This window comes from Chiloscyllium plagiosum, unplaced genomic scaffold (genome assembly GCF_037043375.1).
Source record: "Chiloscyllium plagiosum isolate Xiang-an unplaced genomic scaffold, Cpla_swu_hap1 HiC_scaffold_22, whole genome shotgun sequence".
In the NCBI taxonomy this organism is placed as follows: Eukaryota; Metazoa; Chordata; class Chondrichthyes; order Orectolobiformes; family Hemiscylliidae; genus Chiloscyllium; species Chiloscyllium plagiosum.
Genome location: NW_028270160.1, coordinates 30,135,988 through 30,208,076, shown reverse-complemented (window position 1 = coordinate 30,208,076; position 72,089 = coordinate 30,135,988). Strand labels below are relative to the sequence as shown.

The following is a 72,089-nucleotide window of genomic DNA, read 5'->3' as shown; positions in this document are numbered from 1 at the left end:
TTTGGGAATAAAATTCAAAAGCATCCCTTGAGACGCATATTTGAGAAGTATGTGCCATTAAGTTATCTTCAAAGAGATAAGGGACGTTTAAGCTAGATCTACACTGAGAGCAAATTTTGGCCACTTCCCTCGAATTGAGGTGCTATTTGTTTCAAGCCAAACTTATAGTTCAAGTTAGAATTAAATGTGTAATTAAGTTAAAGTAAAGTGAAGTTAAATGAAGTGAGTTAAAGTTGAAATTGAGTTCAATAAAGTAAGAAGTACATGTTGCAATGGATATATGTTTTAAAAAGAAATTGAAAGTGTTAAATAAATAAGGGTTTGTTTAGTTAAGTTTGAACAGAGTCCTTGTCTTTTGTCTGTCACACAAGAGAAGAACACCTGAAAGAAGGTTGAAATACTCTTTTGAGTGATAATTGGAACTTGTTCTCAAAGAGATCATAACTGTTGCTGAGATACATCAAAATATATCATGCTCATGAATGAATAAATCCTGGTGCAACAGAGCCTATATTTTGAAATTGTGATTTCAGCATATGGGAAAAGCTTTCTTTTTTTGTGCTGTGTGTACTGAAACAGTAAATATATTTGTAAAAGAATATTGTTACAAATAGAAGGTTTTATGAGATTGTTATGTTTTAAGATTGTTTAATTTAGGGTAAAATTGAGGGATGAAGAGAACTTTTCTGGATTCTGGTGACAACAAGCCTGGGTGACTGTGTTGTCAAAAGTTAAAGGCAGCCAAGGTTGTTTTATTGTGAAGAAAGTACAAGAATTCACACTGATATACAATGGTCAGAAAGGCCATGCTAATTGTATCAATGCTCTGACTGTAGTTTTAACTTAGATCAGAGCTTAAATTAGCTTGTCCACTGTTCCCAGCATGCTTTATTGTAGCTCTGAACCAGCCTCATAGCCATTTCTTCTGCTGGCCATCTGCCCACAAATCAACTAATCTGTTTGTAATTGTGATCTGTTTCCTGCTGTGGATGCATGTTATTTTAATTTAGGACTTCAATTGTCAGCAGAGGAAAGACTCATAGGTCACTAATCTACTATGTTATACTCTCTTCTAGATATCCAGAGTATTTTCAAATATTAACTTTGTTTGCATTTTCTTCCTAGACCTTTCTACCTTACATGGGCCCTGACAAATTTCTATGTTACACCACTCTAAACTGGGTTATACTTACCCAAATGTCCATCTCACACAATAAAACAAAGAAACCTGGATGCTGAAACTCTGAAACAAAAACAGGAATTGCTGGGAAATTCTGCCTGCATCAGCGAAGCAAGAAACAGATTTAAATATTAACACTGTTAATATGATGCCAGATCTGTTGAGCTTTTCCAGCAATTTCTGTGTTTTTGTTGGTCCATCTCATGTTCTTAACACTTTGCTGTCAAGTATTACATCTTTACATGGATACATATATTGTAGTTCTCCAGTACCTAGCATCCTACTCTAAATTACATTGTTTATAAAATGTCAATTATGAGGATGCAGATCCTTGCCAGAAAGCTTTCTGAGATAACTTCAGGGAGAAAGAAGAGGAGGAAGAAAAGGAAGAGAAGGAAGAGATTTCAGAGACCCCTTTCCTCTAGATAGGCTGCCTGGCTACTGGGACTCTACCTCCCTTGAGACATCATCCCACCATTACTATTACTTCACAGTCCCTACCTTTCAACTCATCTGCTACATATATCACAGTGTTCTGTTGGCCAAGATCATGAAGTAAATGCCACCAATGAAAACATCTCCAAGTTAATCTCACTCAATAATACACACAAAACTGAACAGCTCCCCTGTACATGCCTTTGTATCTGTTTTGTAGATGTCTTTGCCAGGCCCAGTGCGCCTACATAGTGCTACCACAGAGGCTGCAACATGGCTGGTAGAAGGCTGCTTTCCACTGAGAGACACTGCGCATGGCTTTTCAGGGTCCCCCTGAGCAGCTATGGGCCTTCAGGTCCCAGCTATAGACTTCACCACCTCGTTATGTGTGGTGCAATCTGGATTGGGTGGATGACAGATAACAAGAACACTGGGCAGAATGGCAGTTGTGGGAACTTGAATGCTGTCATCCTGAAAGAGGCACAGCAGGTACATGCCCTGAAACATTGATAAACCTAATAGTCTGTTGAAGGACAGGATTACTGAACTACCAGAAGAGCCTACTTCCTTCTTGAGCAGTGATATCTGCAACCACAATTGTAACACTGAGCCTGCTTGGCAATAAACAGGGATCTTGGTCTTAATCTGAGCTTCCACAGTTGTACCAAGGTATTGGTTGGCATCTACTCCAGTCCCATCCTCCTCCAGCTTTGCTCTTCTCCTTCCTGTTAAGTGTCAATTTGTCTTGAAGGAAGTGTGAAGGAAGAGTATCAGTGATTGTATAACACTGTGTTGGGATGCTGTGGGGTGCATGTGTAGTAGGAGTATGGTTGAAGATGTTGAAGAACTAACTAACGTATCTGAATTCTAGGCTCAAATTGCAAGTGACAGAAAATGCTGATGGGTCTGATAGTGTATCAATGTATTTAGTGATGTGAGAGTTTGCCAGTTGATTTAAGTGAGTTGGAGATTTCACTGAATATCCTTCAACTTCCCTTAATCATAAATGTGAGGCTGTTAGAATTATTGTGGCACAGGTGCCAGGTTGCTAGGGCCAATCCTTTCTGAAACCAGTTTGTCCTATTCCTTTCTCAGATCTGTTTTAAGAACCTCCTCCTTCTTTGCAGAAAGTGACTTCCTCCCCTTGATCTTCTGTAAAGCACTAGAAAATCTGAAAGCACTTTCTTTTACCTGTTGTTGTAGTTAGCTTGGTTTTTTTCTCCTTTTAGCCAATACCTCCAGTCACAGACTAGTCCAGCACATCACTGCAGGAGTTTTTCAGAGTAGTGTCCTGACCTTTCATCTATCATTAAATCAGAGGTGGAGATATTTGCTGATAATTGCACAATGTTCAATGCCATTCATGATTCTTCAGAAACTGAAGCACTTTTGTCTCCACATACAGCAAGACCTGAACAACATTCATTCAGGCTTGAGCTGATAAGTGACAAGTAAAATTCATGCCATAAAGTGCCATCTTCAAAATGAAATGACCATCTCCAACAGGAGGGAACCCAATTATCTATTCTTAATTATCAACATCATATCATCACTGAGTCTCCCAATATCAACATTACGGGGATTACCAAGCATAACTGGACCAGCTATACAAATTCTGTGGCTACAAGATCAGATCTGAGGCTGAGAATTCTGAGGTGAGTAATTTATCTCCTGTCTTTCTCTACCATTTGCAAGGTATAGTCAGGTATATGACAGAATATTCTCCACTTTCCTGATGCAGCATCAACATCACTCAAGAAGCTCAGTGCCACCCAGATGAAGAAATCCACAGAAATAGCACTCCCTCCACTACCGTTAATGTTCACTCACTCCACTGCTGATTTACAGTAGCAGCAAATGTGTACTTCCACAAGCACTGTAGAAATGTACAAAGCCTCCTTCGATTGCACCTTCGAAACCCAAACCTCTACCATCTGGAGAGAAAAAGGCAGCAAATACATTGTATCATCACCAACACCCGCAAGTTCGCTTCCAAACCACACACCATCCTAACTTGGAAATATATCACTGTTCCTTCACTGTCATCAGACCAAAATCCTTAAAGTCTCTTCCCAATTATACTGTGGGTTTATCTACATCATGTGGACCTGCACTAGTTCTAGATGATATTTAACCCTCAACCAAAACCTAAAGATGGTTATCTAATCATTACCTCCTTACATAACTCTCAACTACTTCCCCAAGGGCAATTAGGGACAGATAACACACGTTGCCGATATCAATGATACCATCATCCCATAAAAGAATTTTTAAAAAATTTCTATACAATGCATTTCCTTTACAACGAGGAGCAGACAGTCCGAAAGATGTTAAAAGATGTGTTGTTCACGCATGCTATCAAAGTGTGGATCAGCAAGAGAGTTTTGAACTTAACTGCAGACTGAAATTATTGAAATGAGGAGACAACATGGTGTTTGTGCCGAGTTGTCTTGAACATGACAAGTGAAAGGATAGTTACATATTATGGTTCCTATGCTGGAAAACAGGCCTGAATTAATTGTTTTCCCATGTTTTATTGCCACAATGTCATGAATTATTTTATAACAGCTTTTAAAATGTCCTCTTTCTACTACATCTTGTTTACCATTTAGTACAATTGTCCAGATACGTGCTGTCAGTGGCCTATTTTCAAGCCGCAAACACCTAAGCTTATGCAATCTATTTCTATTAACTCAGTCTGCCAATCCTTGAGATCAATCTTGTGGTATTCTATGAGCTGTCACCCAAGCTTAACTAACTTCCCCACATCTTAGAGACCAGACTAAACACAGAACTCAAAGTATACTTTTAAAATTTTAGTGTATGGGAAATATTTTGACATAAAGATTATATCATAAACACACAAAGGAATTACTTGGTGTACTGCAGATTACACAGCATCTTTGTACATTGTTCTACTGTGGGAAATACAACTAAGTTAAATGATTTCTTGGAAATTAGGGAGAGCAAATGTAAAATGTACAACCCAACGTTAGTTGCTCAAATGTTAACATCATCCGCAATATGAAACTTGCAAAATATTTATGGCTGTGGGACTTTCTTAGACTTAGCAGCCGGTGGTGTGGTATTTATTTGTAAAATCCAAGGGTTTGTAGATTTAGTTCAAGGTGTGCAACAAATTACCTCATGACTGAAACATTTACATTGGCTTCAGTATCTCTAGATGAGAAAATTGAAACAAACTCTTACTTTTTAGTGATTCCAGACCATGCACCTGGGAATCGGGAAGTGAGCCAACATACTATTGCAGAAATCGTGCAGGAAGAATCGTCAGGTGAGCAAGGAATCAGAGGGCTCTTGGCATATTACAAATGTTGACAATTAGCTTTTAAGGAGAGAAATCAGAGAATGTTTCGGGTCGAGTGACCCCTCCTCAGAACACCAGGTTATAGTTCAGCAGATTTATTTGCAAGTACGAGCTACCTGATGAAGGAGCAGCGCTCCGAAAGCTAGTACTTCCGAACAAACCTGTTGGACTATAACCTGGTGTTGTGAGACTTTTAACTTTGTCCACCCCAGTCCAACACCAGCACCTCCACATCATGGCTTCCTCAGAATGGCAGTTGTGCAGGTGCTGCCAGACCTGCTGAGTTTTTCCAGCAATTTCTGTTTTTGTTTCTAACTTACAACAGCTGCAGTCCTTTCAGTTTTTATTAGCTTTTTAGGAAAGGGATGAAAGTACACACACAGCTTTTCACATTCTCTGGAAGTTCAAAGCATTTTATATTCAGCTATGCACTTCATAAGTGCAGTTACTATTATAATGTAGAAAACATGGCATTCAAATATTGCAAAGCAAGACCCCACAAACTGCAACAAAGTTATGACAGATAATTTGTCTTCAGCTTGAGTTGCAGGGTGAGTATTGTGCAGAACACTGAGGAGAACTTCACTGCTGTTCCTTGAATAACATAATGAGACTTTTTATTTAACAGGACAGATGGGCCTCCACTGAATGATGACACCCCGACATTGCAACATTGCTTTAGTATTTGACATGTGTGCCAAACCTCGATTATACATTCAAGTTTCTGGAATGGGACTCAAATCCACAACTATCTGACTCAGAGACAGGACTGCTACCACTCAGCCAAGGCTGACGCCAGCAACAAAAGATCTTATTTAGCAAAAATAAAAGAGTGTGATAGCTGAATTCATATTATGAAAAGTCAATTAAGATTGGGCCTCATGAACCCATCACTAATATATTGTTAGAAAGAACAATGTAATGGATTGGATAAACTTACTCATTCTATGTGCAAGGCAAATGTATTAAATAACCTACTGCCAATTCAAATTCATCAGGGCATGTTTTTTCAGCTGCAGTGCCCAATGTAATATCCACATGTTATTTTGTAGGTTATTCATCACGGAAATGAGAAATACAATATTGGAAAACATTTAGAAAAAAATAAAACATTGTCAGTGTCTCTTTTCCAAGAATTCAAATGATTTTCACTGTTCCAATCTGCATTTACTATCCAAGTGAGCAAGTTTCTGAATGTGTGAGAGTGTACTTGAATGGCTTTCCAATTTCCCATTGTTGACTCTGAACCACCTGACATCTTCTTAGTGCCTTCCTTTAAAAGCATTAAATCATTCACGAAATCATTAAATTGTCTTCCTTTGTTTATACAGGAATAACACAATCACAATAAGGACATTAAAATGTTCTGGAGGCAGGAGAAGATCAGAGGCAGCAGCAGCAATATCATCGTGGCCTGACACGGGAAGATCAAGCAGAAAGAGAGGTCCCCAGATGTCTGCAGTGACAGCCAGAACAGGCAGCTGACTCCATCCAGAGAGCGAGCTAAGCAGTGTATATGAGTGCCCCAGCAATCACTGTTGAACCTTTAATTTTATTTCATTATTTTTCTAGCTTATATTAAACAGGACTTTAATGTTAAGTAATACATTATTTCTTTATATTCAATGAAGGTTTGTAATGCTTAATTTTTTAAACTTTGTTTCTTTCACTACTTTGTACCTGAGTTTTTTGTACATAGGTACCTTTGTACCTAAGATGGCACCATGTGTGGTGACATTAAACACTTTTCACTGTAATTGAGTACATGTGACAAGGAAATCGAAATCATTAATAAAATTATTTCCTGATATGATGAAACATATAAAGTATGGCTTGCAGACTAGTGGAATGTGAATGTTGGTTATTTTTGGTCAGGTTTTAAATAAAAACAAGATTGGAAAGTCCTTTGGAATATGACCTAATCCAGTAAGTGTCAGAAAACAAATCATTATAACCACCATTTGGGTTAATGGAAGATTGTTCATTTATACCATGGGATTGGCAACATGGAGCACAGGCAATAGTTTGCTTTTGATTTGGAATAACCAAGGATTGATTTTAGTCTGGAAAGAAAACTAAAGCTCAAATCTTTTGGGGGACAGTTTTGCAGGAGACCTGACAAATATAGAAGCAAATATAGTTTCTCTCCTCAAAGGATAATAGGATAGTGCGGGTAAAACTCCACCATTTTGATACAAAAGTTTAGCTTGTGAAAATTCCAGACTATGAGTGCTTGTTGGCAATCAGTAGATTAGCAAAGAACTGGGAAAGTCCAAGCTTTCAGTTTGGTGAATATTCATGTCAGGACAGAACTTGGTAAAAAGCACTCAAGTCAAACCCAAAAACTTGATAGAGAAGAACATTTTCTTAGGATTTGAAACTCTGTAAATTTGTGGTTTTGCAGAATAGATTAGACTTTTTATGCTTTAGTTGACTTTTTTTTTGTAATAAACTTCCGAGTCATCGTTAAAGAAAATCTGGAGCCATGTGAGCCTATGTTTCAGTAAATGACCAGTGTGTTAAATAAAAATAAATTAATAATATACTAAACCAGATCTTAGTCTGGGATTTGACTTATGTAGTCGTAATATCAACTGGGATTATAACAGTGATGAAAACTGATGAAAGACATTATTGAAAATACACTTAAAGTTAGTCAGCACCCATATATAGAGATAAAAGAAAATAAATATATAAAGATAAAAATTAAATAACAAAACAAGTTATCTACACATAACACAGTTCAATAGATTTCAAATACCTAGAAAAACAAAATCCCATCTACTCTCAAACATCTTCAGTTTACAATTAATCAAAAAAAGTCCAGAAAAACTTTCCTTCCTTTTGGAATCCATACATGGACTTTTCAGTTCTCGCCCTGTGAGCTGTGAAGCCTTTTTCTTTCCCTCACACAACTGAGATCTTAGACATTCTCAGTTTTGAGTGACCAATGTAGATTTTTAATCAAACTCTCCAGGTCTGGAAGTTTTGAGAAAATGAAACCCTTACAATGAGGTAACCTGTTTCCTTAACTGCTCTATATAAATGCATTTTCTGTGACAAACTATTTTTACATCTGACTTCAGTGAGACTCTTTTGAACTGGATCCAGAAGCAAGATCATTCTAGCTTCTGCAAAGCTGATGGATTAACGTTTTTTCTCTGTCACAAATCCCATAACACAAACAAACTTCTATTAATACCCCAGGAGTCTTTCAATTATCTGTTTTCTGCCAGAAACCGTTTAAAATCATAGCTCTAGAAAGACTATCTTGTTAGTATTAAATAGATTCATATGAATACACCAAATCCACATGCCACTATTTTCAAATCCATTCAAATCACACTTCTGTTACCATACCACCTAAGAGATTACAATGCAAGCCATGAACATACAATGTTGAGACAATATAGTAATGTAGACAGAGGATTTGCTAGCTAACATGAATCTCATAGTCACGATAAGTGGGTCACTTTCAGATTAGCACACAGGAGTACCACAAGAAGTAATGCTGGAGTTGCAGCCAATTACAATCTGCATTAATGGCCAAATTTTCTGATGATACATGGGAAGTAGGAAAACATGTTGTGAAGGTGGCTGAATATGCAAAGGGATATAGATAGGGTAAGTGAATTAGCAAAACATTGGCAGATTGAATGTTGTGTGTGAATATGTGAGGTTGTCCATTTTGATAGGAAAAATACCAGCACAAATTGACCATTTAAATAGAGAGACTGTCTACAAAATGCTACTATACAGAGGGATCTGCTATCTTCATAAATGAATAAAAGTTAGATTACAGGCACAAATAATTAGGAATTCAAATTGAATGTTCGCATTTATTGCAATAGGAATGAAATATGAATGTGGGGAAGTCTTACTACTACAGTGCAAGGCATTTGTGAGATCATTGTCTCAACTTGCTTACTTGAGAACCAATATACTTGAACTGTAAACGGTTCAGAAAAGGTTCACTGAACAATTCCAGGGCTGATAAGATTATTTTATGAAGAAAGCTTGAGGATGTTGAACAGATACTCAGTACAATTTAGAAGAACAAGAAGTGAACTTGTTGAAGCAGATGAAATTTGGAGGGGGCTTGACAGGGTAGACGGTAAGCAGATGTTTCTCACCATGTAAAATTTAGAACTAGAGATTATCAATTTAAAAGTAAGGGACCTTCATTTTAAAATTTAGATAAGCACAGTGAATGAATGAATTGAATTTGTTGTCATGTGTATTGAGGCACAGTAAAAAGCTTTGTTTTGCTTGCAATACAGGCAACATATAGTTAAATAGCATAGATAAGTAAATAATAGGTAAACAGCAGCAAAAACAAAAACACAGGTACAGGTGAATGCTAAGAGTTTGAGAGTCTATTCAGTATTCCAACAACAGTAGGGTAGAAAGTGTTATGAAACCGGCTGGTGCATGTGTTCAGGCTTCTGTACCTTCTCCCTGATGGTTGTAGTAAAGCATTGCCAGAGTGGGATGGATCTTTAAGAATGCAGGCGGCCTTTCCTTGACTGCAGGCCTGGTAGATGGATTCTATTGATGGGAGGTTGGCGTTTGTGATTGTCCGGGCCGAGTTCATCACTCACTGTAACCATCTTCGATCTTGAATGGTACACTTGCCAGACCAGGTAGAGATACATCCAGACAGAGGGCGTCCACATGAAGAGTCCAAGAAAGCATGCTGTTGATGACTACTCCCAGGAGTTTGACACTCTCCACTCATTCCACCTCTGTACTGTTAATGCGTAAGGGGGGCATGAGTAACATCCCACCGAAAGTCAATAATGAGTTCCTTGGTTTTGTTGGCATTGAGAACTAGGTTGTTTTCAGTGCATCATTTCTCCAGGTCTTCGACCTCCCGTCTTTGTCTGTTTTGTTGCCATGTGAGATTCGACCGACTATGTTGGTGTCATCAGCGAACTTATAAATGGTATTAGTCTGGTATTTGACAACACAGTCATGGAAATACAGTGAGTACAGTAGGGGGCTGAGTACGTGCCCCTGAGTGGCTCCAGTGTTGAGTGATAGTGAGGATAAAATATTATCCCTAATTTTCCACTGATTGTGGCCTGTGGGTCAGGAAACTGAGGATCCAGTTGCAGAGACTGGGGCTTAGTCTGAGATACTAAGTTTAGTAATCAGTGTCATGGGGATAATAGTGTTGAAGGCTGAACTGTAGTCAATGAGTAGGATTTTTTTTCCCGCTTTGTGACTTTTAGCCTCTTCTGCAGAGAGCAGTGAAAGCTGGGTAATTGAATACATCCAAAGCTGAGTTAGATAGATTTTTCATCAACAAGAAATTAAGCATTATGAGGTACCAGATCAGCCATAATCTTATTGGATGGTGGAGCAGGCTCAAGGCCCCAAAGGACTTTGCTTGCTGTTTTTTGTTAAAGTTCTTCAGAAATTACCATCATTTTAGCTTGCGTTGTCTGAGCCTATCCATATTTCTCCTGTACTTAAAAAAAAAAGTGAAACCTCTCATCATTGAACTGGTGAACTGTAGCTAACTAATTAGTCTATCACTCCAGCAACTTTCATGGATGGGAATGCTATTTAATGGGCTATATTTAAAAGGTAAAAACACACTCCCCCATATTTCTTTTACATGGGTATCTATCCACTTTTTCAGGACAGTTTCACATATCATTCTCAGGTGTTAGCTTTAGTTGTTCCCTGCCCAAATATAGTGTGAAATCAAAAGAAATGGAAAATGGGCTGATGACTCACTGTCACATATATGACATTTCTCCACAACAATAAAATCTACCCCCATGTATACTTCAAATTGCACCTGAAACAAGTAATATTCCAATATCTGTTAGGAAGGAAAATGGAATGTTGGTATTTAATGCAAGGGGAATGAAATGTGAAAGTAGGAAAATCTTGCTACAACTGTACAAGGCATTCATTCAGGAACAGGATTTCTTTTATGTACTAACAAAGCAGTAACAAGAAAGAAACCCAGGAAATAAGTAGAAGTTGTCACCTACAATACATATCAACCTTTTCAGAATGTGAAACAATGCAGACAGAAGCAGACCTGGCAAGGTAAAACAGCATAGAGGGGGGCTGGGACATGTCCTGCTGCCATGACAGGAATGGGATTAAGAATCTGGCACCTTTGCCCAGTTAAACAAGACAACGAGCAGTGTATCACAGGTTGAGAGCATCCATATCCCAGTCTGAGACAGGATACAGTGAAAGCTCATCGTAGATATTGAGAACAGACTAGCTGCTGGGAAGCAGGCAGAGATCGAGTCCATTGAAGGACCCAGACTGTAACTGGGGGGATAATCATAAAACCTGAAAAATATTTCAAATAAATATTTTCTCTATGATTCTAAATGAGAGGCCAAAACTTGTTATACTGTTGGAACGTAATCTGAAAACCAAACCAAACAGAGGCTGCATGCTCCTTTCTCAACATTATTCTTAAAGACATCCTTAAATGGTAAGTTTAAATAGAACTCTCATGAGTGTGCCTGAAGGATTTAGAATTTGACAGAGTCTGGGAACAGGATTTGAGTGAATAGTTTCTGAAGACTAATGGGAAGCTTTTAATTCCACATTTTCTTGCAGGAACCTGTGAGTTATCTGCCTGTGGTCCACAACTATAGATAAGGTGCTGTCTCCTGTAAAGTGGTTCAGAAGCTATAGCAGAGCAATAATGTCAACAGCAGCCCAGGTGTCCCTTCAGCTGGCCATAGGAGCAGTTAGGAAACAGTAGTAGGGTAATATGAAGCCATTGGTGCATATATTGGAAAAACAAATGTGGAAATGATGAATGAAGAGATGAAGGAAGAGAAGGCAGCTACTTGATGCTTTTTTTTTGGAGAGTATTGAATTCCAGCCCCAGAGCCAAGTGTAAATGACAAACAGCTTTCTACAACAAACATGGAAGTAGGAAAAAAGTTATTCAATGAATAAACAGTAAAGATCTTTATTGGCAATACATTTAGCATGACCCTAAAACCAGATGACCCATAATCCAGATAGGTCAGGAGGCAGTAGCATGTTTTCAAATCAGACAGTGTTGCCATGATCTGCTACCAGTACAACTTGAGAACTTCTCTTGTGCAGAACCTGTTGACATTCAGTTACATGCAATTCATATCTGTGTCCACTTTTCAGATATACTCAGATTCAGTCACCTGTAGTACCAGCAAGGAAGAACAGTTTCAGCACTGTTCTGGACAAAATGTGGGAAAGGATTAGTATCTGTTCTTCCAGTGTTGCATACATTTTTTAGATGAATTTTGGGAGCAGGACAGAGAAAATTCGGTCTGGTGGAAAAGTGTTTTCTTTTAAAGTAATTAATAACTAGTCAGTCAGTCATTCTCAGTTATTCCTGGCCTTGACCTTACTTCTTAGCCCTCAGTCCTCCTTCCAATCTATGCATTAAAATTCAACTGAAGTTTTCATTAACTAGGTGTAAGCAGTATACTACTTACTGGCTACTCCAGCAGAAGTACAACATAGGCTGGGATTTTCCAGTTTCGGTATCTCGCTTGCTTTGTGAAAAGGTGGTCACAAACCTTGACTGATCTTTTTTTATTCATTCACAGGACGAGGGCATTGCTAGCTAGGTCAACATGCATTGTCTATTCCTAAGTTAAGAGACAACCACATTCCTGTGGGTCTGGAATCACATGTAGGCCAGTCCAGGTGAGGATGGCTGTTTCCTTCCCTAAACTGGTTTCACGGTCATAGTTAAACTCTTAATTCCAGGGGGCTTTAGTTTTGTTTTATTGAATTCTGCCATGGCAGAATTTGAACATGGGTCCCTAGAACATTACCTGGGTCTCTAGTTTATCAGGCCTGTGATAATAACCATAAACCATCACCTCCCCAACAGCAAGGCCCACTGTACCTTCCTCCAATCAGGCAGTTGAGGACTGCAGTGATAAAGTCCCATATAGGAGGTTAGTGAGCAAAATTAGGGCGCATGGTATTGGGGGCAAAGTACTAACTTGGATTGAAAGTTGGTGGCTGAAGGAAACAAAGAGTAGTGATAAACGGCTCCATTTCGGAATGCCAGGCAGTGACCAGTGGGGTACCGCAGGGATCAGTGCTGGGACCGCAGCTTTTTACAATATATGTTAATGATATAGAAGATGGCATTAGTAATAACATTAGCAAATTTACTGATGATACTAAGCTGGGTGGCAGGGTGAAATGTGAGGAGGATGTTAGGAGATTACAGGGTGACCTGGACAGGTTAGGTGAGTGGTCAGATGCAGTTTAATGTGGATAAATGTATGGTTATCCACTTTGGTGGCAAGAACAGGAAGGCAGATTACTACCTAAATGGAATCAATTTAGGTAAAGGGGCAGTACAAAGAGATCTGGGTGTTCTTGTACACCAGTCAATGAAGGTAAGCATGCAGGTACAGCAGGTAGTGAAGAAGGTTAATAGTATACTGGCCTTCATAACAAGAGGGATTGAGTATAGAAGCAAAGAGGTTCTTCTGCATCTGTACAGGGCCCTGGTGAGACCACACCTCAAGTACTGTGTGCAGTTCTGGTCTCCAAATTTGAGGAAAGACATTCTGACTATTGAGGGAGTGCAGCGTAGGTTCACGAGGTCAATTCCTGGAATGGCGGAACTACCTTACGCTGAAAGACTGTAGCGACTGGGCTTGTATACCCTTGAGTTTAGAAGACTGAGAGGGGATCTGATTGAGACATATAAGATTATTAAAGGATTGGATACTCTGGAGGCAGGAAACATGTTTCCGCTGATGGGTGAGTGCCGAACCAGAGGACACAGCTTAAAAATACGGGGTAGACCATTTAGGACAGAGATGAGGAGAAACTTCTTCACCCAGAGAGTGGTGGCTGTGTGGAATGCTCTGCCCCAGAGGGCAGTGGAGGCCCAGTCTCTGGATTCATTTAAGAAAGCATTGGATAGAGCTCTCAAGGATAGTGGAATCAAGGGTTACGGAGATAAGGCAGGAACAGGATACCGATTAAGGATGATCAGCCATGATCATATTGAATGGTGGTGCCGGCTGGAAAGGCAGAATGGCCTACTCCTGCACCTATTGTCTATTAACTCTCCTGAAGCTGAAATCCTGCCCAGCAAGTGTTAGCCAATCAGAGGCTAACAGCTCCCGCACTCCACAGTGTCACCAAAGTGTGCGTCCTGGGATGACACTCAAAATCACAAGGACCGACGTCTCGTGCGAGTGTTTCCCTTTTGGGGTTGGAGGGGGTTTCTGAGGATAGGGGACATGAGAGGGGGTATAGGGGCAGGTAGGGTAGCTCTTCATGGCCCTGCTCTGTATCCAGTGACACAACTGTGCACAAATTAGCACTCCATTCCTGCTAACTTACAGTCTCCCTGTATGAGTTTACCAGCCAGGTGGTCTAACTCTTATTCATCCCACTTGGAGTTGAGATTACTGTAGCCCAGGTGGGAACAGATCCAACAATAAGTTGACTTTGGGCCTTTTTCCCCCAGAACATAATTCATACAGAGGTGGGATGGAAGAACGATTCTGGGAATTAGGATTCTGCCTAATTAAGTTGTCTTTCCACCTCCATGACTGGATGATTCTACAGATAAAATCAATGAGTGAATGAACAAGGACTTTTGGATGCCCAATCTACCAGCCTTCCCAACCTCTGAACATAATCTATGCACAGCAACATTGGGAGAAGTCTGACGTAACCCACAAATACCATGTGGGAACAGGAAAAGTGTTATTTTAAACTGGGAGTGAAAATCAGAGGCAAGTCCATTCTCAAGCCCCTATGGTGGAAATGGCTAAAAATGGCTTCATTAGCTCTCTGATGTAAATTGGCTTCTTTATATCTGAAACTTAAGAAAATGTCAGATCTGGAGCAAACAAAAGCTGGTGGGTATGGGTAGGGAGCGAACAGCAGGGAGGTAGTCACAAGAGAGGTGAGAACAATATATTGATGAACATTCCCAAAATTATTTCACAAGCTGTATTGTAGACAGCCAGGTTACTGCATTCTGATATTCCAATAAAAGGCAAAAAAAAAAATTGTGTCAACATTTAAAACCTGCCACATCCCCACACAGTTTCACACAACTGCATTATAGCAGATTTGGTACCAATAGCAATAATGTATAATCCCCAACATAATGAAATAAAAGTTCCTGCAAGTGAATTTGTTTGCATTGACATTTCAATAAAAGTAGAATACAATGCAATGAAGCTGGAAAAAATGAGGATAAATCAAAAAAATGCAAGGAGGAAACAGATTTTAATTTTCAATAGCTTCAGGATTATCTGAGCTTGTAACCCTAGACAGAAATATATCTACACTGCAGATATCTCTTGGTGCTGTGCAATAGAAATATCAACAGGTTGATAAGCTATTATGTCGATTCAGATTCTTTGCTGTTTTTGGTCATATTGGCAAGGAGATCCAGCTCACTTTAAGGTTCAATTTCTTCAGTCACAACATTTATTATCACATCCTCATTGCTCCGGCGAACCACTATTGACAGGTTTGGATCCTTTTTAATGGCTTCACTGACGTCACTGGATGAAGTCACCAATTGTTTATTAATACTAATAATCACATCATTGTCCTTCAGGCCGCCCCTGGGAAGGAAAATAAGAGAATGACTCATTATTCTGGATTCACTTGACATACACAGACAGACTCCGTGCCATTTTACTGCTCTACAAATATGTTTTCATATCTGCTTATACCACACAAAACTTCTGCCAGTAGAATGAGGAACAGGAAAAGACAAATATGCACGAGAATGGCAACCATCATCAGCCATTAACAATAGTTGATGGTTATATTTTTCAAAAGTGGAGTTTGCATGTTCTCACCTGGTCTGCATGGAATTTCACCGGGTGCTCCAGTTTCCTCCCATAGTCCAGGTTACATGGATTGGCCAATCTAAATTGCCAGAAGTGTTCAAGGATGTGCAAGCTAGGTGGATTAGTCAGGCTAAATGAGGGGTTACAGGAACTTTGGGGGGTGGGGGGGGAGGGGGGGTTGGAATGCTCTGCAGAGGGTCAGTTCAGCCTCGATGAACTGATTGGCCTCTTTCCGCACTGTAGACATTCTCTGCTTCTATGACCATTTGACCCAACTTAGCTCATTTGTCCTCAAGGTTTCTACAGCTCTCAGCATGGTTTTCAACTGTAACTTAAACAATTCAAAACACTTTAAAAACTTCTCAATAGTAGGGAAATGCCAGAAAAACTCAGCAGCACCGTAAACATTTCTGTTCTGAAGAAAAGTCATGTAGTCATCCATGAGATTAAAGCTCATACATTAACACCAGTTGCTGTGGTGTCCCGAGAATTGTGATAATCTTATAATGAATTCTAAGTTAAGAGACACCCTCTCTTTCTATTACTTTCTTACTGTCAAAGACCACAGTTTTTTTTATCAACATTGTGAACTATTCTTCTGCCCTAACAACTAAAGGTCTGGAGAAACAACAGTTCTGGTAGCATCTGTAGTGACAGTAAAACAGTGAACATTTCAAGTCCAATATGACTTTTCGTCAAAAATAAATATTTATGACCACTTGCTTTGGATCTCGCCACATCAGCAGGAACACAACAATTTCCTTCTAGCTTGCATTAAAAACTCAAAAGCTGCTACTCTTTTTGGAACGATCTTGCACTCTTAAATTCCTGTGTAGTTTCTTCCTATTAACATGCACATAAGTCAGCTGGTAAACATTGAAAATGACAAAACCTTGTACAAAACAGAATAAGATTGTGACAATTTGCAATTACTCATGTCTCAAGTAGACATTACTATCAATATTATTGGATGACACAGGGGGACAAACTTGGGAGATGGCGAAACTAGGGTCTTAAGATGGTACCTTCCCTTCCTTTTCCCCTTCTAGTTAGGCCCTTGGCATGCATTCACATAGGGAGCATATCGACTTACTGATGAATGCACTGGCTCTGTTCATGTTTACTCAAATAAACTGTATCTCACTGATTGTCCCCCTCCAGTTTTTCTTGGACAATTAGATGACTTGAGTACTAGTGGTATTTCGGCAAGATAGCTCCAAATATAAAAAGGTCCTAAGAATGTTCCATTCGAAATTACAGGAGTTGGGAACTAACTAGGTAGTTGCTAATAAACATTTTGCTCTACTTCCCTTATTTATTTTTTGTTAGCTGTACTTATTTTCAAGTAGCTGTTTAATCATAAATTTTAAATTATACTCGGAGATTTAGAAGGAAGAAATATTTCACAAAGATCTTCTTGAACACAAATGCATAAAATACTAAAGATAACTGTGGGAAATATCTAACCTGGAGAAAGATTGCTCGCTTAACAGAAGCCTAGATATAGAAAATAGGAACGGAAGTAGGCCATTCGGTCCTCTGAGCCTGCTCTGCCATTCAGTAAGATTATGGCCAATGATCCATTTCAGTACACTGTTCTTACTTTTACCTGAACCCTTTGATCATTTTAACCCTAAGAACTGTATCTAACTCCTTCCCTGAAACTTTCAATGTTGATGATATGTTGATGACACCTTTGTAATCATTAAAAACACGGAAATAGAGAAAACACACCGGATCATCAACTCCACACTCACAGGAATCCGATTCACGAGAAGAAGAAGAAGAAAAGGACAACCAACTCCCATTCCTAGATGTGATGGTACAGAGAACACCTAATGGAGAATTCACCACTAAGGTACACAGGAAAGACACACACACAGACCAAGTCCTGAACTATGAAAGCAACCACCCCAACACACACAAACGAAGTTGCATCAAGACACTATTCAAAAGGGCCACAACACACTGCAGCACACCAGAACTGCAAAAAGAGGAAGAGGAACACCTGTACAAGGTATTCGCCAAAAACGGATACCCGCACAATTTCATCAACAGATGCCTAAGAGAAAGACAACGGAACGAGGACATGTCGCAACCAAAAGGACTAGCCATACTACCATACATCAGGAGCATTTCAGAACTGACAGCCAGACTACTGCGACCACTAGGACTTATAACAGCACACAAACCAACAGCCACCCTCAGACAACAACTCACCAGAACGAAGGACCCGATACCCAAAATGAGCAAAACTAATGTAGTGTACAAAATCCCATGCAAGGACAGCACAAAACACTATATAGGACCAACAGGAAGACAGCTAACGATCCGCATCCATGAACATCAACTAGCCACGAAACGCCAAGACCAGCTATCCTTAGTAGCCGCACACGCAGACGACAAGAAACATGAATTCGACTGGGACAACACTACCATTATAGGGCAAGCCAAACAAAGAACAGCCAGGGAATTCCTAGAAACATGGCACTCATCCACAAACTCCATCAACAAACACATCGACCTGGACCCAATATACCGGCCACTACAGCAGACAGCTGAAACTGACAACCGGAAGCGGCAGGGACAGGCCACTATAAATGCCGGAGGAAACACCACAGAAGCACTTCACAGGAGGCTCCCAAGCACTGAGGATGTCACCTAGACAGGGGACGAAACGTTTGCAACAAAAATTTCCAGCTCGGCGAACAGAACCACAACAGAGTCAGATAATGCTCTGGGGACCCAGGTTCGAATTTTGCCAAAGCAGATGGTGGAATTTGAAATCAATTAAAAATAATCTGGAATTAAAAGTCGAACGGTGACTAATGGAATCCATTGTAGATTGTCAGAAAAACCCATCTGGTTCACGAGCGTCCTTTCGGGGAGGAAACTGCTGCCTGTACCTGATCTGGCCTATACATGACTCCAGACCCAAAGCAATGTGGCTGAATCTTAATTGCCCTCTAGGCAACTAAGGATAGGCAATAAATGTTAGCCTGGCCAGTAATGCCCTTATCCCATGCATGAATTTAAAAAAAAAAGCATAGCCCTGATCTGCTACAGGAGGTGGCCTGTGACCTTTGGAATCCGTTTGCAGTTTGACAACAGTCCTTCAGCTATTCTTTTGTACATTTTTTAATGCCGAATTTTGGCACTCTAATATTTCCCTGTTGCACCGGTGTTATTATTGTCTGACTTTTGAAAAACAAAATCGTGCAACCGCTCTGTAAATCACCACGATAGCACGATTCATCGCTTGCATCCTTCACTCTAATTCAGACCTTTTCACATCCATGTCAACTATTGTGAAGCACTGCCAGAGATCTGCATCTGATTATATATCTGCTCCATTGCTAACAGCACATACTTCAAGCTCCGTAATATCACCCAACTCCACTGCTGGGCAGGGTAGATGTTGGGAAGAGGTTTAATTGGTTGGAGAGACTAGGACCTGAGGGCACAGCCTTAGAGTAAAGGGAGGATCTTTTAGAACGGAGATAAAGAGAAACTTCTTTAGCCAGACAGTGGTGAAACTATGGATGAATTCATTGCTACAGAAGGCTGTGGAGGCCAGGTCATTGAGTATTTTCAAGATGGAAATAAACAGTATCAGCAGGATCAAGGGTTATGTAGAGAAAGCAGGGGAATGGGGGTGAGAAACTTATAAGCCATGATTGAATGGTGGACCAGACTCAATGGACTGAATGGCCTAATTTCTGCTCCTGTGTCTTATTTTTAATGATAATCTATAATGGCATACATAAGATTGGGTCACCAAAATAGACATTATACCAATATCAAACACCTGCATACTCCCTAACACACAAAATGAAATATATTTCAGTAGAAGCCTAAGTTTCAACAATTCATAGAAGACAACAAGATAATTTGTTGGCATTTCAACACTAAAACCTTTGTTCATATTTACCTAGTTTTAAACAGTTCCACTAAATTTAGCACCATCTATTTCATTTTGAAGTACCTTGACCTATCACAGGTGAATTCCTTTACAAACCATTGATTGGGATGATGGAATCCATCCGACAGCATATTCATCAGATATGCAACTGGACAGGAGACTGAGCAAAAAAAATCCTGAAGCTCCGGTTTTTGTCAGAAGCAGCAGCAGCAGCAGCAATCAGGGAAGAATACAGTAGAGTAATATTTACTGTTACCACAGGTTAATTATTACTGCTTGAAGCCTTTGGAAATCCCTGAAATTTCACTTTAAGGTGGAGTCAGTCTTTCAAGAGCAGTTGCAGGATTTTAGATCTGGGAATGTACATTGTATCATCTTTCTCCTGGCCTCTTATGTAGAATATCATACCTCAATCTGAAAGCCTCTCTGTTCTAAAGCCTCCAAATAACATTGGCATAAGTTTGGGAGAAGATTTGTAGCTTGGGTGCTCGTTGTTGTGGTTCTGTTCGCCGAGCTGGGAATTTGTGTTGCAGACGTTTCGTCCCCTGTCTAGGTGACATCCTCAGCGCTTGGGAGCCTCCTGAGAAGCGCTTCTGTGATGTTTCCTCCGGCATTTATAGTGATTTGTACCTATCGCTTCCGGTTGTCAGAGAACAGCCAGGGAATTCCTAGAGACATGGCACTCATCCACAGATTCAATCAATAAGCACATCGACCTGGACTCAATATACCGGCCACTGCAGTGGACAGCTGGAACTGACAACCGGAAGCGGCAGATTCAAACCACTATAAATGTTGGAGGAAACATCACAGAAGCGCTTCACAGGAGGCTCCCAGGCACTGAGGATGTCACCTAGACGGGACGAAACGTCTGCAACAGAACCACAACAACACTGGCATAAAAAAATGAGATTTTTAAATAATAATTTCCAACTTGGATTTGCTTTAATTTTTAAAATTAAGGAACATTGGGCATTTCAATGTAATGCCCATCATTATGGAGTAAAAGTCAATGCAATTCAATGGTTTTCATACCAAATAGTTTTCTAGAAGGAGTCGGATGAGAGCTTAGAAGTACAAGGCATGTTTAAACAAACGGAAGTTATTTCCTTCACTTACTTGGAAGCTGGTGTTCGTGGAAGGACCTCAATGATGTAGGCTCCAGCATTAACATCAGGAAAATCCTTCTGGCGCTCTTTCAGTTCCTTTGCAAGGCTGAAAAACAACTATGACTCTGAAAAACTATACAAATTCAAATAGAAAGCTGCACCAAATCTCTCTAATTTAGCAATTTTACTTTTTGGTCAAAGCAAGATGATCTTCCCATGATGGGATACTGAATCCAGATGCTGAGATGGATCACTACTATGTTTGAAGTTATTGTGGTAACAATCTGAGTCAATTTGTTTCATAAATTTAAGTAAAAAACCATTGAATATCATGCAAATGATTCTACACTTGCTATCAACCTAGCATTAATTTTGATTGGTCCGCCACATTTATTTCTCTAATTTTGTCGCTTGATTCAACTAAACTGAAGATTTTTCTCATTCCCATACTGTTGCTTCCAAATCCATCCTTGCCCCATTGCTCTTCAGCTACACTTTTCCCTGTGGTACTGTCATCTTTAGGCATACGGTCAACTTTCACAAAACGAAACACCCTAATTCTACCACCCTACCAGTATCTCTGGTGGACATCCCCATTTGAGCTATAAAGTGATCCTGCACAAAGCTAGAAGATTTTAACCAGTAATTGCAACAACTTTCAATACATCTCATATCTCAAGTTCCGGTTCAAGTTTAACAACTAACACAGTGTTCATTACAACAGCATCCATTTTTCTTCATAAAATTAACTCCTGAGCATATGAATTAAGCTTGAGATTCTACATTAATTTGCAAGAAATTTACGACTTCAGAGATTTCAGATTTCACTGGCTCCTTGTTAGCGGAGAGTTCCTTTGATACAGGTTTTAAAATTGTCTCAATTGCAGACTCCCTTTGCCCTCTTGCAGCTTCCTTCTTCCCCCACATCCCACTACAGCCTCACTGTGTCCTCAACCTGTGCATAACCTCCCACTTTGAGTGTCCCCATTCTCCTTGCAGTCTTTGTTCACCCATCCTCCCTGGGTTGCTTCCTCCCCCATCCCATCCCGAGATGCCCCTTCCCCACTTCAGATGCCCTTTCACCCCCTCCCCCACCCCCATAGCCCTTTCTTCCCGTAGTTCCCCATGAATCAAAGTCCAGTATGCAGGGTCAGAACATAATTAGAAAAGCCAATAAAATACTACAATTCATTGTGAGGGGAAGTGAATACAAAAGGAGGCAGGTTGTGCTCCAGTTATACAGGGTATGAGTGAAACCACATCTGGAGTACTGTGTACAGTACTGATCACCTTACTTAAGGAAGGAAATGCATTGGAAGCAGTTCAGACATTTGCCAAACTAATTCCCTTGGATTGAGTGGACTGTCTTATCAGGAAAGGTCAGACAGATTGGGCTTCTATCTGCTGGGAGTGTAGTCAGTAAGAAGTGACTTAATTGAAACATACAGGGTCTTGATAGGGTAGATGTGGAGAGGATGTTTCTTGTTATTGGAAAATCCAGAACAATTTAAAAATAAGGGGTGATTTTGTTTTCCCAAAGGTTGAGTCAGATATCTCCACCATTCCTAAAGTTCATCCAAAACTCTTGTTTTCCACATCCAATTCTGCAATAAATTCTATTAGTCCACCGCGTTTGTCCTACATTAACTGTCAGTCCCCAGTAAAATATAAAATTCTCATCCTTCTGTTTACTTCCATGCACTGTCTTGTCATTTCTATAATGCTGCAAGCCCACCTCTCAAATGCCACCATCAGGGATCGGCATGTAAAGACAAAAAGTCCTGCATAATATGAAATACCCATTACAACCAATGAAAATATACAACTATATTAAGATAAATCAGTAATTTTCTTTTTTCCATGATCTTAATAAACTGACTAGATCCTAAAAGAATCAGGATTTGCCAAGTACATTTGTATGGTCCTATATAATTTCGTCCCATAGGTATGACTGAAAATCCTTTTCAGAGGACACACTATCTTAACAAATTAATGTCACCAGTACATTCAAGATCTATTGGTAATTTCCAAAGTGACCAGCTTTATAAATTTTGATCCATTTTATATTGCATTACCAGAATTGTGTTTCTTCTGAGCCTCCAATATAAAACATTGCAGTAATGTAGCTTAGGAGCAAAAGAAGAGTTAAGCCAATTTCACAGTTTTTAAAGTTACATTCATTCAGCAGCAAGCATTTATCACATCTTAATGCTTAGCGGTTAATTGCAGTCACGTTAGGCATAACATAAGGTGAAGCAACTAAAAATCAATGCTCAACCAAAGTAGTGGACTTCAGTGTCAGTCTCTACTGGAGTGCTGAATGGCTATTTGACCCAATAGTGACAAGCTTACAATTTTGCCAACCCAACAGAAAATAGTCAATCAATGCTAAGTATTCATATCATATTAACCATTAAGAGGGTAAGTGGTTTACAGCTGCATATTCCAGAGGGTGATTGTTTACAATGAAACAGAAACAGGACAAGATAGTTTAGGATTCATATTACAAACCTCCAACACAAATTGTAACCTTTAAAAACTAGCTTATTTTACAGCTCTAGCTCTATGCAAAACATCTTCCAGGCTTACTCACCTAGGGGTAAGTGTAATCATCCTAACTCCTAGATACCTCTTTTTTATTGGAACCTGCCCTGAAAAAACAACATAAGAAAACAAATTTAGTTGGAAAGGAATATTCCTCTGGTAAACATTAGATTTATGAACACATTTTACATGATCGTTATCTACCCAGATTTTCAATGTATCTATTAGATTATTGGGCCATCAAAAAATAAGTGTTATTCCTTTAACCTTATAATTTCACCAGAGACACTTAGCAATGCAAATTCTCACAAACACTCTTATAATGTTGTTACATAGAGCAAATGAAAGAATCCTGACACAAAATTATTAGTGCATAATTGGGAAAGGAATTGTGCAACTGTTGTTTCTCAAAAATGTTCCAGCCCAAAGGTGCCAACGTTTGAGGTTAGCAGGGAAAAAAAATCTTTGTACTGTTTAAGACCTGCATTAATTAAAAGATAAGAGTCAGAACACATCTTGGAGTTACAATACAGGGCTCTCTTAACAACAGGCTATTGATTGCAAAGAGATTGCTTTACAGATTTCTTGTTTTAAGTGACAATATTGCAGTTATGATAGAGGGAACAATTTGTTCATGTTATTAATGAACATCTGGCAGCAACTTCAAACAAGAAGAAAGTTAGCCACCAGGATACACAAACACCAGCTAGCCACAAAAAGACACGACCCTCTCTCCTTCATATCCCTACACACGGATAAAAAAACCCACCAATTCGACTGGGACAATACATCTATCCTGGGACAGGCTAAGCAGACATGCCAGAGAATTCCTAGAGGCCTGGCACTCCAACCACAATGCCATAAACAAACACATAGATCTCAATACCATCTATCAACCCCTCAGAAAACGAACAGGAAATGACATCACCACAAACCCCAGGAACTCCATCCAGGGCAAACATATAAATAGAAAGCAAGAGACAACAGCTTCGCTTCACTTGGAGGTCGCCACTGATGATGTTACCCAGCCAGGTAATGAAACGTCTGGATACCAAAGCTACAGCTCAGCGAGCAAACCTGCACCCTAAACCTCAACCTGAGCTACAAACCTTGCAAAAAGTAACTTCAATCATTGCAGATAGACAGAACCTCCACTTAAGTCTTGTCCATTCTTTCAATTTATCTATATAATGGCTAGAAGTCTGAGCCATTAGGAATCAAACTTAATTGAAGACATTTTTGAAAGTTGGCAATGGATAACATAATGCCATTAAAAGTGGGCTCATGTTTTGGTTCTTGTACTCTGACATTAACATAAGCTCTAGCTCGAAATTGGACAGCATTCTCTCATATGAATCCAATTTTCAAACAATTGCACCAAAAGAAATATAGGGATAAATAATATCAGGGATAAATAATATCAGTACATATTAATGTCCTAAAGTAATTATGATTCTAGAAGCCATCTACTTATTCAACCTGAAGAATGGTGAACTATCTTTGCAATACTTAGTGCAGTGAGTCACAACTGGGACAATCTAAAGAAAATGTACAGTGTGATTTATGGGCCCTTCTACAAAATTCTCTATTATCCACTAAAACACAAATGTCAAGATTTTGATTTACCTTTTTCCTGACAGCATTTTAAATACGAGACTGTTTTGATCCAGAGACTGCATGAAGTTTCTCTTCTTTATTTGTCTTTTTTTCTTTTCAATTGTGGATTTTAATGAGAGCTCCATATTTGTTTGAGAACCTAGTGCACCCCACAACCCCCACCCGAAAATCTGGTGAGGGTCCTTGATTTTGGCTGTAAGCCACCTTTGTAAATTGGGATTCTGAAATGGTAATTGATAGCTCCTTTTCACATTGATGTACTATATATATGTTAATTGCACACTTCCAACTCCCACTTCCAAGTTGCACTATTATTATCCAAGTTTCCTTCACATTACTGTTGTCTCTATTTCTGTTCCATTATTATTGCTTCCTTGCCATTTGTTACAATATGGCTGTCCTTACCTCCTTCACATGACTAACACCATTACCGAATTGTCACAGCTTCTCGAAGCCTACAAAACAGACTAATGGTTACAACTATCACTTCACAAACACAGTATTAGAAATTTGAGATGATTCCAGCATGGCTTCCAAGGTCATAGTTGGTGATTTTCAATTAAAAATTAATGTACTAACTGCTGGTTCAGAGCTGGATGTGCAATGTAGCATGAATTTGTTCTCCAATGGAAGCAAATACTTTAGCTTTACAATCAGCACAAGGAGAACTGAAGTTAACGTATCAGCCTGCTCCAGAAAGCCTTATCTCAAACCCAAGGTTTCAATCCATGACCAGAACCCATCAACAGTGGCTAAGTTCACTCATCTCAGTAGCTCAATGCCTCAGGGCTCTCTGTGGATGAGACACATGCAACCTTCGAACATTAGTCAGAGAAGGAACAAGAGTACATCTGCTGACCAAACTTAAGAGCCTAGATGGCAATAATCCTGCCAACTTTGTTCTTTGTATATCGACCATGGACTGCGCACGAATGCCAGGACAAGAAGCTCTAATACCTTCATGCGAGCTGCCTTCAGAGGTTTCTGTAGTTCAGATGGCAGGGCAAAATACCAGGCAACAAGGTACTTGCCTGAGTTGGCCTGCCAAAAAATCCACACCAGTTTGAGACCATTACAACAAAGTTGGGGTGCCTGTGTAGTCAGAATGCCTGACACTCACTCACCAAAAGAAAACTTGTACGGGGTATTCAAGCCTGTGGCGAGTGCTCATTACCACAAGGACACACTGAATGCTTCATTTAGGAGCTTTAATATCTGCATGGAATCCTAGGAGAAAACTCCCCATGATTGCTGCACCTCTACAGCCAAGTACAATCACACAGCACAGAAACAGATCATTTGGTCCAATCAGTCCATGCCAAACATAATCCCAAACTAAACTCGTCCCACCTGCCTAGTCCGGCTCATATCCCTCCAACTCTTTCCTATTCATGTACTTACCCAAGGGTCGTTTAAACATTGTAATTGTATCCACATTCATCACTTCCTCAGGAAGTTCATTTCACATGCGAACCACCTTCTGTGGAAAGAATTTCCCCTCATGTCATGTCTTTTTTAAAATCACTCTCCTCTCACCTTAAAAATAAACAGTGTCCCCCAAGTCTTGAAATGCCCCATCCTAGAGAAAAGACAACTACCATCAACTTTAATCGATACAGTTTTTCTTATACACCTCTATCAGGTCACCGCTCAACCTCCTACGCTCCAGTGAAATAAATCCCAGCTTATCTTTATAACTCAAATCTTCCATATCCGGCATCGTCCTGATAAATCTCTTGAACCCTCTCCAACTTAATAATACCCTCCTTATAACTGGGAGACCAGAGTTAGACACAGTATTCCAGAAAGATACAGCTTCCTCTGGAAATAAGTGCATATCAGAAGCAGAGAGAAAATGTAAGGAGAGGAAATCCAAGCTAACAATTCTTCAAAAGCTCAACTACTTGCAGTAGCTTATCTGATTTGTAGCACATAAACAAACAAGGTAGTCTGCCATTCAACAAGATAATGGCTGATCTGATTGTAACCTCAAATCTGCATTCATGCCTACCAGCTTTCACTCCTTAGTTAACAAGAATCTTTCTACCTCAGCCTTAAAAAGTATTCAAGTATTATGCCTCCACCACCTTTTCAGAATGTGATTTGCTCCTTTGTCCATTTTTGAAACAAACCGATGACGAGGTCAGAAGATGACTGGCCCAGTGTGAGCATCAATGAGCAGGTTATTGTTGAGAAATTTCCAGTTGATAGCTGGGGTCATCGACAGTGCTATCACTTTGCTGAAAATAGAGTGTAGGCTGATAGGACAGTAATTGGCTGAATTGATTTGCCCCACTCTTTGCACAGAACACAACTGTATAATTTCCCATATTGTTAGGCAGATGCCAATGTTGTAGCTGTATCGGAATAAGGGCTCCGCTACAACAAAGCCCATTTGTAACCAACTCTTTAACAGAGTAATCCAAAATGATTTCTACATCCCTGGCATCTGTCCATCTATCTGCATTTTCTTCTTTGTCCAACTATAATCACATTTTCTTTTAGAAAGGGTTAAATGTTTCCATCTCAGCTGCTCAAGTATGAGCAGTCCTGTGCATGCTAGAAATTTGTGCGTGACTGGCCAGACCCACTGCATGAGCCAAAATATCCAAGGGACAGAAAGAAATTACTTTAAGCCCATCAACCCAGGCTGGATATGAATTCAGACTGCACGGAAGGACAAACCAACATGATAACCAATTGAGTATTCAGAAAGTTTTCTATTTGAGAACCAATTTGTATTTTCTGGAACTACTTTAACATTCACCAAAGCTTTGGTATGGTTTCTTCATTGTCCCATACCGGTACACTCCTTTATCCTCTTGAATAAGCAGTGAGCGGTCCCAGATGCTATCAACGGCAGTTTGCAATTAGTTGATGGACAAGAGCAACACATGCTAATCCTGATTTCCAATTCTGCTTCAGGAGAATTCTCCTTTTGGGAAAATTCAACTGCCAAACACTTCTCAGCACAGAGTGCCAGGACATGATCTCACCACAAATGGATGCTTTAACTATATTGATTTCAGATTTTGTAACTTCCAAAAATCCAGAAGAAAATTTAGAAATGTCACAGCACATTAAAATAAATTTATTAAAATAAATTAAAAAGAGCAAAAAATCTGAGTATACCTTTCGCTTGTCGGTCATAAGATTCAACTAAAAACTGTCGAATTTTGTCTGATGGAATTGCAAATGATATTCCAGCAGTCACCTTCAAGGTATTAATTCCAACAACTTCACCATCCTAAATGGAACAACATACAGACATGCAATTAACCAGTTACTTTGTCAGAATATAGAAACTTATTTGCATTAGGCAGAAATCCACACAGAGTGCAAAGAAGTTGAGAAATGTGAAGTGGTCATATACATTTCTGTCTCAGTGTCAATGCAGGGTTAGGTTAAAAACCCAACAACTATTTTGAAATCTTCTTTGAAAGATTAATGTACAACTATAAAGAGAAAAACATAATAAAGCCTAATGAAAATTAGGCTGTTATCACACAAATCAGAAAAAAAAAGACTCTTACCAAATTCACCAATGGCCCCCCCGAGTTTCCATACTATGGAATAGAAGAGAAATAATTTTCAAGTTAAGATATGGATTATGGCAAAAGTTTATGAGTTAATTCTTTTTCCCCCCCGTATAAAAGTGCACCTCTGTCAAACATACATTGATAATTGCATCCGTCTGAATGTAATCGATATCGGAATTTCGAAGGCCCAGTTCCTTTCCTCCTCGCTGCGTTGTGCTCACTATTCCTGTGGTCACTGTGTTTTGCAGGGAAAAAGGGCTTCCAATGGCAACCACAAACTCACCAGGTCTCAAGTCTGTAGAGCGACCTAGCAGCAGCACTGGCAATTTACCCTAGCAACAAAATAGCAAAACTGTTATGGCAGTTGCTTGGTTACACTGTGATGTAAATACTGTAAGCCATTAAGAGAAATATGATTAATTATGACTAATTAAAAAATCATGTTTAAGTCTCTCTCACATTCTCCAAAATCCACAAACTAGGTGAGGTAATTGATGACAAAGTTTACTAAATATTCTGTGCCACACCACAGACTGGTGGGATGCATGCTCATATCTTCATGTTCAGGGCAGGGCTGAGGCCCTATAATTTAAGCAGAAAAATTAAGAGGTGAAAAAGTGACTTGGATGAAGAGGTTGAGGGGTGGGTTAGTAAATTTTCAGATGACACAAAGGTTGGAGGTGCCGTCGATAGTATTGAGGGCTATTGCAGGCTGCAGTGTGACATTAACAGGATGCAGAGCTGGGCTGAGAAATGGCAGATAGAGTTCAACCTGGAGAAATGCGAAGTGATGCATTTTGGAAGGTCAAACTCGAATGCTGAATTAGAGACAGGATTCTTGGCAGTGTGGAGGAACAGAGGGATCTGGGTGTGCAAGTACATAGATCCCTCAAAGTTGCCACTCAAGTGGATAGGGTTGTTAAGAAAGCATATGGTGTTTTGGCTTTCATTAACAGGGGGATCGAGTTTAAGAGCCACGAGATTTTGCTACAGCTCTACAAGTCCCTGGTGATTTCACACTTGGAAAATTGTGTCCAGTTCTGATTGCCCTACTACAGGAAAGATACATAGGCTTTGGAGAGGGTGCAAAAAAGGCTTATCAGGATGCTGCCTGGACTCGAGGGCTTGCCTTATGAAGAAAGGTTGAACAAGCTCGGACTTTTCTCTCTGGAGAGAAGGAGGAAGAGAGGAGACCTGATCGAGGTATACAAGATAATGAGGGGAATAGATAGAGTCAAAAACCAGAGACTTTTCCCCAGGGCAGGACTGACTAGTACGAGTGGTCATAGTTTGAAGATATTAGGAGAAAGGTATAGAGGAGACATCAGAGGTAGGTTCTTTATGTAGAGAGTTGTGAATGTATGGAATGTGATGCCAGCGGTGGTGGAAGCAGAGTCATTAGGGACACTTAAGTGACTGTTGGACATGCACATGGATAGCAGTGAGTTGAGAGATGCATAGATTATTATATTTTACATTAGCTCAGCACAATGTTGTGGGCCAAAGGGCCTGTTCTGTGCTGTACTTTTCTATGTTCTATGAATCATTTAAACTGAAAGCTCTGCTCAACTATTAATGCTCAGCATAGGCTTTTGCCCGAAACGTCGATTTCGAAGCTCCTTGGATAATGCCTGAACTGCTGTGCTCTTCCAGCACCACTAATCCAGAATACAAATATCAAAGACAGAATGCAGTTCTTTCCTCTGCCATTTTTCCCAAGAATAGTGAAGGGGTAGTAGGCCGAAGGTGGGGAATATTTTTAAAAATGTATTCTTTCATGAGAAATGCATATTGTTGTAACTAGTACATGTTGGCCCTCCTTCATTGCCCTTGAAACTAAGTAAGCTTGTTAAACTAATTTCAGAGAACAGTTCAGAATAAACCACATTGCTGTGGGTCTAAAGTCACGTCAGACTGGCCAAGGGCATTTAAAAACTCAGATGTTTTTGTAGTCATCATTTCTAAGACTATGTCCCACAAGGTAAAAGAATAACTTGAGAGAGAATAGGACCCCTCAAAGGGCCAAAGCGGACATGTATGTGTAAAACCGCATGACATGGACAAGGTTCTCAATGAATATCTGTGTTTACCATGGAAAAAGACCAGAATACTTGGGAACCTGGCCAAGTTAGTGGTGATATTAGTGGTGATATTTCAGGGCCAGTCCGTATCACAGTAGAGGTGGTGTTGGATGTATTAGAATGTATGAAAGTGGATAAATCTTCTGGCCCCGACTGGATATATCCAAGAACACTGCAAGAGGCTAGAGAAGAAATTGCGGGAGAGCCAGGCTGATATTTTTGCATCATTGTTAGCCATGGGTGAAGCCTTGGCAGACCGGACGGTAGCAAATGTTGTGCCATTATTCACTAAGGGCTGCAAAGAAAAGCCGAGGAACTATAGACCAGTAAGCTGAACATCTGTGGTGGACATGTCACTTGAGAAGAGTTTGACGGATTATATACACACACGCATTTGGAAAGACATGGTTTGAATAGGAGATAGTCAGCATGGCTTTGTGAATGGGAGATCATGCCTCACAGATTTGTTAGAGTTCTTTAGTGAAGTGACCAGGAAGGTTGATGAGGATAGGGCAGTAGACACAGCCTATATGGATTTAAGTAAGGCCTTTGATAAGGTCTCATACAGTAGGCTGTGCTGGAAGGTTAGATCGCATGGATTCCAGGGCAAGCTGGAAAACTGGATACACAATTGGCTTGACTGTAGGAAACAGAGGGTAATAGTGAAAGAATGCTTGCGACTAGTGGAGTGCCTCCGGGGTCAGTGCTGGGCCTGTTATTTTTTGCTATATCAATGATTTGGATGAGAATGTACAAGGCATGATTGGTAAGTCTGCTGATGACACAAAAGTAGACAGTATCGTGGACAGTGAGGAAGGTTATCAGAAATTGCAGCAAGACCTTGATTAGCTGGGGAAGTGGGCCGAGAAATGGCAAATGGAGTTTAAAATAGCCAAGTGTGAGATTTTGCATTTTGGAAAGTCAAATCAAGGCAGGAGTTTCATGATGAATGGTAGTGCCTTAAGGAGTGTTGTAGGACAGAGGGATCTTGGAATTCAGGTTCATAGTTCCCTGAAAGTGGAGTCACAGGTAGACAGGACAGAGAAAGTGGCTTTAGGCACACTGGCCTTCATCAGTCAGGGCATTGAGTATAGATGTTGGAAAGTTATGTTGCAGTTATACAGGATGTTGGTGAGGCCGCACTTGGAGTATTGTGTTCAGTTTTGGTCACCTTGTTATTGTGAGGATAGAGTACAGAAGAAAGAGTACAGGAAAGAGTAAACTGGAAAGAGTACAGAAGAAACTAACAAGGATGTTGTCTGGACTGAATGGTCTGAGTTATAGGGAGACATTGGTTATGCTAGGACATTTTTCTTCAGAGCCTAGGAGACTGTGGGGGGGGGGGGGGGGGGGGAACACCTTATAGAGGTGTATAAGATCATGAGAGGCATGGATTGGGTGAACAAACTCAGTCTTTTCCCCCCCCAGTTGGGGTGTCGAGGACTAGATGGCATCAATTTAAGGTTAGAGGGGAAAGACTAAAAGGGAACCTGAGCGGGTAACTTTTTTTTTAAAAACAGGGTGATTCACATACAGAATGAGCTGCCAGCAGAAGTAGTTGAGGCAGGTACACTAACAACATTCAAAAGGCATTTGGATAAATACACGGATAGAAAAGGTTTAGGAGGACATGGGCCAAGTGTAGGGAAATAGGGTTACAGTGGAATGACATTTTGGTCGGCATGGACCAGTTTGGACTCTGTGCTGTAGGACTCTATGACTCTATTTAGGTATTCAATTTAAATTCCACCAACTGCCATATCTCAAAAGCATTAGCCTAGGCCTCTGGACTACTAGATCAGTGACACTACCACAATATCCACAAGGCCAAACACAACATCCAAATTGAAGTCTTTTACATTTTGTTCACTTGATTTTGGAAAGATCAATACTTAATCGGGCCCCCTGCGGAGGTATTTGAATCATCAATAGCTACAGGCAAGGTGCTGGAAGACAGGACTTTGGCTAATGTGTTGCCATTATTTAGAAAAGACTGTAAGTAAAAGCCAGGGAAATATAGGCCAGTGGTGGGTAAGTTGTTAGAGGGATTCTGAGAGACAGGATTTACATGCATTTGGAAAGCAAGGACTGATCAGGGGTAGTGCATGGGAAATTTATCTCATTAACTTGACTGATTTTTGTTAAAGAGGTGACAAAGAAGATTGATGAAGGTAGAACGGTAAATGTTGTCTATATGGACTTCGTTAGGGTGTTTGACAAGGTTCCACATAGTAGAGTGATTACTAAGGTTAGATCACATGGAATCCGGATGAAACTAGCCAATTGGATAAAAATTGGCTTGAAGGTTGGAGACAGAGCATGGTGGTGGTGGGGGGGGGGTGGTTTTTCAACTGAAGGCCTGTGGTCAGTGGTGTGCCTCAACAATTAGTACTGAGTCCACTGCTTTTCATCATTTGTATAGATTATTTGGATGTCAATATAGGAGATATCGTTAGATTACACCAAAACAAGTGGTGCAGTGGATAGTAAAGAAAGTTATCTCAGAGTACAATGGGACTTTGATCAAATGTACAGAGGAGTGGCAGATTAAGTTTAATTTAGATAAATGTGAGGTGTTGCATTTTGGTAAGGTAAACCAGGGCAGGACTTATACAGTTAGTGGAAGGGCCTTGAGGAGTGTTGCCAAATAAAGAGACCTAGGAGTGTGCATAGTTCCTTGAAAGTGGAGTCGTAGGTAGACCGCATGGTGAAGAGGGCCTTTGGCATGCTTGCCTTCATTGGTCATGACACTGACTAAAGGTATTGGGATGTCACATTTCAGTTGTACAGGACATCGGTGAGGCTACTTTTGGAATACGGTGTACAATTCTGGTCGCCCTTCTGTAGGAAGGATGTTGTTAAACTTGAGAAAAGTGCAGAAAAGGTTTACAAGGATGTTGCCAGGTCTGAAGAGTTTGAGCTATAGGGAGAGGCTGAATAGGCTGGGGCTGGTTTCCTACTGCTGCATCAGAAACTGATGGGTGAGTTTATAGATGTTTATAAAATCATGAAGGGCATGGATAGGTTGAATAGCCAAGGTTTTTCTCTGAGGGCTGGGGAGTCCAAAAATAGAGAACATAGGCTTAAGCTGAGAGGCAAAAGATTGAAGACAGAGAGTAGTGCTTGTATGGAATAAGCTACCAGAGGAGTTGGGTACAATTACAACATTTAACAGGCATCTGGTTGGGTATATGAATAGGAAGGGTATGATTCCACAGCTGACTAAACTGATTTGGTAAACTTCCACCAGAAAAAAAGTGAATTAATTATTTCCTACCACTGACACCTGGGGTTATTCAAGTATCAACTGAGCTGACAAGCTGAGACACTGCATTTTAAAAATGCAAAATGTAAAGCATACCAATGATGGATACTTTCAAAAATCTGTGGCCTGGGGTGAGACTCCTTTTCTAAAGGAAAGTACTGTTGCCTTTCCTAGCTTACTCTTCAAATTGGTCCTTCATGATGCTTTCAGTCATCTAACTCGCTACTAACAGCTAATGTCTCTCAGTGCATTTTTGCAAATCCAACATCATGGGGAAAGGATTCTTCCATCAGTTGACTTAATAAAACTACCAATGTCTGCATGCAGGGATTTTTAAAAAATTCCTGAAGTTAACAAATGGAGAAGTGAAATCATTCCCCTGACTCTGTACGTTCCAATGAAACGCAGTGAGTAAAAAGTAAAATTATTAAGTTAGAACATCATGAAATCTACGGTTTATCTTCATAACCATAATGAGGAATAACAGCTAAGCAAATGATCTGCCATCCTAAAACTAGCTTTGGGTTTTACTATCACTTTGCTAATTTGATAGCATTTTAACTTAACAAATTGTTTAAATTTCTCTAACTGTGCTAATCGTCTGTTGCAAAATTGCAATAGTGGTGTCCTCTCATGAGTCCTTGCTGTTTGTCTTGATAACTTTATTCTAATTTAGTGGTGATTTTCAGTTTGATTCACTTCCTGTTTCAGTACCTCATGCCATCCTGTAACTGAGGAATGGGAAAGTAAGGAGAGGTGACAAGGAAACAATCCAGCATGGAAGATATTGAGAAATTAGCACAGAACTATTAACCACACCAATACGCTATCTTGGTACAGAAAGTACCCAAATTAGCCTTGATTGCTGCATGTTTCAGCCTTATCTTTTGATGTGTTAGCTAGTCATTAAAAATATGGATTTGGAGACTTCTCCCCCAGTGAGTTGTTTACTTGGCCATCACTATTCATAACTGGATGTGGCAGACTGCTGAGCTTAGATCTGATCTGTTGAATGGACAGATGCATCTGCAGCAGGTAGACTGATGAAGATGAGGTAGTGTAGATATGTGCCTCATCATCTGCTGCAGACCTGAAACTATGAAACTTCACAGGGTCCAGGGTAACTGTTGAGGACTCTTCGGGCACCTCCCTACTCATCTATAACAAAGTGCCACCACGTCTGATGGATGGGACAGGACTATATCCTGTTCTGAAGGAGGGTCACTGGACCCAACATGTTCACTCTGCTTTCTTTCCACAGATGCTGCCTGATTAAATCGTTGAGGAAGTAACATGTGCTGTGGACAATGGGCAACCAGTGCATGCATTGTACTAAGATTTCAAGAAAACAATTGATAAAGTGCCAGATGAAATATGAAGAAAATAAAAGCTCATGCTCTAGTGACTAGCATTTTGGCATGAATAGAACATTGGCTTGCGAACTGAAAGCATAGAGTAGACATAAAAGGAGTCATTTTCAGGCAAGATGCAACAAGTGGTGTGCCAGAGAGAATCAGTACATGGAAGCTCAACCGTTCACAATTTGTCAATGACTTATATGAAGGGATAGAGGAATAATTCCCAAACTTACTGATACAAAGAAATAGATAGAAAATTGGTTGTGAAGAAAATAATAAAGGAGGTACAAAAAGATAGGTTCAACAAATTGGTAAAGATGTGGCAGCTGGAATATATTGTGGGAAAATGTAAAATTTCCTGTTTTCATAAGAAATTAAGTATATTTTCTCAATGTTGAGAGATTGCAGAGCTCTAAGTAAAGCCAAGGCGATAGAATATAGTTAGTCGACCATCAAGCCAGAAGCTTGAAGCTGCCTTTACATTGCTGAAGAGATGTATAAATGCAGCAAACTGGAACTCATTAACAAATGGCTCAGTGGTTAGCACTGCTGTCTCACAGTGCCAGGGATCCAGGTTTGATTCCAGCCTTGGGCGAATGTCTGTATGGAGTTTGCACGTTCTCCCCATGTCTGCGTGGGTTTTCTCCGGGTCCTCCCACATTCCAAAGATGCGCAGGTTAGATGAATTGGCCATGCTAAATTGCCCATAGTATTAGGTGCATTAGTCAGGGGTGAATGTAGGGAATGGGTCTGGGTGGGTTGCTCTTCAGAGGTCGGTGTGGACTTGTTGGGCCGAAGGGCCTGTTTCCACACTGTAGGGAATCTTAAAAAAAAGGTGCCTAGAATTAATGAATTCTATCAACATTTAGCTTTACTTACAGCCAATCTTAGCAAACCCCAGCAGTGTATAATTAACTTGTACCCAGCTGTATTCACTGGGCCATTAAGAGTTGGCAATATAACAGATTTGGCTTTGCACATGCAAGCTAAGTGAGAAACTGAAGATAATATAATCTTTAAATTTAATCTTATTTTCTGTTATTTTATATCAGAATCTTGATAACTGGCTGTGCAATGAAACAACTTCTTAGTCAACACTCGTGAAAAATCTGGCAAATATACAGAGCAGCAGGGGAACTGGAATGCAGGTAAATTACTCCGTAAACTTTAACTGATACACAGCTGGCTAGCCAAACTAAACAAAACTCCCCTATGCTGCTGCAGATTCGCTGATGAAGAAAATGGAGAATCCAGCTCAAATGTAGCAACATAAATGTATTCCCTAGTTGGCCATGAACAAAAGTGGACATCTGTTTAGAGGATGCAAAGTCATAGTAAAATAGAAACTTTGCTTTTAAAAAAAAAATCACCAGTCATCAGGCATGTAAACTTCATTAAAGTATCCTGAATTCTTCATTTCAGATATGAAAAAAATATGGACAGCACTGGATATGCTGAAATAGTAAAAAAAAGCTTAACTTTAATTGGGTGATCTGACTGTTCAAGGTAAGCAAATAAATCACTAATTCAAGAATTACAAGAGAAAATAGAAAGATCAGATTCCTGTCACATGCAGCCATATGTGAGTGTAGCAAAACTCTTCCTGAGTTTGAGGGTAACTGAGCACAACTCTGAAAATGTGAATTTAAATAATTGACTCGCTCAGGCGTAGCTTTATAATGAAATATAATCAAAAGTAATACTAACAGTGATGACGATACTATTTGTATCACATGCCAGTAATAAAGATATTTATGCATCTAATGCATCATGAATCAAATGCAGTTGTATGGTTACGTGCATAATTTAATACAGGCAATGAGTACATCTCCCACCTCCAGGTCCTTTGAGGAAAGCCTGCTTCCTAGGCTGCCTATCATGCACTGACATGGACTGTAGTGGATCTTACCCAAGATGTGGGACTTGGGAGCACAAAACCCAGTTCTCTGGGAGCTTCCAGCCAATCAGTCGCTTGGCTGCTCTGCATTGCAGGCAGTGTCTCCAGGGGGAGCAGTGGCTCTGCCAGCATTGTAGCCACAGAAAAGACTCACATCATATTATGTACTGGGTGCTTTGAAGACACATCATTGTCGAGGCAGATCCTCAACAAACCACCCCCTTTCTAATAGCAGGTCTCTCAAATCAAGCACAGCAAGGAAACTCACACTCGCCAGAAGTCCACAAACAAACAACACAGTTTGCTTTTTGGGTTTCCACATGGTGTCTGCTGCTTATTGAAGATCTGCAGTGGCGAGGGGAGGTCTTTGGTTGGGTATTAGTTGCCCACTCAAAGACTTCAATTAGTAACAAGATGCCCCCAAGTCTTCCCATGGCACACTTAGATCAGGCAGAGCATGAAACCAGTGATGGACCTGCACATCAATTAAACCATTGAACAATTAAAATGCTCCATGCTCATAAATGCACCTTGGGGGGGTGGCACGGTGTCTCAGTGGTTAGCACTGCTACCAGCCTCGGGTGACCATCTGTGTAGAGTTTGCACGTTCTCTCGGTGTCTGTGTGGGTTTCCTCCCACAGTCCAAAGATGTGCTTTGTGAAGGTACTGGGGTGGACAAAGTTGAAAATCATACAACACTGGGTTATAGTCCATGAGGTTAAATTTGGAAACACTAGCTGTTGGAGCGCTGCTCCTTCATCAGATAACTGTGGAGCAGGATCATAAGACAGAATTTATATCTTACAGGAGTCGAGTGCTGGTCATAAACCAGCTGGTGGCCGCCATTCTATGGTACTGGCTGGTCACTTTGGTCCCTCCTCCTGGCTTTGTCGCTGACATCCAGAGAACGTTGGTCGACTTCTTCTGGGACAAAAAGATGCACTGGGTCACTGCGCAGGTTCTGAGTCTCCCTATTGAGGAGGGCGGTCAGTCGCTGGTGTGCGTCCGCACCCAGGTCGCGACATTCCATCTTCAGACCTTGCAGCGATACCTTTACGTCGAGCCTCCTCCTAGGTGGTGCACCCTGGCAACATATTTTTTCCGCCAGGTGTGTAATCTCAACTACGACACGCAGCTCCTGTTCGTCGACCGTGATGGTTTGGAGGTCGCCCTCAAGACGCTGCCTGTCGTTTACCAGGACCTGATCACTGTCTGGAACATGGTCGAATAGCATCGTGCCTGCCCTCTGGCAGGAGTAGTGGCTGTCATCAGGGAGCCATTGCTCAGGCATCGGCACCTCCGTACTCGCGGGTTCGAGTGGCTGTCGGAGGGGAGGGCCATGGCGGCGAGGGTGACCAGGGTCAGGGACGTGCTGGGTGCCGGGGGCCTGGGCTGGATGCTGCCGCAGGACATAGCGAGCAGGGCAGCGGTAGATGCCCAGTACGTGGGCACCGCCATCAGACGCCTTAAAACAGCGGTGCTCGGAGCCGACGTAGTGCACCAGTTGGAGGTTGCTCAGGTGGGCGGTGGGATCCCGTCTGCGCTCACCCCAGCCCGGACGGAATTTCACATTGGCCCCAAGGTTCCATAATTCCCGCGGGAGCCTGTGCCCCACAACCTGAGCCGCCTCTGGAATTTTAGTTTTGTCCCTTTTAAGGACGTAAAAAGGTGGGCCATGTATCGACTGCTGCTGCACGCCGTCCACCTCTTCTCCCTCATCCACCGTCCGGACACGCCTTGGCGTGCCCATTCGCCACCGGGCAGTGGGGATCCCCAGTGGAGGGCTCCCTATGCGGGAGTCCTCCCCCTTTCTCTCGGGGATCTGGGGTGGAGGGTGTTGCACACAGCAGTCCCCTGCAACCACAGGTTGCGGTGGTTCACGGAATCCCAGCCCAATTGCTTGTTCTGTGGCGCTGTGAAGTCCGTGGACCATGTATATATTGGGTGTGGGCATTTGCATTCCCTTTAGGATTTTCTTAAAAACCTCCTCCTCTGCTTTTGGTTGCACTTCAGTCCCACGCTCCTGATCTTCGGGCACCCGGTACGGAGGAGGGGGGTGGGTCTGAAGACCTCCTAGTGGGTCTGCTCCTGGGCCTGGCCAAACTGGTCCGGGCAGCGGGCCGCGGAGGAGGTCGTTAGGGCCGACTGCCTGCCCCTCTTCCGCGGTTACGTTAGAGCCCGGGTGTCCTTGGAGAAGGAGCACGCGGTCTCCACCAACACCCTGGAGTTGTTCAGGGAGGGGTGGGCGCCGCAGGGAGTGGAGTGCATTATTTCCCCCTCCAACTCTATTTTGATTTAATCCCTGCCCTCCCCTTCACTGTTTGATCACACAGCATTGCCTTTTAAAAAAAAATGCACCTGGTGGGGGTGGGGGTGGGGAAGGCATTAGAACAACTTAAATATCCATTATTTTCAGCCATCAGAATGACAGCTCTACCGTGTAGCATTTACATAGTGTCCCAGCCTGTACTGCAACTACTGCTGTGAAATATTATGACTGTTGATTGTAAAAATAGTTCACAGAATCCCTACAGTGTGGAAACAGGCACCTCGGCCCAACAAGTCCACACCAACCCTCCAATAAGTAACCTACCCAAACCCATTCCCCTAAACTATTATTCTATATTTACCTCTGACTAAATGCACCTAACCTACACATCCCTGAACACTGTGGGCAATTTAGTATGGCCAATTCAACAAACCTGCACATCTTTGAATTGTGGGAAGAAACCCTTGCAGACACGGGGAGAATGTGCAAATTCCACATGGACAGTCACCTGAGGCTGAATTCAAACCTGGGTCCCTAGTGCTGTGAGGCAACAGTGCTAACCACTGAGCCACCATGGTGTCCAGAAGTGAATTCAAAAAGTTCCAAAGTACCAATTTAAACAACTTAACAGACAAAACATAGAGCACTAAATATACAGTTTCTGCACCCAAATAAAAAAAAAAATCGACATTTATTGAAAATCAAATGCTGAGTGTAAATCTATGACTCCTGGAATAGAGAAGACTACTTTTGAATTCATATCCTACTTAAATTTCTCAGTCTCATACACAGAGACTCTATCGTGACAACATTGTCATTATTTAGCTGCTTAATGGCTGCAATTGCCTGGACCTGTCCTTGAACATGATCAGAGTATGGCATGCAAGAGGTTTGAGTCGGGCTTTGTGATTTCATGCAAAACAATTTGCTTAAAAGACATACATGATCAAACTTGTCTTATTTTGCAGAGTTTCTAGATAAATTTCTTGTAAATAAAATCAATGACAAATACGCTTTGCAATCTGTTGCAATTTAATAATGATTAAGGGAGAAGTAGGTGGACCCAAATTACTTTCTGATTTGGCGTTTACTGCATCCTGTCATTTTTCACAGCTAGTGACTTCCCCTGAAAGATAAGGCCTATTGCAAGGTTGTAGTGCTGATCATATTATCACCTTACACTTCAGGTCTGATTAATGCCATTGACTTGAAATATTGGTTTTCTCCCAACAGACGCCGTCAGTCTTGAGTGCTTCACAATGGGCTCAGTTTTTATTTCCTACCTTCAGTATTTTGCTATTACCTTTTGCTTATTGTAGGAGAGGACGGTCAGTTAGCTTAGGTGACTGGTTTGCACTGCAGCAACACCAACAGCGTGGGTTCAATTCCTGCACTGAGGTTACCATGAAGGTCCCACCTTCTCAACCCCATCTCACTAGAGGCCTGGTGACCCTGAGGTTAAACTCACCACTAGTCAGCTCTCTTTCGAATGAGAGTGCTGCCCTGTGGTCTTCTGGGACGACAATGACTTTACCTTTATTGGAGAAAATGGAGGAAATTGCTAATGCATATTTTTAATTGTAATAAATAATAACCCTAAATTAGCCCAGGCTATATTGAGAATAAAGTGTATTACATTATGTGATTACATTACACAAAAAAACTCACTGACCTTAAACAGTTATAATCTGTTAAGCATGTCATCAGTTTTTAATATGCACTTCTTCAATGATTAAAAACAATCTTCCAGTAAAGTTCCCAAATAATAATTGAGCTCCAACTTAATTCAGCTCTGAGCCTCTAACCTTCAGGTGGCTACTTAAGAATGAGAAGTGAAAGTTAACAAATGCATGCATCAAGTTAACATGCCCACGAACTAATAGGGACCTGTGGTAGTTATTTATATTTGTCATACTCCACCACCACCCCCCCACCCCACACCCCGAATGCATTACCAAAACCAGTGATTGAGACATTAAATTCAACAGGATCATAAAAATAAATTTTTATCAGATAAAAGTTGGTAACTGATTTACGGCAAAAGGCTGGGCTAACTGGGGGAAAAAAACAAGGTTAAAGAGATTACAATGATTAAGTTTTTCCAAAGCTGCATAGATGTCACAAAAAATCAGAAAATGCTACAGAGACCAGTTGGTCAAACAGTACTTGATTACAAAATGCAAATGATATGACCTTTGAAAGCATTCCTCTAACATCCCTCAGTTTTGAGACAAATAATATTTGAGGAGGAACAAGGAAAGAAGCACAATGTAGGAAGTGACATAGATTGACCTATAATAGGCTAAGATGGGGAATAGGAAATGTCAGAGAGATGATCAAAACTCCTTCCTAATAGGACTGCGGGTGTATCTACACCCAAAGTCCTGCACTGGTTTAAGAAGGAAGCTTATCACCATCTTCTTAAGGGCAATTAGAAATGGGGAATAAATGCCAGTCAGTCTGACAACATCTTACAAATGGGTTAAAAAAACTACAATAAGTACAATCAATCATGACACTGAAGAGTAAGAAGAGATCAAATGATTACAGAAGTGGTATGGGAAGCATTAAAAAATCTAAAAGTGTAGCAAGTTCAACCAATTTAGGGAGATTGTTGGGAGAAAGTAGGAGGTTAACATCAAGGTGCAGAAACATCAGCCAATGCAGCATTTCAACATGGGAGCAGAGATTCCTACTCAGTTAATCAGCTTGCTTACAATCCACAGCTGTTGGACAAATTAAAATGTAAAAGAATCTTAAAGTCTGTCAGAAAGACATTTCAAACATGATTTAAAATACAGCTTGGTAACAGATATAGAAAAACAGAAGGAGGGATGGGTCTCCACATCATTATGCAGAAATAATTACTCAACAAGTGCACACTTCTGAAAAAGTACAATTATGGGATTTCGAATGAAAGAACATCTGTTAGGTTACATCGCCAATAAACATATTGGAGGTGGGAAACAGCACCCTGTTTCAGCTCAATCTCTGTTCAATGACAAGTAGGAGTAGCCGAACAGTAGATGTTTTGGCCAGCCCCAAAATTTACTTCCACAGCTGTCAAGTACTTTTAGACTGGCTGTTGGTGCAACGCTGGATTCCGTCAAGCTCCAGATGTGCTGTTGATTTATTCTGCTGACAAGCAATTTCACTATGGTCTCAGTTACTTTTAACTTAAGGTCACCAAACAGAAGTTTAAAAAAAATCTATCCAATATTCTTATTTCATACTTAAGCATGAAGTAACACAGTGGTAACCAAGATGTGAGGATTATTCTTGTTCCTGAAAACAGAAAGCCAAATAATACAAAGCCAAATCTCAAATCCAATTTTGACTCATAAATAACCTATTTTAGAACTCTCACATTCTGCTCAAGCAAGCCATAAGCAGTCATTTCAAGGCGTCACATTTTCAAACAAATGTACATCACTAATGTTAATATTCTACAAAACGACAAATTAATGAATTTCTGATATTTAAATTCCTACTTTTAGTGCTGCCCTGAAAATTCATTTTGTACAACTTCAATCACCAGGAGATTGTTCATCATTCCTGTTACATAATAAATTTCCATTAATATTTGTAAACAAGATCATTTTAAAAATTTTAAACGAATTAGCTAGCAAATACATGTTTGAATTTCATCAACAAACCAACTATTTGGGACTTGCAAGAACCCATCAGTCTGTGTAGAAAACAGATTGTGGTTCTTCCAAGACAGCCAAGTCAGCAACCCAATTTTAGTGGACATGTTGCCTTTCCTTGTATATTAAAAGTATACATGATAAGAGGACTGAATAAAAAATGAAAAATTAAGTTGGACTTTATATAGTGTACTTTCACAGGAACGTTTATCTATACACCCAAGCAGAATTCTGGTCATCAAGATCTTTTCTCAGCAGAGAGCGGCGCGAGCTGGGCGGAAGTGAGGTTGGAGCGCAGAGCTGGTCGGGAAAGTAAGTGATTGATATTTGAGTGGGTGTGTTCTAAACCCAGGCCCTACATACAAAGCCAAATCTCAAATCCAATTTTGACTCATAAATAACCTATTTTAGAACTCTCACATTCTGCTCAAGTAGGGCCTCCCTCCCATCCTCCTCCTCTAACCTAACTTTAAAGTGAGGTTGGAGCGCAGAGCTGGTCGGGAAAGTAAGTGATTGATATTTGAGTGGGTGTGTTCTAAACCAAGGCCCTACATAGTAGGGCCTCCCTCCCATCCTCCTCCTCTAACCTAACTTTAAAGTTCACAGGTAAGCTACTCAGTGTTCTTGCTTTGGAGACGAAGTGTAGAGTAATGGCAGCGCAGGCAGTGGAATGTTCCTCCTGCTGGATGTTCGAGGTAGGGGTGACCACCGATACTCCTGCCGACTTCATCTGCAGGAAATGCAGTCAGATTCTGCTCCTCACAGAACGAGTTAGGGAACTGGAACTGGAGTTGGATGAACTAAGGATTATTCGAGAGGCTGAGAAGGTGATAGATAGAAGCTACAGGGACATAGTTACACCAGAGAACAGAGGTAGCTGGGTAACAGTTAGAGGTGGGAAGGGGAGGAAGCAGGCAGTGCAGAGATCCCCTGTAGTCATTCCCCTAAACAATAGGTATACCGCTTTGGATACTGGTGGGGGGGACAGCTAGCAGGGGTAAGCTGCAGTGACCGGGTCTGTGGCGTGACGTCTAGCTCTGAGACTCAGAAGGGAAAGGGGGAGAGGAGGAGAGCGCTAATTATAGGAGACTCTCTAGTTAGAGGGACGGACAGGCGATTCTGTGGACATGGGCGAGAGTCTCAGATGGTTTGTTGCCTCCTGGGTGCCACGGTCCGAGACGTGTCGGACTGTGTCTTCAGAATCCTTAAGGGGGAGGGTGTGCAGCCAGAAGTCGTGGTGCACGTTGGCACCAACGACATAGGTAGGAAGAGAGGTGGGGAGGTCATTCAAGAGCTCAGGGAGTTAGGCTGAAAGCTGAAAGCTAGGACAGACAGAGTCGTCATCTCTGGGTTGTTGCCGGTGCCACGTGACAGTGAGGCAAGGAATAGGGAGAGAGTGCAGTTGAACACGTGGCTGCAAGGATGGTGTAGGAGGGAGGGCTTCAGGTATTTGGACAATTGAACTGCATTCTGGGGAAGGTGGGACCTGTACAAGCAGGACGGGTTGCACCTGAACCAGAAGGGCACCAATATCCTGGGGGGTAGGTTTGCTAGCTATCTTCGGGGGGGTTTAAACTAATTTGGCAGGGGGATGGGATCCAGACTTGTAGTCCAGCAAGTAGGCTAGCTGTTTGTCAGGATGTCCAAGAATGTAGGGAGGCTGTGGAGAAGGTAGCAGTGACAGGGAATACTTGCGGACACAGAGATGGATTCAAGTGCGTATACTTCAACGCAAGGAGTATCAGAAATAAGGTCGGTGAACTTAAGGCGTGGATAGGTACCTGGGACTACGATGTTGTGGCCATCATGGAAACATGGATAGAAGAGGGACAGGAATGGTTGTTGGAGGTTCCTGGTTACAGATGTTTCAGTAAGATTAGGGAGGGTGGTAAAAAAGGAGGGGGGGGTGGCGTTGCTAATTAGAAATGGTATAACAGCTGCAGAAAGGCAGTTCGAGGGGGATCTGCCTTTAGAGGTAGTATGGGCTGAAGTCAGAAATAGGAAAGGTGCAGTCACCTTTCCTAGCAGCAGAGATGTGGAGAAACAGATTGGGAAACAGATTTTGGAAAGGTGCAGAATCCACAGGGTAGTAGTCATGGGCGATTTCAACTTCCCAAATATTGATTGGAAGCTCTTTAGATCAAGTAGATTGGATGGGGCGGTGTTTGTGCAGTGTGTCCAGGAAGCTTTTCTAACACAGTGTGTAGATTGCCCGACCAGAGGGGAGGCCATTTTGGATTTGGTACTCGGTAATGAACCGGGACAAGTGATGGTGACCACAATTCTGTGACTTTCACCTTGGTTATGGAGAGAGATAGGTGCATGCAACAGAGTAGGTTTTACAATTGGGGGAAGGGTAATTACGATGCTGTAAGACAGGATCTGAGGAGCATAAGTTGGGAGCATAGGCTATTGGGGAAGGATGTTGTGGAAATGTGGAACTTTTTCAAGGAACATATACGACGTGTCCTTGATATGTATGTACCGGTCAGACAGGAAAGAAATGGTCGTGTGAGGGAACCTTGGTTGACGAGGGAGGTTGAATGTCTTGTAAAGAGGAAGAAGGAGGCTTACATAAGGTTGAGGAAACAGGGTTCAGACAGAGCAGTGGAGGGATACAGGATAGCCAGAAGGGACCTGAAGAAAGGGATTAGGAGAGCCAAGAGAGGGCATGAAAAATCTTTGGCGGATAGGATCAAGGATAACCCCAAGGCATTTTATGCGTATGTGAGAAACATGAGAATGACAAGAACGAGGGTAGGTCCAATCAAGGACAGTAGTGGGAGACTGTGTATTGAGTCGGAAGAGATAGGAGAGGTCTTGAATGAGTACTTTTCTTCAGTATTTACGAATGAGAGGGACCGTATTGTTGAAGAGGGGAGTGTGAAACGGACTGGTAAGCTAGAGGAGATACATGTTAGGAAGGAAGATGTGTTGGACATTTTGAACAACTTGAGGATAGACAAGTCCCCCGGGCCTGATGGGATATATCCTAGGATTATGTGGGAAACAAGAGAGGAAATTGCAGTACCGTTGGCAATGATCTTTTCATCTTCACTGTCAACGGGGGTGGTACCAGGTGACTGGAGTGTGGCGAATGTTGTGCCCCTGTTTAAAAAAGGGAATAGGGATAACCCCGGGAATTACAGGCCAGTTAGTCTTACTTCGGTGGTAGGTAAAGTAATGGAAAGGGTACTGAGGGATAGGATTTATGAGTATCTGGAAAGGCACTGCTTGATTAGGGACAGCCAGCACGGATTTGTGAAGGGTCGGTCTTGCCTTACAAGTCTGATTGAATTCTTTGAGGAGGTGACCAAGCATGTGGATGATGGTAGAGCAGTGGATGTAGTATACGTGGATTTTAGTAAGGCATTTGATAAGGTTCCCCATGGTAGGCTTATGCGGAAAGTCAGGAGGCATGGGATAGAGGGAAATTTGGCCAAGTGGATAGAAAACTGGCTAACCGGTCGAAGTCAGAGAGTGGTGGTAGATGGTAAATATTCAGCCTGGAGCCCAGTTACAAGTGGAGTTCCGCAGCGATCAGTTCTGGGTCCTCTGCTGTTCGTAATTTTTATTAATGACTTGGATGAGGGAGTCGAAGGGTGCGTCAGTAAATTTGCAGATGATACGAAGATTGGTGGAGTTGTGGATAGTGAGGAGGGCTCTTGTCGGCTGCAAAGGATATGATGCAGAGCTGGGCTGAGGAGTGGCAGATGGAGTTCAACCCTGCCAAGTGTGAGGTTGTCCACTTTGGAAAGACAAATAAGAATGCGGAATACAGGGTTAACGGTAGGGTTCTTAGTGTGGTGGAGGAACAGAGGGATCTTGGGGTCTATGTTCATAGGTCTTTGAAAGTTGCCACTCAGGTGGATAGAGCTTGTAAGAAGGCCTATGGTGTATTAGCGTTCATTAGCAGAGGGATTGAATTCAAGAGTCGTGAAGTGATGTTGCAACTGTACAGGACTTTGGTTAGGCCACATTTGGAGTAGTGTGTGCAGTTCTGGTCGCCTCACTTCAGGCAAGATGTGGAAGCTTTGGAGAGGGTGCAGAGAAGATTTACCAGGATGTTGCCTGGAATGGAGAATAGGTCGTACGAGGATAGGTTGAGAGTGCTAGGCCTTTTCTCATTGGAACGGCGAAGAATGAGGGGTGACTTGATAGAGGTGTATAAGATGATCAGGGGAATAGACAGAGTAGACAGTCAGAAACTTTTTCCCTGGGTACAACAGAGTGTTACAAGGGGACATAAATTTAAGGTGAAGGGTGGAAGGTATAGGGGAGATGTCAGGGGTGGGTTCTTTACCCAGAGAGTGGTGGGGGCATGGAATGCGCTGCCTGTGGGAGTGGTAGAGTCAGAATCTTTGGTGACCTTTAAGCGGCAATTGGATAGGTACGTGGATGGGTGCTTAAGCTCGGACAAATGTTTGGCACAAGATCGTGGGCAGAAGGGCCTGTTCTGTGCTGTATTGTTCTATGTTCGATGTTCTAAGATCAAATTGCAAATTTACAAAATACTGTATCCACAAAATGTTGAAACACCAATTTTATTATTTCCCAATAAAGAGATCAAGTCAATTAGGCACAATTGAGTCAGCTGGTTGAATCATTAAATTATTTTGAAAATTGTGCAATTACTTTAAGCCATTTCCAATCAAAGCAATTCGGAGAGATTTCATTGTTCAAGGTGTTATCCTGAATAAGTTATTAAATTTAGCTACCATCTGAATTGCAATGATTCAGGTGCATATTAAGGATCCTATGATATTATTGGGATATGTTGCTGCCTTGGGTCACATTTCTCTAATAGCTAATAAATAATATTTATTATTACATAGTATGTTAACTAAGATGTCATAGAACAAAACATCTTACCGGAGGGTCTATTTTAATTAAAGCAAGATCTGCTTTTTCATCTATGTCCTTTATTTTGGCGTTGTATGTGGCTCCACTCTTTAGCTCCACTTTCACTCTATGCTTATTTGTAACCACATGTGCATTAGTCACGATCAATCCATCTTCAGAGACAATGAAGCCAGAGCCACTTGCAACAGACAGTTCACGGTTGGAATAAGTTGCCCTAAAATAAATGAATTAAACAGAACTCTATTAGAAGGGCTCTGTATCTTTTCTTTTACATGGACTGAAAACTTAGCCAAGTCTCTGCACACACCCATTGTCAGTAAACATACAGAACTGGAGAAAAGTGGTGTTAAACGTGACAGTCTCAACCTGGCAGTAGTGGCTAACATGCAACAACCAAACCTTGGTCACTGCAAGAGACTCTTCTTTTTCCAAGTGGTCTTCCTTGTCCTCACCAGACCATGCAGGTCCTGTAATTTCCTCTATTTAGAGGATGACGGCAGCAACCTTCAACATGACCAGCGGTTTATACGGCGTCGAGAAGTGGCATGCCCGTATAATATGGTAGATAGACAATGGTGTGGATTTCATCTGATTGCATGCACCACATCTGGTAGGTAGCAGTGCGAGATGTTTAAACTCAGCTTCAAGGTGCATGCTCACACTGTAAAGTCAGCGGCAGGGTAGAGCTTAAGCTTTAGCAACTCTACAATGGAAATCTTCAATGAGGAAGAATACTGCACTCAATCATGATTGTGATTTTTAACTTTGTGCACTCAATCATGAGTGTTTCAGACCTGGTCAGAAACACAATTTCTAACTCCAGAGCAGATAAAGGCAGTGTTGTGTGGTGATCTGTGGGAGTGGCTCCCAATCAGAGTTCAGTGGTGAATGGACAAAAACCAGAGGGTCCATGATATCTAAAATCCCTGGTGAGGTCAGGTAGAAACATTATAAATACCACAGTATTTCTTATTTAATTTGTGATCTGTATGGATGTGTGATGAAGTGAGACTATGGCAACCTGAAGTCAGAATTCACAAGGATCACAACTGTTGTCAAAATTGACACTGAGCGTTTGTCAGATTTATTACAGTCCAAAACAAAATTCTAGAAAAAGCCATTCAGATGATCAGTGAAGCTGAAGCCTGGAAACAATACAGAACAATTCTAAGAGGGGGAGATCAACTGTGACCCAGGCATCAGTCAAGTGATTCAACTCTCATGGTACAAAACAAACACAAACATGGGAAACAAGTACAGTGAATAGGTCAGACACCAGAGACAAAGTCTTTCTTGACAGTGTGAAGCAAAGAAACCTCATAGATACCACATTGTTCAAATAAAAAAAAGTTTCGTTAGTCAAACATCGAGGTCACAGTTACAGAAAAGCAACCAACACCTAGCCACACAAAGAAGTTAACAAGGTAGAATAGTCTCCAACAAAAGTAAAACCTAAAGTGTTACAAGTGGAAATAGATGATACAAATCTGGCAGCTTATCAAGCTGATATTTATGCCAATGGTCATCTCAAACTTTACATGGAGACACTCACCCTCATGCCCAATGTTATCACATAGTGAACTACAGTTAAGCTAACAACACTGCAAATACACAATCCAGGGAGAATTGCTCTGAAAATTAAAGCTGAAGCTAAGGACCTAATTTGAAAAGAAAAACCATAGATTTAAATAATTACAGAGGCTTTTTACAACACCACAAACACAATTTTTTTAAAAACACTTACCTCTCCACATAGCCAAGAAGATTCTCCATTTCTCAATGAAGTAAGTTGAGAAGAGTATGCAGTAATGACAAGAAAAGGCACCATTTCCCTTGTTACATCAACTGATTGCTGTTTGATCACACAGTTACTATATCTGAGCCAACATAACTAATCAAATTTATGTTGACCTTGCACAACTCAACAAGGTGGGGGCAAGAAAAGATTCTCTCTATGTCTACTCTCTATGTCAAACTGACTTACAAAGCAAGTGCATGAAGCAACTAAAAGAAGGGCCTACATACCTACGGAAAAGTTCAATGTGAACCACGGCAGGAGCAATTTTGTCCACCACATCAGCAATAAAGTTATATTTATGTCGAAGACTGTTTGGGTCATTTTGACCTGCAAGCAAAAATTTAAATAATAAAATTAGACAACACATAGCAACTTTTAATTCATTCAGCATCATATTTGGATGTTAATATGTCAGTGTCATTTCTCACTTACTGACAACAGGACTCCCAACATGACAATACCCATTTCTCCAAAGCAATTAAATGCAGCAGATTGGTGACATGTTCCACATACCTACCCACCTACCCATCACAACAGATTAAAGTAATATAAAACATTCTAAATTGCTTCATATACAAATAAAAGAAAATACAACCCCACACCATGAGGATATAGTTGGACAAATAACTAAATACTGGAGAAAGAAGTCAGTTTTAAGAAGTGTCCTAAAGGAGGAAATTGAGGTACAAAGGTGGACAGAAATGGGAAGGATGTCCAGAATTTTAGGCATTGGCAATTGAAGGTGCAATCCCTCAGTCATGGAGCATTTAAAATTGGGGATGCTCAAGAACACAGAATTGGAAGACAGCCAAAATTAGGGAGGGCCGAGAGGCTACAAGAGATTACAAAGATTGGGAGGGACAAGGCCAGGGAGGGATTTGAGAACCAAAACGAAAATGTTAAAATAAAGCAAAAGAAAGGAAGTAAAAAGTTGCATTAACCCTTTTTTGAAGCACTGGTTAGATTTCGGTTGGCATGATGACAGTTTGGGCACCACACTTGGTGAGGGTGCAGGAGGTATTCACTAGAATGGTACTGACAATGAGTAACTTCTGTTATGTTGAGAAACAAAAAAAAAAAGGATTGCTCTCCTTAGAGCACAGAAGGTTCAAAAGAGATTTAATATAGGTGTTTAACATGGAGTTCAGACTGACTGATTTAAGATAGTTGGCAAATAAAAGTAAGAGAATAAAGTTTTTATTGAATAATGTATGACTATCTGCAATGGCAGTCCAAGATTCAAACAGATTCAAGATTAATTTTGAACGAGAAATTGGATAAATATTAAAAAAAGGCAGAACATTTCAGGATTAGGAGAAAGCCGAAGAGCAAGATTAATTAGATGACTCTTTCAAAGAGCAGGTACAGGCAAAGCAGACTGAATGAATCATAAAGCAGGGAAGGAGATCAACGTCCACAAGTCTTCTTCAATTGTGCCACTACGTGATCAGAGGATAGACGAGTGTTACAAACACAAATTGCTGGAGAAATTTAGCAGGTCAAGCAGTATCTATAGAATAAGGAATACAGTTAACATTTTGAGTCTGGCAAAACATTTCATCAGAACTCAGCATTCAGAGTTTTGCATTTATTGTAGAAGGGTGTCAGTTGAATATCTCATCCAAAAAAAAAGGATCCTTCCCACAGTACATCACTCCCTCAGTAATGTGTAGTTCTGTTACCTTAAATCATATATGGAAGTCTCAGCAACAGGGATGCCGCAATGAATCAAATAATAACATCCCACCATCTGGGTGGACTTATAACCAACACATTAAAAGTTTACTATTAGTTGGTTAGTTGAATAAGAACATAGAGAAGTACTAACAATCATTTAATTCAAAATTGTAGAAATTAATTAATTAAATAGAGATGGTGATCATGCTGTAGCTGTATGATGTGGGAGCTGGTTGATCCCATTGTGAATGGCAGTGACCACATCTGCAACAAGTGTTGGTTGCTGGAAGAACTCCGGATCAGAATTGATGTGGAATCTGAGCTTCAAACACTGTGGCATATCCAGGAGGGGGAGAGCTACCTGGACGCTTTGTTTCAGGAGGCAGTCACACCCGGCAGATTAAGTAATTGAAATTCAATTGGTGATCAGGAACAACAGGGGGTGACTGTAAGTGAGGCAGGTAAGGGGATTCTGAGCTCAGGAGTGGAGAAGCCTCAGCCCTCGACCTTGTCCAACAGGTATGAGATTCCTGCTCCCTGTACGGATGAGGAAAAGGGCTGTGGACAGGATGAGCCAACTGACCACGGCATCATGGTGCAGAAGGCCATTCAAGAGGGGGGAGCAAAAAGACTAGTTGTTATAGAGGATTTTATAATTAGGGGGACAGATAGTATCCTTGGCGAGCCAGATTGGGAGTCCCGCATGGTGTGTTGCCTACCTGGTGCCAGGGTGCAGGAGATCTCCAAACAGCTTGAAAGAATATTGGAGCAGCAGCTGGAGGATCCAGTTGTTGTGGTCCACGCTGACACAAACAACATAGGCAAGGCTAGGAAGGAGGAGTATCAAGCACTGGGAAGGAAGGAAATTGAAGAATAGGTTCTCAAGGGTCTCAAAGATCCTCAATAGGTTTACTGCCCAGCCACGTGCTAATTGTCATAGGGAGAAGAAAATTAGGGAAGTAAACACGTTGGTAAGAGATTGGTGTGGAAAAGAGGGATTACATTTCATGGGACATTGGCATCAGTTTTGGAACTGGGGTGATCTGGATCCAGTGTTCTGGCAAAAAGGATAAATAGGGTGGTCACTAGGACTTTAAACTTGTGAGTGAGGGGAAAGGAAAAGGGAAAGCAACAGGGAGTATGGAGTCAAGTAGAAAGAAAAGCAGCATGTTAGCATGCGTGCAGGGTTTCAGTTCGAGGCAGACTAGGAATAAAGCAAAAAGGAAGGATAACTTAGGTAGAGGTGATGGAAATCATGAAGATAAGAAAATTAGCATTAAGGTGCTTTACCTGAATGCTCGATGCATTCAAAACAAAATAGATTAATTAACAGCACAAATTATCGTAAATGATTATGATGTGGTTGGCATCACAGAGACATGGTTGCAGGGGGTTCAGTACTGGCAGGTAAACATCCAAGGACTTGCAAACTTATTGAAAAAACTGGGAGGTGGGCAGAGGGGGGTGGGGTTGCCCTGGTAGTTCAGAATGAAATTAATTCTCTGGCATTAAATGATATAGAATCAGATGGTGGAGTTGAGGAACCATAAAGGCAAAAAAACCATAATGGGAGTTATGTACAGACCATAAGACCATAAGACATAGGAGTGGAAGTAAGGCCATTCGGCCCATCGAGTCCACTCCGCCATTGAATCATGGCTGATGCGCATTTCAGCTCCACTTACCAGCGTTCTCCCCGTAGCCCTTAATTCCTCTAGACAACAAGAATCTATCAATCTCGGCCTTGAAGACATTTAGCGTCCCGGCAGTGGTCAGAACCAGGGGTGCAAGGTGTACTGGGAAATAGATAGGACATGTCAGAAAGGCAAGGTCACGGAGATCGTGGGGGACTTCAATATGAAAATGGACTGGGTGAATTATGTTACCGGTGGAGCCAAAGAAAGGGAATTCATGGAATGCTTACAGGATGGCTTTTTGAAACAGCGGGTGATGAAACCCACAAGAGAGCAGGCTATTCTGGACTTAGTGCTATGTAACATGCCAGACTTTACGAAAGATCTTAAAGTTAGGGAACGCTTAGGAGGCAGTGATCATAATATGGTAAAGTTCAGTCTGCAGTTCAAAAGAGAGAAGGCAAAATCGGATGTAATGGTGTTACAGTTAAATAAAGGTATTTACAGGGGCATGAGAGAGGAACAGACGAAAATTGACTGGAAGCAGAGCCTAGTGGGGAAGACAGTCGAGCAACAATGACAGGAGTTTCTGGGTGTAGTTGAGGACACAGTACAGAGGTTCATCCCAAAGAAAAGAAAGATTACCTGTGGGAGGGGTGGAAATTCGACAACCATGGCTGATGAAGGAACTCAGGAAATGTATCACAGAAAAAGAGAGCACCTATAAAGTGGCCAGGAGCACTGGGAAATCAGAAGATTTGGAAGACCACAAAAACAAACAGAGGTTAACCGAGAGAAATAAGGAAGGAGAGGATCAAACATGAAGGTAAACTAACCAGTAATATTAGAAATGATAGTAAAAGTTTCTTTCAATACATAAGAAACAAATGAAAGGCAAAAGGAGAGATCGAGCCGTTTCAAATTGATGCAGGAAGGATAGTGATGGGAGACAAGGAAACAGCTGAAGAACTTAATAAATACTTTGTGTCAGTCTTCACAGTGGAAGTCATGAGTAATTAAGTTGAGTATGGTAGCCATAACAAAACAGAAAGTGCTAGAAAAGCTAAAAAGTCTAAAAACTGATAAATCTCCTGGCCCGGATGGGCTACATCCTAGAGTTCTGAAGGATGTGGCTGAAGAAATAACAGAGGCGTTGGTTGTAATCTTTCAAAAATCACTGGAGTCAGGGAAAGTCCCAGATATTTGGAAAGTCACTGTTGTAACCCCCTTGTTCAAGAAAGGATCAAGCCAAAAGATGGAAAATTATAGGCCGTTTAGCCTAACCTCAGTTGTAGATAAAATTCTAGAGGCCGTTGTTAGGGAATAAGATTTCTAAATTCTTGGAAGTGCAGAGTCAAATTAGAACAAGTCAGCATGGATTTAGTAAGAGGAGGTCATGCCTGACAAACCTGTTAGAATTCTTTGAAGAGATAACAAGTAGGATACACCAGGGAAACCCAGTGGATATTATCTACCGAGACTTTCAAAAGGCCTTTGATAAGTTGCCTCACAGGAGGCTGCTGAGTAAGGTGAGGGTCCATGGTGTTCGAGGTGAGCTACTGGTATGGATTGAGGATTGGCTGTCTGACAGAAGGCAGAGAGTTGGGATAAAAGGTTCTTTTTCAGAATGGCAGCTGGTGACAAGTGGTGTCCCGAAGGGTTCAGTGTTGTGGCCGCAGCTGTTCACTTTATATACTAATGATCTTGAAGAGGAGACTGGGGACCTTCTGGCAAAGTTCGCTGATGATATAAAGTTACGTGGACAGGCGGGTAGTCCTGAGAAGGTGGGGGGCTGCAGAAAGATTTAGACAGTTTAGGAGAATGGTCCAAGAAATGACTGATGAAATTCAATACGAGCAAATACTAAGTCTTGTACTTTGAAAAAAAAAGAATACAGGCATGGGCTATTTTCTAAACAGTGAGAAAATTCATAAAGCCAAAGTACAAAGGGATTTGGGAGTGCTGGTACAGGATTCTCTAAAGGTTAGCTTGCAGGTTGAGTCCATGGTTAAGAAAGCAAATGTAATGTTGTCACTTATTTCAAGAGGGTTGGAATATAAAAGCAATGATGTGCTACTGAGACTTTATAAAGCTCTGGCTACGCCCCATTTAAAATACTGTGTCCAGTTTTGGGCACCTCACTTCAGCAAAGACATACTGCCACTGCAGCATGTCCAGCGGAGATTGACACAGATGATCCCTGGAATGGTAGGCCTAACAGGATGAGGATCCTGAGATCGTATTCGTTAGAGTTCAGGAGGTTGAGGGGAGATCGAATAGAAACTTACAAGATAATGCATGGTTTAGAAAAGGTGGATGCTGGGAAGTTGTTTCCATCAGGTGGGGATACTAGGACTCGTGGGCACAGCCTTAGAATTAGAGGAGGAAATAAGGAGACTTTTCTTCAGCCAGAGAGTGGTGAGACTGTGGAATTCACTGCCACGGAGCGCAATGGAGACCGGGACATTAAATATCTTCAAAGCAGAGATTGATAAGTTCTTAATCTCACAAAGAATTAAGGGATATGGGGAGAATACGGGTAAGTGGCATTGAAATGCCCATCAGCCATGATTGAATGGTAGAGTGGCTCGATGGGCCAAATGGCCCTACTTCCACTCCTATTTCTTATGGTCTTACATTCCCCCCTCCCCACAACAGACACATTCTAAAAAACTATCCATTTTGTTTTCGCAGATTTATTTAGTTGCTATTCATTACTAATACCAATAAATTCCACCAAACACTCATTCTCTTACATTTGCTACCACGTCCCCACTTCCCAGCCCATCATCTCTTACTCCAAATGCCCACTCTCCGCCTCTCTCTCCATATGTCCACTCCAGCTTCTTAGCCCTGACGATGTCAGAAGCAGCACTAATATTCTGGATAACAGGGTTAATTTTTTCCGGTTTAGTCATGTTTCGCCAATGGTTACCTCTGATTGCTACATGCCCACGGTTTGGACTCAATCTGTGTAAGATGTGTACAAACAGACAAAATTCACTAATGAATGGTTTTTGCCACTTTAAGCATCAAAACTGTAGAATTCTTATTGTGGATTTCTCTGGGGCTGATTAAGATGGCCCACAAGTTATAGGTTTCAGCTTGTGAGATATTCTGAAGTAGTGATGTCACGGGTGTGTTCAATAGTAATAAACATCTCATCATGCATCACTGTTGTGTAAGGAAAAGCCAAGCCAATGTACTTTTATTGACTCAAACTTTGCAGTATTTGGTTTGCAGTAACATTGCTCAAACTTGCATTATCGACATGATCTATGGGCTGAGTCAAGATGTTCACTATGCTTAAATACTGATAAGATCTTGAAAATGGGATTCGTTGAAATTATTGTACTTAAACATCCTAAAGAGTTGAGTAAAACAGGGTTCCTTATGATCTTTAACAACAAAGTAGCCATTCAGATTAAATACTGAGAAAGTGCTGGAGCATTACCTAAAGTTGGGTTTTAAAAGAAAGGATGAGGTTTGGGTAAACAGCACTATGACACAGATCAGCAGCTAATAACTTCCAAAACATGTTTCAAGTAACACTGCCAGACATTGCAGGGATCAAGTTTTTTTTAATGCCTGTTACAGCCTTTCCACTTCACCATTTTCTATCAAGTCTTAGCAGTAAGTAGTCATTATCAATTTGAACACTGCTCAATTAAATTTTTCATTCATTTAGCATTTGACAAGTCTACTAAGTCACATTCAGAAATCCCATATTCAATATGTACTAGTTACCAAAACGTAGATTGTAGTCTTGAAATATTTCTGATATTGCCCAATGTATCAAAACTGTCAGTGTGTTTCATGGTTAAACACAAAAACAGAAATTGCTGGAGAAACTCTGCAGGTCTGGCAGCATCTGTGGAGAGAAAACACAGTTAATGTTTCAAGTGCAATGACCCTTCTTCAGGAGGTCTAAAATATTTGCAACTCTTGGTTTAACTTTAGTGTATCATTCTTAGGTTCTTAGATTCCCTACAGTGTGGAAACAGGCCCTTCAGCCCAACAAGTCCGCACCGACCCTCCAGAGAGCAACCCACCCAGACCCATTCCCTTACTTTTACCCCTGCACCTAACACTACGGGCAATTTAGCATGGTCAATTCACCTCAACTGCACATCTTTGGATTGTGGGAGGAAACTGGAGGACACGGAGGAAACCCACGCAGATACGGGGAGAACGTGCAAACTCCACACAGACAGCTGCCCAAGGCAGGAACTGAACCCTCAGGTTGCTCAGGTTGTTTAGTGGAGTTAACTTAAACTGGGGAAATAGTTCTTCCTGTCTACTAGGTGCAACAACAATATAGGACATTTGTTTAGACCAAACTTACAATGTCACTGAACATAATGAGCAGAGGTGATCCCATAGATTGACATGCTATCATTGATTTGTCCAAATGGTTGGCATTTTTTCTGTGTTTTTGCATGGCTGCCTATTAGATGTGTGTGAAGGCAGGCTTTGGAAAGCCCCACAAATAACAGTTTTGATTCCCTTGGAAAATACATTGCTTTAACAAAAGACTACAAAACAAGCCTAAGGTTCCTAAAGAATAATTTTTTTAAAAAAAAAGCTCACTAATTGATTAAATAGCTTTGCATGCTTTGTTAAGATTAGATTAGATTCCCTACAATATGGAAATGGATCCTTCGGCTCAACAAGTCCACACCGACCCTCTGAAGAGTAACCCACTCAGACTCATTCCCCTACCCTATATTTACCCCTGACTAATGCATCTAACACTATGGACAATTTAGCATGGCCAATTCACCTGACCTGCACATCTTTGGATTGTGGGAGGAAACTGGAGCACCCGGAGGAAACCCACACAGACACAGGGAGATTGTGCACACTCCACACAGACAGACAGTCACCTGAGGCTGGAATCGAACCTGGGTCCCTGGCGCTGTGAGGCTGCAGTACTAACCACTGAGCCACCGTGCTGCCTGCATATATTGCCAGATATGTACAGTGTATATGTAGGTGCACACAGTAAGGGTTTTACTTAGCTTTGATGTTTCTTAACATGTATATTAAGCAACAAGCAAAATGATAGTGCATCCTTGTAGTCACAAGGTTTGAATCAGATTAAGGGGAGTGGTCAAAATATTCAGTGGGTGGGATCTGCTGTGTAGTCTCTTAGAGCTTCATAAGGATGGTGAAACAGGTCTGATCTCTGCAGCTATGGTTTGAACTGAAAATGATGATCAAGGACAGTCAATTAGAATGATAATGGTGACTGAGGTTTCGGGAATGATGTCATATATGAATGTTTCAATAATTCCATGTTGTCAGTTTGCTAAATATTCTGGGTTGTCCATATGTAAGATTGTAGCTAATTTGATGGAGTCATCCCCATATTGATAAAAGTGTTAGAGTAGGTCAGAAGGTAACAGGGATGTTCCTCTTTTTGGGTGGAGGACAAGCAGGTGGAGATTTGAAGGGAAAATTAAGCATTTTGGGCCTCCAACAGCAACATTCAAGATAGGCACTTGACCAGAATGTTGGGATTCAGTGCGTAATTCACCACAGTCAGTCAATTAGGGCAAGAAATTCCATTCTATGATTAGAATGTCTACTTCAATCTAGATGGATAATTCTCACAAAACATATTAGAAACAGTTGCCAAAACCTCAAGATCTTTAAGACAGCCTGTTTGTTCAGTATTTATATTTCAGTGGCTCTGTTTTCTTTGAAAACCCATCTTAAGTTGCAAATAAATTTCTAAATGATAGTTCAATTTGTATTTTGTCCAAGTTAATTCATGATAAAGCTGCTTGCAAGATATGCAAACCTCGGTTGTTGGTAAAATTCTAGAATCCATCATTAAGGACAAGGTTTCTAAATTCTTGGAAGAGCAGGGTCGGATTAAAACAAGTCAACATGGATTTAGCAAGGGGAGGTTGTGCCTGACAAACCTGTTAGAATTCTTTGAAGAGGTGACAAGTAGGTTAGACCAGGGAAACCAGTGGATGTGGTCTATCTAGACTTCCAAAAGACCTTTGATAAGCTGCCACACAGGACGCTGCTGATTAAGGTGAGGGCCCATGGTGTTTGAGGTGAGCTACTAGCATGGATTGAGGATTGGCTGTCTGACAGAAGGCAGAGAGTTGGGATAAGAGGTTCTTTTTCGGAATGGCAGCCGGTGACAAGCGGTGTCCCGCAGGGTTCAGTGTTGGGGCGCAGCTGTTCACGTTATATATTAATGATCTGGATGAAGGGACTGGGGGCATTCTAGCGAAGTTTGCCGATGATACGAAGTTAGGTGGACAGACAGGTAGTACTGAGGACGTGGGGAGGCTGCAGAAAGATCCAGACAGTTTGGGAGAGTGGTCCAGGAAATGACTGATGAAGTTCAATGTGAGCAAATGCGAGGTCTTGTACTTTGGAAAAAAGAATACAAGCATGGACTACTTTCTAGTCAGTGAGAAAATCCATAAAGCCAAAGTACAAAGGGATCTGGGAGTGCTAGTCGAGGATTCTCTAAAAGGTAAACATGCATGTTGAGTCCGTGATTAAGAAAGCGAATGCAATGTTGTCATTGATTTCAAGAGGGTTGGAATATAAAAGCAGCGATGTCCTACTGAGACTTTATAAAGCTCTGGTTACACCCCATTTGGAGTAGTGTGTCCAGTTTTGGGCCCCACACCTCAGGAGGGACATACTGGCACTGGAGGGTGTCCAGCAGAGATTCATACGGATGATCCCTGGAATGGTAGGTCTAACATACGAGGAACAGCTGAGGATCCTGGGATTGTACTCATTGGAGTTTAGAAGGTTAAGGGGAGATCTAATAGAAACTCACAAGATAATACATGGCTTGGAAAGGGTGGACGCTAAGAAATTGTTTCCGTTAGGCGGGGAGACTAGTACCCGTGGGCACAGCCTTAGAATTAGAGGGGGTCAATTCAGAACAGAAATGCGGAGACATTTCTTCAGCCAGAGAGTGGTGGGTCTGTGGAATTCATTGCCGCAGAGTGCAGTGGAGGCCAGGACGCTAAGTGTCTTCAAGGCAGAGATTGATAAATTCTTGATGTCACAGGGAATTAAGGGCTACAGGGAGAATGCTGGTAAGCAGAGTTGAAATGCCCATCAGCCATGATTAAATGGCGGAGTGGACTCGATGGGCCGAATGGCCTTACTTACACTCCTATGTCTTATGCAAACAACAGCAAAACGTTTTAGATCTGCAACAAATTTGCATTTGAGTTCTTTCTTTTCATTTCCTTGAAAAATTAAGTACTGAAGAACATTGTAATACATTTCCAGAACTTCCAAAGTTGATTTTGAGGAAATCAAGTAATTTAAAAGATTGCACTGTGTGCATATTTATTTTTGGGTAAACACTAAATCCGCACTGAAAGTGAGAGGCAATTCAACCCCAAAGCAGACTAGTTTAATTACCAGAAGATTATGCATTTGTCTTAAAGTGGCTAAAAAAAGAAACCAAATAACAAGTAACTATTTTCTTCATCACAAAGGCAGTCAGGTGACATCTGACCAAAGAAACTCAAGAGATCCCTGTTCTATGGACTATTCTGAAATTAATGAGATTTAAGACTTATCTTATGCCAGTGAGATGGACCTAAAGATGTCAAAATTATTCAAATGTCCCTTCAGGATAGGAGGGCCATTAACTTGAGTTTCCCTGAAGGTCCGTCCAAAGATTCTTCTCGAATAATTATTGTGTGGTCCAAACCTATGACTACTTCCATCCACAAGAGCAGCAGATATATTGGAACCCCATCTCCTGCGAGTTCCCCTCTACACACCATCCTGACTTGGAAATTTATCTTTCAGTGTTGTGGAATTCCTTCCCTCAGGTCATTGCGCGCCTACCTATAGCAAATGAACAGCAACTGTTCAAGGCGGCAGCTCATCATCACCTTCTCAAAGGTAACTATGGATGGGCAATAATAGCTGCAGTGACACCCACATCCCGTGAGTGATTTTTTTTTAAATGACCATGAAAGCCAAAATCCCCTTCTGATCTATGCATTAAAAATAGAAATGATGTTAGCTGGGAAGGAAAATAAAAATCACTATTTGGAGAAATATCATTGTATCCTGCATGTACTGGTGGGCTTGCTGCAGTCAATATAACTTCTACACTGTAAATAATGTATGGAACCAGTGGCTTCCATTCAATGCACATCACTTGGAACATGCTGTCAGAGTGGGGCTACTGAAAACACTAATCTTTCAGAGTTGTAAGACAGTTATTGAAAGAAGCTGAAAATGTGTTGCTGGAAAAGCGCAGCAGGTCAGGCAGCATCCAAGGAACAGGAGAATCGACGTTCCGGGCATAAGCCCTTCTTCAGGAATGAGGAAAGTGTGTCCAGCAGGCTAAGATAAAAGGTAGGGAGGAGGGACTTCGGGGAGGGGCGTTGGAAATGCGATAGGTGGAAGGAGGTCAAGGTGAGGGTGATAGGCCGGAGTGGGGTGGGGGCGGAGAGGTCAGGAAGAAGATTGCAGGTTAGGAAGGCGGTGCTGAGTTCGAGGGATTTGACTGAGACTAGGTGGGGGGAGGGGAAATGAGGAAACTGGAGAAATCTGGGTTCAACTGAAGAAGGGCTTATGCCCGAAACGTCGATTCTCCTGTTCCTTGGATGCTGCCTGACCTGCTGTGCTTTTCCAGCGACACATTTTCAACTCTGATCTCCAGCATCTGCAGTCCTCACTTTTTCCTCGAAGTTATTGAAAGAAAGCAATTTAAAAAAAAACAGCAGTTTCTGCATTTTGCGCTCCCTGCTACTGTAGAAGTGAAAGGAGATATGATTTTTATTGCCCACTCTCAGTGACAAAACTATGATACCGTCATCATTGCTGAAGAAAGGAGGAATCCAAGTTGTTTGCAGCCTATATCTCATTGAGGAGCAGAAAAAACAGTGTAGAGTTTGAAGACAATTTGAACTACATATTAACGTTATATATGAACATTCTTTGTTCAAAATAGCTTAAGGGGAAAGGAAGACTACTGCTCAGAATGTGACCACATTGCTACAGCCAACTGAATCCTGAGAATGTGGCCCCATGAAAGAGAAGCTTGGAGATAAGCAGGACCTCTTATGCTCAAGAAAATTCTATGAGAGAACATCTGCTAAGAGAGAGAAACTGTCTCAAGAAAGCTTTCAAAATATATCAGAGATCATCAATCATCAGTGCATTGTTGGGAGAACAATGAAACTTTGCATATGCTAAATATATACTGGGCTAGATGAGAACAAATTAAAACAAAGAAATAAATGTTGGCCGGAAAACCTGCAGAAAGATTGAAGCCAGAGGGGAGGATGTAAAAATTGGGGAGGACATCATACAAAACAAAAAGGATGCATATCCAGCAGAAGCAGCCAAATTGCTTTGCACACAAGTATTTAGTTTGGGAGAAGCAAAGAATGCCTATAATGAGGACGACTGGGGAGATGAAAGTTGACAAACCTGACTAGTCTCTCTCCATCAGGCAACAGATTGACACAGGAGAAATTGAGGCCTGCAGATGCTGAATATCAGAGTCAAAAAAGTATGGTGCTGGAAAAGCACAGCATGTCAGGCAGCATCTGAGGAGCAGGAGAGCTGATGTTTCATCAACATTCCTGATGAAAAGCTTATGCCCAAAATATCAACTCTCCTGCTCATTTTGGATGCTGCATGAAAAGTGCTTTTCCAGTGCCACACTTTTTGACAACACATTAATGCAGTCAGGTCTAAAGTTTGATAAACTGTTTGTGATTGGTAGAATGATGACTGTGGAAGGAGAGCATCAATTGAATTTTGTGTCAGATAGATGCCATGCTTCATGCAACATGAGGAGTTTCACTGATCTTTGTAAAGTCACTGTAGATAGTGACTCAGAAATGAAGGCCTTTAGGTTACAGTTAAGGCTGCGATGGAATAATAATCATCCCAAGATGTTAAATAAATCAGAGAGACCAATGCAATGAGATGAATGGAGATATGGAGTTTCAAATTGAAGATGTTAAGCAAAACCCACTCATCTCAACTGAAGCAAGGCTAAAGCTTGGACTAGTAACCCTAGATGTGCCAGAAGAGACCTGAAGCATTTTGCAGCCTACTGAGCTGTTGACTGCTGGACAGATATTTGAAGCTGGCTACCATGCTTTTTACAGGTCTTGGCTGTCTTCCTGGTGATTATAACCTTGAAACAGATGAAACATAAGACCAACCCAGCATCTCCCAAGTCCAACCTGTAAGACAAGTCATCAAAAAAAAAGACAACTCCTACAGCAGTAAAAAGAAAAAAAATCAGGAAAACATAGAACATAACAGCGCAGTACAAGCCCTTTGGCCCTCTATGTTGCACCAACCTGTGAAATTAATCTGATGCCCATCTAACCTACACTTCCATTATTATCCATATGTCCAATGCCCATATAAATGCCCTTAATGTCAGCAAGTCTACTACTGTTGCAGGCAGGCCATTCCATGCCCCTACTAAAGAAACTACCCCTGATATCTGTCCTAAATCCATGTCCCCTTGTATTAGCCTTCACCATCCAAGGAAAAAGGCTCTCACTATCCACACTATCTAACCCTGATTATCTTACACGTCTCAATTAAGTCACCTCGCAATCTTCTTCTCTCCAACAAAAACAGCCTCAATTCCCTCAGCCTTTCCTCATAAGACCTTCCTTCCATATCAGGCAACATCCTAGTAAATCTTTGCTGTACCCTTTCTGAAACTTCTACATTCTTCCTATAATGTCGTGTCCACAACTGCCCTCAATACTCCAGGTGCGGCCTTACCAGTGCCTTGTCCAGCTGAAGCTTGACCTAGTGGTTCCGAAACTCAATCCCCCATACCAATAAACGCCAATAAACCATATGCCTTCTTAACAACCCTACCAACCTTGGTGGCAACTTTCAGCGATTTATGCATCTGGACACAGAGATTTCTCTATTCATCCACACTGCCAAGATTTTACCATTAGCCCAGTACTCTGCATTCCTGTTACTTCTTCCGAAGTTAACTACCTCTGACTTTTCTGCATTAAACTCCATTTGCCACTTCTCAGCCCAGCTCTGCATCTTATCTATTTCTCTCTGTAACCCACAACATCTTTTGGCCCTATCCACAGCTCTGCCTACCTTAGTATCATCCACAAATTTACTAACCCATCCTTCTACGCCCACATCTAGATCATTTATAAAAATGACAAACAGCAGTGGCCACAAAACAGATCCTTGCGGCACACCACTAGTAACTCCAAGAGCTCCAGGATGAACATTTCCCATTAACCACCACCCTTTGTCTTCTTTCAGCTAGCCAATTTCTGATCCAAACCATTAAATCACTTTCAATTCGAAAACTCCGTATTTTGTGCAATAGCCTATGTGGAACCTTATGAAATGCCTTACTGAAGTCCATAAACACCACATCATCTGCTTTACCTTCATCCACCTGTTCAGTCACCTTCTTGAAGAACTTGATAAGGTTAGTTAGGCACGACATAACCTTCACAAAACTGTGTTGACTATCCCTAATCAAATTATTCCTTTCCAGATGATTATAAATCCTATCTCTTATAACCTTTTCCAATACCTTACCCAACTGAAGTACGATTCAATGGCCTATAATTACCAGGGTTGTCCTGACTCCCCTTCTTAAACAAGAGAACAACATTTGCCATCCTCCAGTCTTCTCGCACTACTCCTGTCGACAATGATGGCATAAAAGATCAAAGCCAAAGCTCTGCAATCTCCTCCCTGGCTTCCCAGAGAATCCAAGGATAAATCCCATCTGACCCAGGGGTCTTATCTATTTGCAGATCTTCCAAAGTTGCTAAAACCTCCATTTTGTCAACCGCAATCCCATCTAATCTTGTAGCCTGTATCCTCACTAACATTGCCCTTTTCCAATGTGAATACTGACGAAAAAATATTCATTAAGTGCTTCCCTATGTCCTCAGATTCCGCACACAACTTTCACTACTGTCTTTGATTGGCCCTAATCTTACTCTCGTCATTCTTTTATTCCTGATATACCTGTGGAAGGCCTCAAGGTTTTCCTTGATCCTGTCCACCAACAACTTCTCATGTCCCCCCCTCGCTCTTCTTAGCCCTCTCTTTAGATCTTTTCTGACTAACTTATAACTCTCAATCCCCCTAACTGCGCTTTCACACCTCATCCTCACATAAGTCTTCTTTCTCTTGACAAGAGCTTCAACTTCTTTAGTAAGCCATGGCTCCCTCTCTCGACAGCTACCTCCCTACCTGATAGATAGATACTTATCAAGGTCCTGCAATAGCTGTTCCTTGAATAAGATCCACATTTCAAGTGTGTCCATCCCCTGCAGTTTCCTTCCCCATCCTATGCATCCTAAATCTTGCCCAATTGCATCATAATTGCCTTTCCCAGACTTCTACCTCTTTCTCTGTGGTATATACCTATTCCTGTCCATTGTTATTGTAAACATAACTGAATTGTGATCATTATCGCCAAAATGCTCACCTACCGCCAAATTTAACACCAGGCCGGGTTCATTCCCCAGTACCAAATCAAATATGGCATCTCCCCTTGTTGGTATGTCTACATACTGTGTTAGAAAACCCTCCTGCACACATTGCAGAAAAACTGACCCATCTAAACTACTTGAACTATCGTACTCCCAGTCAATATTGAGAAAGTTAAAGGCCCCAGAATATGCATACATGCACAAGCTTTTAAACCTTACCACTAAAGAAATATTGCCTCAACTTGCAAGGCAAAGGTCTACACTACCTCAATGTGAAGAATGCTACTGACAATTGAAGCTAGAGGAGAGCAGCAGTTTGTAAAACTACATTGTGGATGCCATCTGGAAGACACAAATGGTTGTGTATGCTGTTTGGCATTTCCTCTGGGCCAAAAGGATATCAACTCAGACAGCAAAAGTGAGTCATTGTACTTCTTGGAATGGAAGCTATTCTGGATGATCTGATAAATTATGGATGTAAAGACACAAGAGAAAGAGCTATCACAAATCACAATTAGAATCTGCTGCAATTGCTTGGGACCTAATTTATCACCAGAGGTATGAGCCTTCATGCAAACTTCCTGCCAAAGTCACAGTGGTGCTGGAAAACAGCGCAAGAAATAGATTTCACTAGAATCAACCAAATAGTGATGACAATGCCAGTGCTAAGGTACTACGACATCTTGATCGTATGTGGTGACATATCCAAACAGATATATTGCCATGACTACAGATATGTACATACAACTGGAGAAATTGGTCCTTCACTGCAAAGTGGCTGATTAGGACGAAGGGACTTCACCGATGACAGTCAGTCCGAAAGGACCACTATTCCCAATGATAGTGGATCAGAAACAAGTTAAACTGGCAAGAGCATTCACTATGGGAATGATATTCTTGGAGAAAGAAAATAAGTCTAGAAAGGAGCAGATACCAGATGAACAGCTAACAGTGAAGTGCCTGTTCTATTAGAGGACTTGGACAATTTAAGGACTGTATATGTATTATATATTCAGAGACTGAACTCTTCAGTTTTGAAAAAAAGTCATAATGGATAAAACATGTTAACTCTGTTTTTCTTTCCATAGATGCCGGAACTGCTGAGTTTCTTCAGCAGGCTGTCTGATACAGAAGCAGGTCATTTAGTTCAATAGTTTTACACTGATGTTTGTGCTCAATGGGAGCCTACTGCCACTGTACATTATCTCACACTATTTGCATATCTCTTTCTATTTCTTTCTCCCTCATGCCTAACTAGCTTGTCCCTTATGCAGGGCATACAATGGATAGTAAATCCAAAGAGAACCGTAACATTTGCCATTTCCACAACCTCCAGCAGGGTGCCACCAGAAATATCTCCCCTTTCTCTACCCTGTCAACACTTCACAGGGGTTGTACCCTCCACAATGTTATGGTCCAGTGCCCCATCAATGCCAACCCCCTCACTGGCACCTTACCATGCAATTGCAGGAGGTCTGACATTCGGCCCTTCACCATCTCCCTCCTCACTGTCCAAGGCCCAAAATACACCTTCCAGGTGAAGCAGTATTTCACTTGTACTTTTTTCAATCTTTTTCATTGATTTCACTGCTCACCTCTATATTGAAGTTCACATGCAAACTGATTGATTAATCAGTTTGGGAAACACATCTGCTCTGACACAAGAAAGACTCTGACCTTCTGATCACATCATTTAAGTACATGATCTTGCTCTCTGTATCAAACATAGGACAGAATATTGTAAATGTTCCAGCAAAGCCCAATGCAAGCTGGAGGAGCTGCATCTCATTTTTTTGTTCAGATACATTGTATAGGACAATATTAAGTTTGACAACTTCAGCCCATGAACTCTGTTCTCCATTTTGATTCCACTCCCTTGCCCCATGAGTTTTTGCATGAATTTGCTCTCAAGAGCTGACATTTTTATCTGCTATTAACACCTATTCTTCATCTATATCTCTTTGTTATTACATTTAGAATTCACTTTGCCTTTTGCTATTGGGGATCTTTGCCATGTGTTCCATTTGCTCCTCCTCCCCTGATCCCCACCTTTTCTCTACAGCTAAAAAAAAAAATATCTTTTCCAGATTCTTTGTTCAAAGAACTCATCTGGATGGAAGCCGTTAACATTTCACCATGCACTTATTATTTGTACACTTCTATTTGAGCATTTATTCTTCAATTAATGCATTATACTGGGCTGGCATTGGGAACAGTAGGCCCATTTCCATAGAAAAATGTTTGTATATTCCATTTTGTGAAGAAGACAGTTTAGTAAGAACGCTAACCTTTCATTGATTTATAATCATGAGGTGTAACAAAAATATCTAAGTAACTTAGAAATGAAGATCACTCCCTCCATCTCCCCCTACTATGTACACGCAGGCTACTCAACTTAATTCTACCACATTTAATTTAACTCAACGAATATTCTGACTTTAATCAAGAAAGAAAAGAAAGGACTGAATGACCACAAGGATTTCCATGTTTGGAATAGTCTGATACTTGAACATTGGGATTTGATGTACAATGATTTACATACATAAGATTGACTACAGCATAGTAAATATGTCTAAATAGTGTATAAAATATCAGGTTATGGCACCTATACAAACATATAGACTTATAGATGTATATAATATGGCTGGTAAACATAGGATTCAGGATGAGCTTGCCAATTGGATACAAAATTGGCTTTACGGTAGGAGACAGGTGGTGGTGGTGGTGGAGGGCTGTTTTTTGGACTGGAGGCCTGTGACCAGCGCTGTTACACAGGGACTGGTACTGCCATCCCTTTTGTTCGTCTTTTATATAAATGATTTAGATGAGAAATTAGGAGATGTGGTTGGTAAGTTCATGGATGACAGCAAAATTGGCGATGTAATGGACAGTGAAGAAGGTTATCTCAGATTACAAGGATTTGATCAATTGGGCTAATGGGTTGGGGAGTGACAGATGAAGTTTAATTTAAATAAATGCAAGGCATTGCATTTTAGTAAAGTAAACCAAGGGCAGGACTTACACAATTTATTGGAGGGCCCTGCGTAGCTTTGTAGAACAATAGCAACCAGGGGTTCAGGTACATAATTCTTCAGCATTTAAGTCACAGATAGTCAGGGTGGTTAGCACACATCCCTTCATTATACAAACCTTTGAGTATAGAAGTTGGGATGTCATGTTGCACAGGTCATTAGTGAAGTCTCTTCTCAAGGACCGTGTGCCATTCTGGTCGCCCTGTTATAGGAAAGATATTACTAAACCGGAAAGATTTACCAGAATGTTTCTGGGAATGGAAAGTTCGAGTTAGAAAAACAGGTTGGGACTTTTTTTTCCACTGGAGTGTAGAAAGTTGAGAGGTGACTTTAGAGGTTTAGAAAATCAAGGGGGGTATAGATAAGGTGAAAATCAAGGCTCTTTTTCCCCTAAGGTGGGGGTGTGCAAAACTGGGGGTATATCTTTAATGTGAAAGGAGAAAAGTTTGAGGACATGAGTGGCAACTTTACTTTTAAAAAAAAGAGACAAGTGGTTAGTGGGCAGAATGAACTGCCAGAGGAGTTGTTGGATGCAGGGCAGAGTAACAATGTGGATATCCTATAATATAAACAGGAATATGGGCCAAACATATTAAGATGGGACTAGCTTAGTTTGGGAACATGGTCGGTGTGGACTAGTTGGACTCCGTGCTGTATGATTATAGGACTCTAAACTGGTCGAGTGGCAGGCAGTAAAAAGTAGAAAAAATGTGTAGATATTCAAATTGGCAGGATGTAACCAGTGGAGAAAGTGAGGACTGCAGATGCTGGAGATCAGAGTTGAAGTGTGCGCTGCTGGAAAAGCACAGCCAGTGAGGCAGCATCCAAGTAGCAGGAGAATTGATGTTTTGGGAAAAAGCCTTTCATCAGGATTCCTGAAGACAGGACATAACCAGTGGTATCCTACGGGGACAAAAACCTTGATGCATGACGAATCTGAAACATGAACTTAGCTTTCTCTCCACAGAAGCTGCCAGACCCATGAGTTTCTCCAACCATTTCTGTTTTGGTTTCAGATTGCCAACATCTGTAGTTCTTTGTGGGGTTTTTTGTGAACCACACAGATCAATTATTCACATTATTTATTCATGACTTGGCTAATAGCACAGTAAGTCATATATCCAAATTTGCTGGTGACACAAAGTTAGACAGCATTTTAGAAATGTAGATAATAGCATTAAATTACAAAAGAATATTGACCTACTCCGGTTCCTGGGATTATAGCCAAATGCATAGTCACTAATTTAATTATAAACAAAAAGTGAATAAAGAAAAGTTCATGCTTTCAATAATAGTCACTAATGCTTGAAGATATGGACTACTGCGCAAGGGGGCACATATTTATCGCCCTAAGTGCAGTCATTGGGAATTTTCAGAAGTGCTGATGAAGCAACTTGAAACACAATTGTACACATCTCAGAGGCACTCTTACCCAATCCGCAGGCTCCTCTCTGGATGAAGATGACGGGTGGTTGGTTTAGTGCCTGTGCCCTCCGGCTCACCGCCTTCAGCTCACACACATTACGGTAGGTGCTGCCGTCGCTGCCGCACACCGGCTCACGGTTGTCACAGATACACACGCCTTTGATCCGCCGCTTGGCCTGGTTGGCCGCTACCGGCACTGAGCAGCGCAGCCCTTCCCCGCACCTGGCCTCGTCCCTGCGGCCGCCGCATGACTCGCCCTCGGCGGCGCCGCACAGCTGGCAGCAGCCGCAAGCATCCAGCACCAGCCCTGCCCAGCAGTCAGAGGGCACCTCCGGGCAGCTGGAGACATCACAGAGCTGGGGGCAGCTCGGGGAGCGCCTGGTGATCCTGCTGTCCCCTAGCAGGAAGCAACTGCTCCCCAGCACTGCACACACCAACAACAGCATCTTCCAGTAACACTGCAAAAAGTCATACAAAAAATTACACCAGCTCCTTATTAATCCCTTGTAAATCAACAACTGCTCAAAAACACACCATGTGGAGGGCAGAAAAAAGTTTCTATAAGTTCTAAAGTTTCGTAAACAACACAAATAAAGTTATTTCCGACTCAAAACAAAACACCGTCCTCTTTATCCGAACTTCCAATTTCATAACAGCGAAGTGGCTCCTTTATAAAAAGCCCGATGAATCAAACAGATCCAGCCGCATTCATTGGTCTGCTCTGAACGAGGAGTCCTACCCCCGCCCCTTTATCACCGACTCTTCCATACCCAGATGCTGCACAGGGTTGCTCGGTTCTGCTGCTCATCTCTTCGTTGTCTGTCCCCTTTTCGACTGCCTCTAATATCCGAATCACTCCAAAGTAACGGAACCCTCACTCTTTTACAAAGAGGTTAACATGACGGATTTTTTTTTTAAAAAGCATTTTTCTTAAATTCGTCACGTTCGAAAACAATGAGAGAGCAAGGCATATTGTAGAACAAATACTGTACAGAGATTCTTGAAAAACACAGGGCATCTGTTCGAAAGAAGGGTCACTGGACCCGAAATGTTAACTGCTTTCTCTCTACAGATGCTACCAACCTGCTGACTTTTTCCAAGAATTTATATTCTTGTTTCGGATTTCTAGCTTCCCCAATTTAGGATCGTGGAATCCCGACAGTGCGGAAGGTTGCCATTCGCCCATTGAGTCCGTACCGACCCCCAAAGACCATACCACCCAGACGCAGCCCTCTACGGTATCCCATAACCCCACATTTCCCACGGCCATCCACCTCGCCTACACACCTCTGAACACGAAAGACAACTTTCGCATGGCCAATCCCCTAGCCTGCACATCTTTGAACTTCTTCGTTTTACCTTCCTCAGAAGAGATTTATTGGTGTCAGATTTCCAAGATCCGCAATATTTTGCCTTTAGTCAAAGGCTTCTTACAGGATATTTTCAGACCGGTCTTCTGTTACATCGGCTCAATGACAATCTCTGGTCGCCTGTGGGGAAATCACAAATATCAGTCGAATATCTAGATGTTGCAGAGGGACGTCTCAGCCAGAACCAACTCAAAGTGGCTCATTACACCTAAATATCTCCCAAATCATAGTATGTTTTTAATAACGAACCTACATCTATTTTGCATTTGGAATAAATGCAAACAAAATTTGTTATTGCATTAGTTATATAATTTGTTGCAGCATTAGTTACACAATTCAGACTCTAGCTTGACACTCAACTATTCATCTTTGCATCCATGTAAAACCCAAGGCGCTTCATGAAAAACAATATTTGTAACCAACCCACTGGACGAATTATGACGTACCTCATGCCATGTGGGACACTATCTCTGCACCACAAGAGCACTCACTGTTTCAGATTATGAAGGTTCCCAGTAACTAAACACGGTTTATGGTAATCAATTATTCGACTTGCACTTGGGTAACATTTTATTTGTAGACAGAATTCCAGCTTTCTTTCCCAATAAATATACTTTGTTCAAGAAAAATGGGACAGGATACCTAATTCCCAAAATTTGCACAATTGAAATACAGGGGTGGCAGTGACAGATTAGTCATGGTAAATGCAGGCTTTCAGGGATATATTATGCTCTTTGGATGGTCACTGAATACTCAGTATAATGGTCTCTATCTGCACTGGAGGG

General features: G+C 41.3%; 1 protein-coding gene across 2 annotated transcripts; it reads right to left on the bottom strand.

Annotated features, from left to right (window-relative positions):
* Positions 1 to 11,887: 11,887 nt before the first annotated feature.
* On the bottom strand, positions 11,888 to 71,429 carry htra1b (HtrA serine peptidase 1b). Of its 2 annotated transcripts, XM_087998923.1 has the most exons (10): positions 71,294 to 71,429; positions 69,942 to 70,392; positions 49,909 to 50,008; positions 47,893 to 48,097; positions 28,641 to 28,835; positions 28,498 to 28,530; positions 28,097 to 28,211; positions 23,397 to 23,454; positions 20,814 to 20,909; positions 11,888 to 15,541 (listed from the first exon to the last, which is right to left on the bottom strand). In XM_087998923.1, exons 2-10 carry the CDS (start codon positions 70,378 to 70,380, stop codon positions 15,373 to 15,375), a joined length of 1,410 nt encoding a protein of 469 aa, XP_087855049.1. In that variant the 5' UTR covers positions 70,381 to 70,392; positions 71,294 to 71,429; the 3' UTR covers positions 11,888 to 15,372. The 2 variants fall into 2 exon arrangements, with proteins under 2 accessions (XP_087855049.1, XP_087855048.1); XM_087998922.1 differs by lacking the exon at positions 71,294 to 71,429 and having other exon boundaries at positions 69,942 to 70,592.
* Positions 71,430 to 72,089: the final 660 nt, after the last annotated feature.

Coding starts and splice junctions, on each gene's coding strand:
- htra1b (XM_087998923.1), bottom strand. CDS start 70,380: ATGCTGTTGTTGGTGTGTGCAGTGCTGGGGAGCAGTTGCTTCCTGCTA. Junction 28,212..28,497: donor GGGGGCCATTGGTGAATTTG/GTAAGAGTCTTT, acceptor TGTTCCATTTAG/GATGGTGAAGTTGTTGGAAT. Junction 23,455..28,096: donor TTATGACCGACAAGCGAAAG/GTATACTCAGAT, acceptor TTGTTTTTTCAG/GGCAGGTTCCAATAAAAAAG.